Genomic DNA, 61,686 nt, shown 5'->3' with positions numbered 1-61,686 from the left:
AACAAAATGTACAAAATACAGTGTCCACTGTTAGTAATGGAAGGGTTCAAATCCCACCAAGGAAAACATCTGCAAGGAGTTTGTACATTCTCTCCGATACAGGAAAGATGTATATCTTTTGTACCGTGTTAGCCAGTAGATAGAAAAATATTCAGGATTGAGAGTCCTCAGTGGCTGATACCTTTTAATGGCTAACTGAAAAGATGGTAACGTAGTCTCGAAAGCTTGCAATGTGTTACCATCTTTTCAGTTAGCCATTAAAAGGTATCAACCACTGAGGACTCTCAATTCTAAATATTTTTCTACATTCTCCCCGTGGTTGCGTGGGTTTCCTCTGGGTTCTCCGGTTTTCTCCCACATTCCAAAGACATACTGATAGGGAATGTAGATTGTGAGCCCCATCGGGGACAGCGATGATAATGTGTGCAAACCGTAAAATGTGAAGATTATTATTTATTAAAAATCGTATGCTATACGGATGATTCATATGGGATCCATTTTTAATTTATTTTTGCACACCCATAGACTTCAACAAGCGAGTCTCATCCGAAATACAGAAGAGACCGGTGGATGCTGTGATCTTTCTCACACAGACATTTTCTGACTGTAATCTGAATAGCCCAATTGCATAACATTGCTCCTAGCGCTCTGTCTGAGGTCAGGTTTGTTTTTTTTTTCACAGACAGCACTTTGGACAAATATTACATTCATGTGAACATAGTCTGACAATACCTGTTGCAATAAAGCAATTCTGAGAACGATCAGTACTTCTTCTCCAGCTGTCTGGCTGTGTCAGCGGGCCGTACAGCAACAGTGAGAGGATCGGATGTGGCCTGCGGGCCGCAGTTTGCCCAGGCCTGCTCTAGAATAAAGTAATGCTGGGTGCAAGAGCCCTAGAAAACAGTGCCCACATTTTTCCCAATAGAAACCTAGAAAGTAATAATGCCCTGTGTGCCCCTTTGGCAGTCACAGTAACCCGAGTACCCCTATAACAATAAGTGCCCACTTTACATTTAATACTGTTCAGAGTCTCCCCCCTGTAAAGCTCCCCTATACACAGTTTAATGACCCCTCGCTGTATAGTACCTCCCACACAGGATACTGACCCCTTAGTAGCCACCAAACTTTTTATTGGCTCCAACACTGTATGATGGCCCCCTCACTGTAATCTCCACACTGTATGATGACCCCCTAGATAGCCTCCATATAGTATAATGCACCAGAAAGCTCTCAATATGGTATAATGCACTCCCCATTGGCTTTCATATAGTATAATGTACTCCCCATAGGCCTCTATATTATAATGCTTTCCCCATGGTTAGATTCTATATTGTATAATGCACCCCTACAGGCAGACTCTATTTAGTATAATGCACCTCCCATAGGCAGACTCTATATTGTATAATGTATCTCCCTTAGGCAGACTCTATTGTATAATGTACCTCCCATAGGCAGACTCTATTGTATAATGTACCTCCCATAGGCAGACTCTATTGTATAATGCATCCCCCCATAGGCAGACTCTATATTGTATAGTGCACCCCCATAGGCAGACTCTATATTGTATAATGTATCTCCCTTAGGCAGACTCTATATTGTATAATGTATCTCCCTTAGGCAGACTCTATTGTATAATGTACCTCCCATAGGCAGACTCTATTGTATAATGTACCTCCCATAGGCAGACTCTATTGTATAATGCATCCCCCCATAGGCAGACTCTATATTGTATAGTGCACCCCCATAGGCAGACTCTATATTGTATAATGTATCTCCCTTAGGCAGACTCTATTGTATAATGTACCTCCCATAGGCAGACTCCATTGTATAATGCATCCCCCCATAGGCAGACTCTATTTAGGAAATGCATTCCCCATAACAAGACTCTATAGTATACTGCACTCCCCCCCCCCCATAGGCAGACTCTATTGTATAATGAACCTCCCGCCATAGGCAGACTATATAGTATAATGCAGCCCTCAATGGGCAGACTCTTTATAGTATAATGCAGCTCCCCATAGGCAGACTCTATAGAGTAATGCAGCCCCCATAAGCAGAATCTATAGCGTATAATGCACCCCCACAGGCAGACTCTATAGTATAATACAGCGCCCCCCTCCCATAGGCAGACTCTATATTAGATAGATTCCATACTGCACCCCCACACAGGCAGACGCTATAGTATAATACAGCCCCCCCCGTAGGCAGACTCTATAGTAGGCAGATTCCAGGTAGACGCTATAGTATAATACAGCCCCCCCCCCCGTAGCAGACTCTATAGTAGATTTATGCATATCAAACAATCCACAAAATTAGAATACTACCTCCCAAAACAGTATACTTTCACAGAATCCCACATAAAAGTAATGTACGAAAAGAAAGGCACGAGCCAAAATATAAAAAATATCAATTTATTCATAAATAATTAAAAAAATAAGACAAGGAAATTTCCAAAAATTGCCAAGGTCAAATGGTTACACCAGAAAAAGATGAGAAAACACTGTAATGTGATGTCATGACAGCTAATTGTAAATTCATCAATAATTGCAAAAATATATATGTATACAAAATGCACTAAAAATTACTCTGTGCCGGTTAATTAAGAACAATATATAATAACTAGCTGAAGAGCCCGGCGCTGCCCGGGCATAGTAACTAACTGTGGATAGTTATAGCAAATTATAATTATCCTCCATCCCATAGTCCCGTGCCCATATACCCATCATACATATCCACAATCCCATAGGCCCGTTCCCATATACCCATCATACATATCCACGATCCCATAGCCCCATGCCCATATACCCATCATACATATCCTCCATCCCATAGTCCAGTGCCCATATACCCATCACACATCCTCCATCCCATAGTCCCGTGCCCATATACCCGTCATACATATCCTCCATCCCATAGTCCCGTGCCCATATACCCATCATACATATCCTCCATCCCATAGTCCCATGCCCATATACCCATCACACATCCTCCATCCCATAGTCCCGTGCCCATATACCCGTCATACATATCCTCCATCCCATAGTCCCGTGCCCATATACCCGTCATACATATCCTCCATCCCATAGTCCCGTGCCCATATACCCATCATACATATCCACCATCCCCTAGTCCAGTGCCCATATACCCGTCATACATATCCTCCATCCCATAGTCCAGTGCCCATATACCCATCACACATCCTCCATCCCATAGTCAACCATTATGACATCATAATGAGCGGCGGGGCTTGCAACCTATGATGACATCAGCGTCGCCATGGCAACCATTATGACATCATAATGAGGGGCGGGGCTTGATACACACACTTTTTCCCCATTATGTAGATAGGGGAAAAATTGTTTGGTGAATTGGAACGCGCAGGGTTAAAATTTCGCCTCACAACATAGCCTAGGACACTCTCGGGGTCCAGACGTGTGACTGTGCCAAATTTTGTGGCTGTAGCTGCGACGGTGCGGATGCCAATCCCACACATACATACATACACACACTTGAGCTTTATATATTAGATTTGCAGAATGCAAGGTAAAACTATTCAAACAAATTAACCGGTAAATTATTACAAAAAGAAAAATTCATACATGATATCAGCTTCCAAAACACACATGTTAGTATAGCTAATGACTATATATGGAATGCAAAAAATTGTATACAGAAATGCAAAAATGCCAACAAATAAATAGTTCATTCGTTGAAAAACTTCTCAGTGCTAATTAGATGTAAAATAGCAATTTGCTTAATGCAAAAAGAAAAACTTCATTCATGCAAATTTAAGCTGTCAAAATACACATGTAAATATAGCCATTAGCGATATATATATTGCATGCCATTAGTACAAAAAATGTGCATACAAAGTTGCAGAGTGTCAGTAGGCAAATAGTTAATAAGAGATAATAAATAAATAATATGCTCAATGCACAATAAAAATATCCCCAATATAACTACAAAATTTCATCAAACAAACTTGCTTGATATAAATACAACAGTTGAAACACCTAAATGGCAATATACTCTGTGCACAGTACAAAATCTGTCCTCAAAATGACTATAGCAATACATGGAGCAAATTTGCAAAGTTACACATTACAAGTATCAAATAACTTACATGGATGTCAGTATTACTGGTGCCCTCTATTCCTTGGCTACCAGGGTATCTAATGCCAATCCTCACAGAGATATAGATTTCAGTCTAAGGAGAGGATTTACATAGGTTACCATTCAGATGAAGACTTTGGTCTGAGTTTTGGCATTAGGTTAGGGTCCTGGAATACGAGAAACGCATTACCGTGGCTTCCAGGTACACATAAATTGGCCATTTTATGCACTAAGTTATCTCAATTTTTCATATTTCTAATGCAGTAATGTAATTCATTTTTCATTTTTGCATGTATGGCGCTACAGTGTGCTTCCTTTTTTGTTTGAATGTATATGAGTTGGTGACTCTAGGTTAAGCACCTGTTCATCACACTATGTTTATGCTTGGATGTGACGGTCAGTTTTTTTAAATTTGTATTCATTAGCCTTCTGACTGAGCACTCCACCTGTTAGCCGCAGGCGTTTAATCACAGCAGGGCCACCACCCCTCCACAGAGATATAGATTTCAGTCTAAAGGAGAGGATTTACATAGGTTCCCATTCAGATGAAGACTTTGGTCTAAGTGAGGATTGGCATTAGGTTAGGGTCCTGGAATACGAGAAACACCTTACCGTGGCTTCCAGGTACACATAAATTGGCCATTGTATGCGCTAAGCTTTCTTAATTTTTCATATTTCCAATGCAATTCATTTTTCTTATTTCATGTTTGCATGTTATGGCGCTACAGTGTAGTTTGTAGAACTTGCATCTACTGCTGATCAGACTCGTTGATTAATCCATTGTTTGGTGTAAGAATTGTGAACTGTTTAGAAACCATTCACATTCCACTGCAATCATCTCTGCAAACTCCTTTGGTGTCTGTAAATTGCATTTATGGCTCCACAGACCTGCAGATTAACCCATTTTCTGCTGTATTCTGTTAACCCTTCATCTGCTGTCTTGTGTTTCTCTACACTTCGGGCTCTGTTGCTTACATTGTCCTGGTCCTTGCCGCTGCACCATCACCCTCGATGATCCTTCTCCATGTAGGAATTAGACCTCAGATGCACACAGTAAAGAGACCTCTATGTTCCCGAGTGAGATAGGTCTAGATGTCGCAGATGACACAAGAAAGAGGCCGAGACTTGTATTTAATGCAGTTTATTGGTCACTGCTTCATAAAGACATAAACTATAATGAAGTCAAAAAATAGATATAATATATAATATAATCTTCTAAAAATTACAGCACTATCACAGAAACTATACACAGAACAGCCCCTCCGCTGTCACCGCCTCTGTGACAGGCAGTGTCTCTTTATGGGCAGGTGCAGGCAGGAGGGGCCCCGACAATAAAAATGCTCCTCAGTGAGGGTCCGCAGGCATCCAGCGGCTTCTCCTGGCCCAGTAGCTTAGTCTGGCCCTCATATGCTGCCCACATGGACAATGGCGACAATGGACAGTCCTCCATGCTGCAGCCACCATGGTCACTGTGGATAGGATAGGAGGACTCGGAGCAGAACGGGCACCAAGGTAAATGTGAGAACCATTCCCTCATTTCTGTCGTCTCTGCTGAAATCTGATCACTGGACGATCCAGGCCCAAAAAAGTAAGAGGCGCTCCTCCCCCTCCACATCAAGGTCAGCACCACATCTCAGGCAGGATGGAGATCTTGATGTGGATGGTGATGTGGACAACACATGGTGTCAATGACAACAGTGCAACAGACAGGACGGGCTGTCATCGGAGTCTCGCAGTTGTGCAGCTTCAGGCTTCGAGCCTAGGACTTCGAAATGCTCAAATTTCAGCAGAGGATGAAGAGATTCCAGAGCAGTTTCATATATTTTAGGGACTTCAGTATTTCTTCTGGTCTGTTGACGCCCTGCTCTCTGCAGAAAGATGGCTGCACCTGGTGCGTGGACTCCTCATATTGTCAGGACTGGATCCAGCGCTGTAATATATAGATGTGTGTATATAAATACTTCTATATATATAAAAATATATAAAGCATCAAAAATATATTCTGAAATATCTATATACACAGGCGTGCACGGTGCAGCTTTGTACATGGACGACCCTGTGGTGTATACACCGATATACAGTTTCATCATATATGGGATTGTCACCTAAAGACCGCACTGACGTTTGCTGATAGACAGAGGGCGCTGACCATGAGCATCCGAATGGCCATTACAAATGAACCTTCCATCTGAACAGGGACGGTCTCCACTCTTTCACCAGTAGGGGGCAGAAATACCTAACACTCACAAAGGAGAGGGGGCAAATACATTACAAACTTCTGCTTGAAAGGGAAGGAAGGCTCAGCAATGGCAGCAGCATCCCTGGCAGCAGGAAAGTTAAATACTGCCCTCCGGCTGGGGCTCGTCCCGCGCCCTCCCCAAAACACCCCATCTCACAGCAATGGTCACGGCTTCTCATCTGGAGATTCTGGTCCCGGGTCTGATTGGCAGCAGTTTTGTTTCGGAATGTAGACGGCAAGATCTTCTTGACAGCACTCAGCCCCCCCACATGTACGGGGAAGAAGGAAGATGAGGGGCAATGAAGAATGGGAGAAGAGAAGGAAGCAGCAGCTAGAGTCCTCATTACAAGGGAGTAAGAGCCTCTACCTATGGCCTGTTTCACACTTCCGTTTTTGACCATCAGTGAAAATCTGCCGGTTTTGCAAAAAAAAAACGGATCCGCGATTTTTTTGGGCGGATCCGTTTTTTTCCCCATTGATTTGCATTACCGGCGGATCTTGATGGATGGCCATCCGTTGGATCCGGTTTTTTGCGGATCCATAAATTTTTTTTCGTCCGCCGAGATGCCTGGACGGACCATGCAACGTTTTTTGTGCTGCAGGATCCGCATGTTTTTAGTGCGCATGCCCGGAGGAATGAAGTCAGGAGGAAATTTAACTCTGAAATCATTTCTGGCGGCCAGAAACAAAAATTCTCATTCTCTCTCTCCTCTCTCCCCTTCCCGGGCAGCGGTTCCTTTAAAATTCTTCATTCGGCGGATCCGTCAAAAAAAACGGTCCGGTGGCATCAGTTAACAACGGATCCACTTTCCGCCTTTTTGGCGGATTTTAACTGACACAAAAAAACTGATGTGTGAAACAGGCCTAAGAGACTACAGGAGACATCAGGAGCGTTACATTACGGGAATGCAAGGAGCAAGACAAGCACAACTATAAGGAAGCAAATGAAGATGGGAGGGGCGCAGGCAGGCTGTGTCTCAGGGGGGCAGGAGCGCAGGCAGGGGCAGTCTGTGTCCCAGGGGGTCAGGAGCGCAGGCAGGGGCAGTCTGTGTCCCAGGGGGTCAGGAGCGCAGGCAGGGGCAGTCTGTGTCCCAGGGGGTCAGGAGCGCAGGCAGGGGCAGTCTGTGTCCCAGGGGGTCAGGAGCGCAGGCAGGGGCAGTCTGTGTCCCAGGGGGTCAGGAGCGCAGGCAGGGGCAGTCTGTGTCCCAGGGGGTCAGGAGCGCAGGCAGGGGCAGTCTGTGTCCCAGGGGGTCAGGAGCGCAGGCAGGGGCAGTCTGTGTCCCAGGGGGTCAGGAGCGCAGGCAGGGGCAGTCTGTGTCCCAGGGGGTCAGGAGCGCAGGCAGGGGCAGTCTGTGTCTCAGGGGGGCAGGAGCGCAGGCAGGGGCAGTCTGTGTCCCAGGGGGGCAGGAGCGCAGGCAGGGGCAGTCTGTGTCCCAGGGGGGCAGGAGCGCAGGCAGGGGCAGTCTGTGTCTCAGAGGGGCAGGAGCGCAGGCAGGGGCAGTCTGTGTCCCAGAGGGTCAGGAGCGCAGGCAGGGGCAGTCTGTGTCCCAGAGGGTCAGGAGCGCAGGCAGGGGCAGTCTGTGTCCCAGAGGGCCAGGAGCGCAGGCAGGGGCAGTCTGTGTCTCAGAGGGCCAGGAGCGCAGGCAGGGGCAGTCTGTGTCTCAGAGGGCCAGGAACGCAGGCAGGGGCAGTCTGTGTCTCAGAGGGCCAGGAGCGCAGGCAGGGGCAGTCTGTGTCTCAGAGGGCCAGGAGCGCAGGCAGGGGCAGTCTGTGTCCCAGGGGGTCAGGAGCGCAGGCAGAGGCAGATTGTGTCTCAGAGGGCCAGGAGCGCAGGCAGGGGTAAGCTGTGTCCCAGGGGGTCAGGAACGCAGGCAGGGGCAGTCTGTGTCTCAGAGGGCCAGGAGCGCAGGCAGGGGCAGTCTGTGTCTCAGAGGGCCAGGAGCGCAGGCAGGGGCAGTCTGTGTCTCAGAGGGCCAGGAGCGCAGGCAGGGGCAGTCTGTGTCTCAGAGGGCCAGGAGCGCAGGCAGGGGCAGTCTGTGTCCCGGGGGGGTCAGGAGCACAAGCAGAGGCAGTCTGTGTCCCGGGGGGTCAGGAGCACAAGCAGAGGCAGATTGTGTCTCAGAGGGCCAGGAGCGCAGGCAGGGGTAAGCTGTGTCTCAGGGGGTCAGGAGCGGTCTGTGTCTCAGAGAACCAGCGGCGCAGGCAGGGGTAGGCTGTGTCCCAGATTGACAGAAGCGCAGCCAGGAGCGGTCTGTGTCTCAGGGGGTCAGGAGCGCAAGCAGAGGCAGTCCGTGTCTCAGAGGGACAGAAGCGCAGCGTCACAGAGGGTCAGGAGTGCATGCAGGGGCAGGCCGTGTCTCAGAGGGCCAGGAACGCAGGCAGGGGGGTCTGTGTCTCAGAGCGCCAGGAACGCAGGCAGGGGCGGTCTGTGTCTCAGAGGGCCAAGGGCATAGGCAGGGGCAGGCTGTGTCTCAGAGGGCCAGGAGCGCTTGCAGGGGAAGGCTATGTCCCAGAGGGTCAGGAGTGCAGGCAGGGGCAGGCTGTATCTCAGAGGGCCAGGAGCGCAGGCAGGGGGGTCTGTATCAAAGAGAGCCAGGAACGCAGGCAGGGGGGGTCTGTGTCTCAGAGGGCCAGGAACGCATGCAGGGGGGTCTGTGTCTCAGATGGCCAGGAGCGCAGGCAGGGGCGGTCTGTGTCTCAGATGGCCAGGAGCGCAGGCAGGGGCGGTCTATGTTTCCGAGGGCCAAGAGCACAGGCAGGGGCGGTCTGTGTTCCAGAGGGCCAGGAGCGCAGGCAGGGGCAGGCCTTCTCAGAGGGGCAGGCTTTCTCAGAGGGGCAGGGGCACAGGCAGAGAAAGGCTATGTCTAAGAGGGCAAGTAGGGAGAGGGAAGTTGCGTCACAGAGGGGAAGGCTTTGTCTCGGAGGGCCAGGAGCAGACAGGGAGACTATGTTTCAGAGGGCCAGAAGTGATGGGGAGCTGAGTGAGTCGGAGGAGGAGCGCTCGCTTCCGCTGCTGCGCTGGTACCGGCTTCCACAGGCTCCTCCCTCTGGAGTGGTGAATACAAATGAAGATGTGTAAGATCCAGCGCTGGTGATACAGTCCGAGTCCGGTAGTGGAGGAAAACAGACAGGGAATGATACCTCCGACTGGGGGGGGAATGAAGGTAGCAGTCCACCATGGGGGAAGGATGCGGCTGGCTCAGTGTGGGGCAGGTCGGGATCCTCATAGGGCACTTTGCATCCGGATCGGTGGGAGAGAAGAGCAAATTCCAGCTGTTCCTTCTGTCTGCGCAGTTCATCAATTTCTGCCTCAAGGTTGGACTTTTCCTCCTCCAAGACATCCGTCTCCTACAAGATGGAAGTTCACATGAGAACTGAACAGCTCGCTCTCCTCTAGGCTGCACAGAGATCCTGCCCCAGAGCAGACGGGAATTACAGAGGTCACATCAGCTCTGAGGATGCAGCCATCCCGTATATCTACACTGCGCACCCCCCACCACGCCAGACTCCATACCTGCCCCCCACTGAGCTCATCAAGTCACAGTCTACAGTCGTGCGAAAAAGTAAGTGCCCCGCTCCCATGTTACTGATAAAGAGAAAACAAGAAGAAACTGATCAGGAGTAATACAGCAGGTGAAATAAGTATTGAACATGTCACCAATTTTCTAAGTAAATCTATTTCTAAAGGTGCTATTGACATGAAATTCTCACTACATGTCGGTAAAAACCCATCCAATCCACACAGGCAAAGAAACAATAGATGTCCTTAAATTCAGTTATTTGTAATGAGAAATGACACCAAGAAAACTGCCTGAACACATGAAGCAAGAGAGGTGCAAAAAACCCTGGAAAGGCCTGACACCAGCTGAAATCTATTAGTAATTAGAAAGGAATCCTGCCACTTAGTGACAAATAATATTAGCTGGTTCAACTGATGGCCTATGAAAAGGTGTCTCATTACCAAGGTGCCACACAAGAAACATTGCATGATGGGTAAAACCAGTGAGTTGTCTCAAGACCTTTGCAACCTTATTATTGCAAAACATACTGAGATTGGTTACAGAGGAATTTCTAAACTACTGAAGGTTCCATTGAGCGCTGTTGGGGCCATAACCTGGAAGTGGAAAGAACATGTCAATAGCACCTTTAGAAATATATTTACTCAGAAAATTGGTGACATGTCCAATAGCCTGGTCAATGGATAATAGTTTACATACAGGAGAATAAAACCTGCCATAGTCCTGCTCACACACTGAGCACTTGTTACTATGTATTAGTGTAGATAATCATTTGCCAGGTAAGAACAACAGCACAAATCTCTGGAGAAAATCCACAGACATCTAATTCCAAGAGTCGAGACTGAATATGGGGAAGATATGGACGACCCCTTCAAGGATCACTGCTTACGTTTTGTAATCTGTCGGTCAGCTCTCGTCTCCTGTTCCTGCATTTGGCAGCAGCTAATTTGTTCCTTTCTCGCCGGACTCGCCTCTTCTCCTCTTCCTCTGGGGTTAACTGTACAGAGAGAGGGATGTCTGGTGAGACAGGCAATATGTGAGCAAAGTCTATCTCCATCTATATACTGCAACTTACCGCTTCTTCTCGAGGTCTTTTTCTGGGTCTTGTCGGGCGAGTTTCCTCCTGTCCAGAGGAAGAAGCAGCAGGCTGTGTTGTGCCATATGAGGAACCGGAGGGTGACGCATAGCTGGGGCCCGGCAGGTCATAGGGGTCAATGGGTGGTCCTGATGTTGGCTGGGATTGAGCCATGGAGGAGATAAGCGCAGGTGTGACCAACCACTGGAGGTCCTGACTACTGGTGATGGCCGTAACAGTGGGCACAAAGGAAGAGGGGACATCACATAGGGCCACACACTCCTGGTAGAAAGAGACAGAGATATTCACAATCATGGAAGAGACAACTAAAAATGGGGGGGCAGGGACAAAACCTAAAGAAGATGAAGGTAAGAGAAAGTGGAGAGGATGGAGGAGGGGGATAAAAAGAAAACAATTTAAAAAACAAGGAGAGTGAAGGGTACAGGTAGAAGAATGGAGGAGAGGAAAAAAGAGGATTCGGGGAAGAGAGGAAAAAGGAGAATGAAGAGTATAGGTAAACAAATGAAGGAGAGAGGGAAAAAGGAGGGAAAAAAGAAGAAAGAAGGAAAGAGGGACAAGAAAGAATGAAGGGAAGTAGGAATGGAGAGAAAAGGAATAAAGAAGAGCCTGGAGGCAAAGAGAGGAAAAAGAAAGCTGAAGAGAAGATGTAGGAGAAGGGAAGAAAGAATGAAAGGAAGTGAGAATGAAGAGGAGGAAGAAAGAAAAGAGCATGAAGTAGAGAGGAAAAAGAAGGGAATAAGAGGAACAAGAGAGAATGAAAGGAAGTGATAATAGAGGGAAGAGGAAGAAAGAAGAGCATGGAGGAGAGAAAAAAGGGAGGAAAGCTAAAAAAAGAGAAGAAAGCATGGTAGAAAAGGAAGACAAAGTAAAGAGGAAAGATGAAGAATAGAGGAGATAGGAGAAGGGAAGAGATGCAAAAGAAGTAGAGATGTTCATATCTGAAATTTCAGAGCCGTGAAAAGTATGTGCACCCCTGCTAAATTTCTCCTACCCCCATATTACTTGTGAAATGTCCTCCTGGTTGTCCCCGATCGTCGTGATAGAGAAGGGTGTAGATTATGTAACTCCCTCTGCTTTCTATAACCCGACCTCCATCTTCTTTGCGGCTGATGAGGGTTTTCCTCCTCTAATTCTCATACATGAACTTCACATTTCAGGTTCAGAGGAGCTGAAAGGTTTTTCTGCTTTTGAAATAACTGCGTCTACAGTTCCTTGGTGCGACTACTGCGCGGTCTACAGATCAGCACGGGGGCAGACACTTTTGCACAGTCGCAGGTAATATTACAGGTATTGCTCAGTGACAGATTCGGGGGTAAATACTTGTTCACAGTTCTGAGGGTCTCACACAAAAATGGAACATCCCCTCTCTGAGATATCTTCTGACTGATCCACCCCCTTGTTTACCTAGAAGACCCTCTCTTTGCTCAACAATCCACAGCCTCCCCCAGTACAGGTAACAACTCTTTTTGTTTCACTGATCCACCTCCTTCGCATGTAACAGATCCTTTATGGGGCATCTTCTCACTGATCTCCATCCTTCTACAGGCAGCAATAGCTCATCTCTGAAACATCTCACTGAACCACCCTCCTTTCTGGGAAAACCCCTCTTTCAATTTATCCACTCCCTATACAGAAAATCGTCCCACGTCTCATTGATCAACACTGTACAGGTCTCTTTTCTTACTAATCCAACCTCTGCACAGGGAATCGCCCCCTCTGGGGAATCTTATCACTGAATCACAGTCTTCCCCAATACAGGTAATTCCACCTCTCCTTTGGTGTACTATCTCACTGACCCATCTATTTGCTACATTTACACATTGTCTACCCTCAGAGAAAGACTGGCTTATTTCTTTCACAGGTGTCCTACTTGTTGCATCTATTGACTCAACCATGGATCGGTTAAAAACAGATTAAACCTGGATGGAAACCTGAAATACAAGGTGTGTTCTCCGAGTGTCTGCAGTGTTACCCAGATCCCCATCATTAATGGCCAAGTCTGATCCAGATGTGAAAAGGACAAGATCAGAGTCTCAGGGTCCAGAGTCACGGACTGATGGACTAAGTGCATGGATCAGTGAAAGCATGGAGAGGTGACTAGTCTCACGCCGTCCCTGGCCGGTTCTACCCAGCGATGCTACAAGTGATTGTCAGTCACCTGTAGGGATGCTCGGAGAAGCCGGCGGGGAGCTGCCGGAATAGTCACGTCTCCTGCTATGGGCTCTTGTAACAGGTTCATTTAAAATAACATTTTTTTTCTAATCCACCTACCTAACACAGGTAACAGCACCCTTGGGTGCATCTTCTCACTGATCCATCCCATGCACAGGTTACAGCCTCCTCTAGGGCATCTTCTCACTAATCCACTCCCCTGCACAGGTAAGTCCCCTTGGATGCATCTTCTTACTGATCCACCCCCAGCACAAGTAACAGCCCCCTCAGGTACATCTCACTGATCCACCCCATGCACAGGTAACAGCTCCCTCACGTGCATTTTCTTACTGATCCACCCCTTGCACAGGTAACAGGTCTCTGATGCATCTTCTCACTGATCCACCCCCCGCACATGTAACCACCACCTCTGGTATACCTCACTGATCCATCCCTAGCAAACGTAACAGCTCCTGCTTGTGAATCTTCTTACAGATCCACCCTGGCTTGCACAGGTAACAGCCCCTTCGAGTGCATCTTCTCACTGATCAACCCCCTGCATAGGTAACATCCCCCCCCCCCCCCCCCCCCCGTCCATCTTTTCACAGATTCACTCCCTGAACAGGTAAAAGCCTCCTTGGGCACAACTTCTCACTGGTCCACCCCATGCACATGTAACAGCCCCCTCTGGTGCATCTTCTCAGTGATCCACTCCTTGCACATGTAACAGCCCATCTGGTGGACATTCTCACTGATCCACACCCTAAACAAGTAACAGCCCCCTCTGATGCATCTTCTCACTGATCCCCCACTAAACAGCCTCCTCTCATGCATTTTTTCACTGATCCACCCCTGCACAGGTAACAGCCCCCCGGGTGCATCTTTTCACTGATCAACCCTCTGCACAGGTAAAAGCCCTTGTGGTGCATCTTCTCACTGATCCATCTCTTGCAAACGTAACAAACCCTTCTAGTGCATCTTCTCACTGATCCACCCTGCACAGGCAACAGCCACCTGTGGTGCATCTTCTCACTGATCCACCTCTCGCACAGTTAACAACCTGTCAGGTGCACTTCTCACTGACCTACCCCCTACATAGATAACAAGCCCCCCTCGGGTGCATCTTGTCACTGGTCCACCCCTGCCCAGGTAATAGCCCCCCCCCCCCGGGTACATCTTCTCTCTGATCAACCCCCTGCAAACGTAACAACCCCTTCTAGTGCATCTTCTCACTGATCCACCCTGCAAAGGCAACAGCCACCTGTGGTGCATCTTCTCACTGATCCACCTCTCGCAGTTAACAACCCGTCAGGTGCACTTCTCACTGACCTACCCCCTACATAGGTAACAGCCCCCTTGGGTGCATCTTCTCACTGATCCACCCCTGCCTAGGTAACAGCCCCCCGGGTGCATCTTTTCCCTGATCAACCCTCTGCACAGGTAAAAGCCCTCGTGGTGCATCTTCTCACTGATCCACCTCTTGCAAAGGTAACAACCCCTTCTAGTGCATCTTCTCACTGATGCACCCCTGCCCAGGTAGCAGCCCCCCCGGGTACAGCTCCCCTGCCCCCCACTCGGGGCCGCGCTCCTATGCTGCCTCTTTTCCTACGTCCGGTTCATTTGCCATTATTTCGGGATTCCCTGTGGAGTGTGGAGAAGAGATCTCGCTGCTGTGGGCGCGTTTCAACAAATCTCCGCCCCTTGGGTCCTTGACGTCAGCAGCGCCAGTTACGTCCCTGCGCTCTATCGACGCTGCGTTCCAAAATAGCACGCCAGCGTCACTGCTCGTCAGCTCCGCCCACCCAAGCTATGATTGACAAGTGGCAGAAGCGTCGGCTGGAGGAGTCTGTGGCAGGGGGCGACCGTACAAAGTACTTCAACTCCTAGCGTCCGAGAGATCTGGGACGAAAGTGAGAGGCAGCCAGAGGACGATCACCTCATTATCCTGCCACCAGAAAGTCACAAGAATTGTGCCCACTAATAATGCAGACTCCTCTGCCCTCCCTGACTGCGCCCTCCGGTGACACTCCTGCCCTGCCTGCCTGTGGGTTCCTCCTTACACTCCTGCCCTACCTGCCTGTGGTTTCCTCCTTACACTCCTACCCTACCTGCCTGTGGTCTCGTCCTTGCCCTACCTGCCTGTGGTCTCGTCCTTACCCTCCTGCCCTACCTGCCTGTGGTCTCGTCCTTACCCTCCTGCCCTACCTGCCTGTGGTTTCCTCCTTACACTCCTACCCTACCTGCCTGTGGTTTCCTCCTTACACTCCTGCCCTACCTGCCTGTGGTCTCGTCCTTACCCTCCTGCCCTACCTGCCTGTGGTCTCGTCCTTACACTCCTGCCCTGCCTGCCTGTGGGTTCCTCCTTACACTCCTGCCCTACCTGCCTGTGGTTTCCTCCTTACACTCCTACCCTACCTGCCTGTGGTCTCGTCCTTACCCTCCTGCCCTACCTGCCTGTGGTCTCGTCCTTACCCTCCTGCCCTACCTGCCTGTGGTTTCCTCCTTACCCTCCTGCCCTACCTGCCTGTGGTCTCGTCCTTACCCTCCTGCCCTACCTGCCTGTGGTTTCCTCCTTACACTCCTACCCTACCTGCCTGTGGGTTCCTCCTTACACTCCTACCCTACCTGCCTGTGGGTTCCTCCTTACACTCCTGCCCTACCTGCCTGTGGGTTCCTCCTTACACTCCTGCCCTACCTGCCTGTGGTCTCGTCGTTACACTCCTGCCCTACCTGCCTGTGGTTTCCTCCTTACACTCCTGCCCTACCTGCCTGTGGTTTCCTCCTTACACTCCTACCCTACCTGCCTGTGGTTTCCTCCTTACCCTCCTACCCTACCTGCCTGTGGTTTCCTCCTTACACTCCTGCCCTACCTACCTGTGGTCTCGTCCTTACACTCCTGCCCTACCTGCCTGTGGTCTCGTCCTTACACTCCTGACCTACCTGCCTGTGGTTTCCTCCTTACACTCCTGCCCTACCTGCCTGTGGTTTCCTCCTTACACTCCTGCCCTACCTGCCTGTGGTCTCGTCCTTACACTCCTGCCCTACCTGCCTGTGGTCTCGTCCTTACAATCCTGACCTACCTGCCTGTGGTTTCCTCCTTACACTCCTGCCCTACCTGCCTGTGGTCTCGTCCTTACACTCCTACCCTACCTGCCTGTGGTCTCGTCCTTACACTCCTACCCTGCCTGCCTGTGGTCTCCTCCTTACACTCCTGCCCTACCTGCCTGTGGTCTCCTCCTTACACTCCTGCCCTACCTGCCTGTGGTCTCGTCCTTACACTCCTACCCTACCTGCCTGTGGTCTCGTCCTTACACTCCTGCCCTACCTGCCTATGGTCTTGTCCTTACACTCCTACCCTGCATGTGGTCTCCTCCTTACACTCCTGCCCTACCTGCCTGTGGTCTCCTACTTACACTCCTGCCTACCTGTGGTTACCTTCTTACACTCCTCCCCTACCTGCCTGTGGTCTCCTTACACTCCTGCCCTACCTGCCTGTGGTTTCCTCCTTACACTTTTGCCCTGCCTGCGATCTCCTCCTTACACTTTTGCCTTGCCTGCGGTCTCCTCCTTACACTCCTCCCCTACCTGACTGTGGTCTCCTTACACTCCTGCCCTACCTGCCTGTGGTCTCCTCCTTACACTTCTGCCCTGCCTGCCTGTGGTCTCCTCCTTACACTCCTGCCCTGCCTGTAGTCTTCGTACACTACTGCCCTGCCTTACTGATGCCTCCTGTGACACTCCTGCCCTGCCTGCCTATGGTCTCCTCCCACTCTTCTGCCCTGCCTGTGGTCTCCTGTTATAGTCCTGCCCTGTCTCCTGACACTCCAGCCTCCCGTTGGCCTGAGGAGATCACAGCATGAGCTGGATTCACCCTTGTGTTTTCTCACTCGTCAGTGTTGACTCTCGGGACGTAACCTGCCCTGTGACTGCCTGACTTCTGGATGACGTCGCCCCTGTCCTGTGACGTCACACTCACCTGTGGGGCAGCAGCCGTGGATGGGCTCCCAAACGAATCCACGGATGACAGGTACTGAGACTCGGCCGAGGGGGAGGAACTGGAGGAGTCGTATCCCTGGTACATGTCCCCCGGAATCCTGAGCTGCGGCCTCGATGCCGAACAGTAAGTATATCCCGAGTGTCCAGACGTCAGGGATCTCCTCAGCACTCACAGGGATCAGCAGTGGTGGGATCTCAGGGATCGGCAGTAGTGTCTTCCCTTCTGTAGGGATCAGCAGTGGGATCTTCTAAGCCTTCTGTAGGGATCAGCTGTGAGAGCTCTTCATACTTAGGAAGGGATCAGTGATGGGGGGGGGGATTTCCTGTTTCGGAGAGATAAATATTGGGATCCACTCCTGTGTGCAGATCCACGTTAGGTCCCCCCTAAAGAAACAAATGAGGGGATTTCCTTAGATATTTGTAAAGATAAATAATAGGGTTTTCTCCTGTGTAGGTCTCCGTGATGGGATCAAGAAGGAAATCTCAGAATGTAATTGGATTCAATAATGGATCTTTATCAGACTTTTGTAGTAAAATAAGTGATGGGATCTCCTCCTGTGTAAGAAGCAATGATGAGATCTCCTGTGTAAGATGCAAAGATGGGATCTCCTCCTGTATAGGGATCAATGATGGGAATCTCCTCCTGTATAGGGATCAATGATGGGAATTTCCTCCTGTATAGGGATCAATGATGGGAATCTCCTCCTGTATAGGGATCAATGATGGGAATCTCCTCCTGTATAGGAATCAATGATGGGATCTCCTCCTGTATAGGAATCAATGATGGGATCTCCTCCTGAGTACAGATAATAAATGATGAGATCTTATCCTGTGTTGGGATCAATGATGGGATCTCCTCCTGGCTCCGGTCAGGGCGCCCCCAGTGGCCGTGGTACACGCACAGTATACGGGCAGCAGCGTCCGTCCTCACGCTCAGCTATTCCTCAGATTTATGAATGAAACTCTCCGCTCGCAGCTATTTATACCGGTGCAGCCCGCCCCCTCTGCACACGTCACGCAATCTTTTGCCGATATCTTCTCATTGACTGCACCGAGCGCCCCCAAACTCTCCAGTCCGCACCCCCAGAGCCCCTCGCCTGCTCTCCCCGACTTTCAGCCCTAAAGATGCCCTGAGATCTCTGATCCGACGACCTGGAGGACACTGCGGGTGGCTCCGCCCACCCGGAGTTCCTGTGACGTACATAGCCATATAAGGTGTTGTCTTTGCTGTGTTTATCTGGTTACCAAGCAGTGACGTCAGAGGGAATCCCTGTTCTCAGCTCGGCAGAGAGGAGTATTAATAGCTTTATGCTGCTACTATGCCGGAGATAGCGCGGCCGGGCTGGGGCATGTGTGTGAGCGCTAGAAATCCCCGGGACACCGGAATATCACTGCCCTGACAGCAGGCGACACTGTGCGGTATATGCAGGGCAGGGTGGAAAAAGGCTGCACTAAAGTCGGCACAACTTCACACAGCAATCTCATTGTGCTCCTGTAAATAGAGCGCTCCAATGTATAGAAGGGAAGATTGGGACATCTGAGGCATCGATGGTTAATCCGACCGACCACTAATGTGTATGTGTACAATGTGACGTCCTCCATCATCAGTATCTGGTGTCCGTGTATAATGTGACCGCATCCATCATCAGTATCTGGTGCCCGTGTATAATGTGACATCCTCCATGATCAGTATCCGGTGTCCGTGTATAATGTGACCTCCTCCATCATCAGTATCCGGTGTCCGTGTATAATGTGACCTCCTCCATCATCAGTATCCGGTGCCCGTGTATAATGTGACCTCCTCCATCATCAGTATCCGGTGCCCGTGTATAATGTGACCTCCTCCATCATCAGTATCTGGTGCCCGTGTATAATGTGACCTCCTCCATCATCAGTATCCGGTGTCCGTGTATAATGTGACCGCCTCCATCATCAGTATCTAGTGTCCGTGTATAATGTGACCTCCTCAATCATCAGTATCTGGTGCCCGTGTATAATGTGACCGCCTCCATCATCAGTATCTAGTGTCCGTGTATAATGTGACCTCCTCCATCATCAGTATCCGGTGTCCGTGTATAATGTGACCTCCTCCATGATCAGTATCCGGTGTCCGTGTATAATGTGACCTCCTCCATCATCAGTATCTGGTGCCCGTGTATAATGTGACCTCCTCCATGATCAGTATCCGGTGTCCGTGTATAATGTGACCGCCTCCATCATCAGTATCTGGTGTCCGTGTATAATGTGACCTCCTCCATCATCAGTATCTGGTGTCCGTGTATAATGTGACCGCCTCCATCATCAGTATCCGGTGTCCGTGTATAATGTGACCGCCTCCATCATCAGTATCTAGTGTCCGTGTATAATGTGACCTCCTCAATCATCAGTATCTGGTGCCCGTGTATAATGTGACCTCCTCCATGATCAGTATCCGGTGTCCGTGTATAATGTGACCTCCTCCATCATCAGTATCTGGTGCCCGTGTATAATGTGACCTCCTCCATGATCAGTATCCGGTGTCCGTGTATAATGTGACCGCCTCCATCATCAGTATCTGGTGTCCGTGTATAATGTGACCTCCTCAATCATCAGTATCTGGTGCCCGTGTATAATGTGACCTCCTCCATGATCAGTATCCGGTGTCCGTGTATAATGTGACCTCCTCCATCATCAGTATCTGGTGCCCGTGTATAATGTGACCTCCTCCATCATCAGTATCCGGTGTCCGTGTATAATGTGACCGCCTCCATCATCAGTATCTGGTGTCCGTGTATAATGTGACCTCCTCCATCATCAGTATCTGGTGTCCGTGTATAATGTGACCGCCTCCATCATCAGTATCTAGTGTCCGTGTATAATGTGACCTCCTCAATCATCAGTATCTGGTGCCCGTGTATAATGTGACCTCCTCCATGATCAGTATCCGGTGTCCGTGTATAATGTGACCTCCTCCATCATCAGTATCTGGTGCCCGTGTATAATGTGACCTCCTCCATCATCAGTATCCGGTGTCCGTGTATAATGTGACCGCCTCCATCATCAGTATCTGGTGTCCGTGTATAATGTGACCTCCTCCATCATCAGTATCTGGTGTCCGTGTATAATGTGACCGCCTCCATCATCAGTATCTAGTGTCCGTGTATAATGTGACCTCCTCCATCATCAGTATCCGGTGCCCGTGTATAATGTGACCTCCTCCATCATCAGTATCTGGTGCCCGTGTATAATGTGACCTCCTCCATCATCAGTATCCGGTGTCCGTGTATAATGTGACCGCCTCCATCATCAGTATCTAGTGTCCGTGTATAATGTGACCTCCTCAATCATCAGTATCTGGTGCCCGTGTATAATGTGACCGCCTCCATCATCAGTATCCGGTGCCCGTGTATAATGTGACCGCCTCCATCATCAGTATCTAGTGTCCGTGTATAATGTGACCTCCTCAATCATCAGTATCCGGTGCCCGTGTATAATGTGACCTCCTCCATCATCAGTATCTGGTGCCCGTGTATAATGTGACCTCCTCCATCATCAGTATCCGGTGCCCGTGTATAATGTGACCTCCTCCATCATCAGTATCTGGTGCCCGTGTATAATGTGACCTCCTCCATCATCAGTATCCGGTGTCCGTGTATAATGTGACCGCCTCCATCATCAGTATCTAGTGTCCGTGTATAATGTGACCTCCTCAATCATCAGTATCTGGTGCCCGTGTATAATGTGACCGCCTCCATCATCAGTATCCGGTGCCCGTGTATAATGTGACCGCCTCCATCATCAGTATCTAGTGTCCGTGTATAATGTGACCTCCTCAATCATCAGTATCTGGTGCCCGTGTATAATGTGACCTCCTCCATGATCAGTATCCGGTGTCCGTGTATAATGTGACCTCCTCCATCATCAGTATCTGGTGCCCGTGTATAATGTGACCTCCTCCATGATCAGTATCCGGTGTCCGTGTATAATGTGACCGCCTCCATCATCAGTATCTAGTGTCCGTGTATAATGTGACCTCCTCAATCATCAGTATCTGGTGCCCGTGTATAATGTGACCTCCTCCATGATCAGTATCCGGTGTCCGTGTATAATGTGACCTCCTCAATCATCAGTATCTGGAGCCCGTGTATAATGTGACCGCCTCCATCATCAGTATCCGGTGCCCGTGTATAATGTGACCGCCTCCATCATCAGTATCTAGTGTCCGTGTATAATGTGACCTCCTCAATCATCAGTATCCGGTGTCCGTGTATAATGTGACCTCCTCCATCATCAGTATCTGGTGCCCGTGTATAATGTGACCTCCTCCATCATCAGTATCCGGTGTCCGTGTATAATGTGACCGCCTCCATCATCAGTATCTAGTGTCCGTGTATAATGTGACCTCCTCAATCATCAGTATCTGGTGCCCGTGTATAATGTGACCGCCTCCATCATCAGTATCCGGTGTCCGTGTATAATGTGACTGCCTCCATCATCAGTATCTAGTGTCCGTGTATAATGTGACCGCATCCATCATCAGTATCTGGTGCCTGTGTATAATGTGACCTCCTCCATCATCAGTATCCGGTGCCCGTGTATAATGTGACTGCCTCCATCATCAGTATCTAGTGTCCGTGTATAATGTGACCGCATCCATCATCAGTATCTGGTGCCCGTGTATAATGTGACCTCCTCCATCATCAGTATCTGGTGTCCGTGTATAATGTGACGTCCTCCATCATCAGTATCTGGTGTCCGTGTATAATGTGACCGCCTCCATCATCAGTATCTGGTGTCCGTGTATAATGTGACCTCCTCCATGATCAGTATCCGGTGTCCGTGTATAATGTGACCTCCTCCATCATCAGTATCTGGTGCCCGTGTATAATGTGACCTCCTCCATCATCAGTATCCGGTGTCCGTGTATAATGTGACCGCCTCCATCATCAGTATCTAGTGTCCGTGTATAATGTGACCTCCTCAATCATCAGTATCTGGTGCCCGTGTATAATGTGACCGCCTCCATCATCAGTATCCGGTGCCCGTGTATAATGTGACCGCCTCCATCATCAGTATCCGGTGTCCGTGTATAATGTGACCGCCTCCATCATCAGTATCCGGTGTCCGTGTATAATGTGACCTCCTCCATCATCAGTATCCGGTGCCCGTGTATAATGTGACCTCCTCCATCATCAGTATCTGGTGTCCGTGTATAATGTGACCGCCTCCATCATCAGTATCTGGTGTCCGTGTATAATGTGACCGCCTCCATCATCAGTATCTGGTGCCCGTGTATAATGTGACCGCCTCCATCATCAGTATCCGGTGTCCGTGTATAATGTGACCTCCTCCATCATCAGTATCCGGTGTCCGTGCATAATGTGACCGTCTCCATCATCAGTATCTGGTGTCCGTGTATAATGTGACCGCCTCCATCATCAGTATCTGGTGCCCGTGTATAATGTGACTGTCTCCATCATCAGTATCTGGTGTCCGTGTATAATGTGACCTCCTCCATCATCAGTATCCGGTGTCCGTGTATAATGTGACCGTCTCCATCATCAGTATCTGGTGTCCGTGTATAATGTGACCTCCTCCATGATCAGTATCCGGTGTCCGTGTATAATGTGACCTCCTCCATCATCAGTATCTGGTGGCCGTGTATAATGTGACCTCCTCCATCATCAGTATCCGGTGTCCGTGTATAATGTGACCGCCTCCATCATCAGTATCTGGTGCCCGTGTATAATGTGACCGCCTCCATCATCAGTATCTGGTGCCCGTGTATAATGTGACCGCCTCCATCATCAGTATCCGATGTCCGTGTATAATGTGACCTCCTCCATCATCAGTATCTGGTGCCCGTGTATAATGTGACCGCCTCCATCATCAGTATCTGGTGCCCGTGTATAATGTGACCTCCTCCATGATCAGTATCCGGTGTCCGTGTATAATGTGACCGCCTCCATCATCAGTATCTAGTGTCCGTGTATAATGTGACCTCCTCAATCATCAGTATCTGGTGCCCGTGTATAATGTGACCTCCTCCATGATCAGTATCCGGTGTCCGTGTATAATGTGACCTCCTCAATCATCAGTATCTGGTGCCCGTGTATAATGTGACCGCCTCCATCATCAGTATCCGGTGCCCGTGTATAATGTGACCGCCTCCATCATCAGTATCTAGTGTCCGTGTATAATGTGACCTCCTCAATCATCAGTATCCGGTGTCCGTGTATAATGTGACCTCCTCCATCATCAGTATCTGGTGCCCGTGTATAATGTGACCTCCTCCATCATCAGTATCCGGTGTCCGTGTATAATGTGACCGCCTCCATCATCAGTATCTAGTGTCCGTGTATAATGTGACCTCCTCAATCATCAGTATCTGGTGCCCGTGTATAATGTGACCTCCTCCATGATCAGTATCCGGTGTCTGTGTATAATGTGACCTCCTCAATCATCAGTATCTGGTGCCCGTGTATAATGTGACCGCCTCCATCATCAGTATCTAGTGTCCGTGTATAATGTGACCTCCTCCATCATCAGTATCCGGTGTCCGTGTATAATGTGACCGCCTCCATCATCAGTATCTAGTGTCCGTGTATAATGTGACCTCCTCAATCATCAGTATCCGGTGTCCGTGTATAATGTGACCTCCTCCATCATCAGTATCCGGTGTCCGTGTATAATGTGACCGCCTCCATCATCAGTATCTAGTGTCCGTGTATAATGTGACCTCCTCCATCATCAGTATCTAGTGTCCGTGTATAATGTGACCGCATCCATCATCAGTATCTGGTGCCCGTGTATAATGTGACCTCCTCCATCATCAGTATCCGGTGCCCGTGTATAATGTGACTGCCTCCATCATCAGTATCTAGTGTCCGTGTATAATGTGACCGCATCCATCATCAGTATCTGGTGCCCGTGTATAATGTGACCTCCTCCATCATCAGTATCTGGTGTCCGTGTATAATGTGACGTCCTCCATCATCAGTATCTGGTGTCCGTGTATAATGTGACCGCCTCCATCATCAGTATCTGGTGTCCGTGTATAATGTGACCTCCTCCATGATCAGTATCCGGTGTCCGTGTATAATGTGACCTCCTCCATCATCAGTATCTGGTGCCCGTGTATAATGTGACCTCCTCCATCATCAGTATCCGGTGTCCGTGTATAATGTGACCGCCTCCATCATCAGTATCCGGTGCCCGTGTATAATGTGACCGCCTCCATCATCAGTGTCCGGTGCCCGTGTATAATGTGACCTCCTCCATCATCAGTATCTGGTGCCCGTGTATAATGTGACCGCCTCCATCATCAGTATCTAGTGTCCGTGTATAATGTGACCTCCTCAATCATCAGTATCTGGTGCCCGTGTATAATGTGACCGCCTCCATCATCAGTATCCGGTGCCTGTGTATAATGTGACCGCCTCCATCATCAGTATCCGGTGTCCGTGTATAATGTGACCGCCTCCATCATCAGTATCCTGTGTCCGTGTATAATGTGACCTCCTCCATCATCAGTATCCGGTGCCTGTGTATAATGTGACCGCCTCCATCATCAGTATCCGGTGTCCGTGTATAATGTGACCGCCTCCATCATCAGTATCTGGTGCCCGTGTATAATGTGACCTCCTCCATCATCAGTATCTGGTGTCCGTGTATAATGTGACGTCCTCCATCATCAGTATCTGGTGTCCGTGTATAATGTGACCGCCTCCATCATCAGTATCTGGTGTCCGTGTATAATGTGACCGCCTCCATCATCAGTATCTGGTGCCCGTGTATAATGTGACTGTCTCCATCATCAGTATCTGGTGTCCGTGTATAATGTGACCTCCTCCATCATCAGTATCCGGTGTCCGTGTATAATGTGACCGTCTCCATCATCAGTATCTGGTGTCCGTGTATAATGTGACCTCCTCCATGATCAGTATCCGGTGTCCGTGTATAATGTGACCTCCTCCATCATCAGTATCTGGTGGCCGTGTATAATGTGACCTCCTCCATCATCAGTATCCGGTGTCCGTGTATAATGTGACCGCCTCCATCATCAGTATCTGGTGCCCGTGTATAATGTGACCGCCTCCATCATCAGTATCTGGTGCCCGTGTATAATGTGACCGCCTCCATCATCAGTATCCGATGTCCGTGTATAATGTGACCGCCTCCATCATCAGTATCTGGTGCCCGTGTATAATGTGACCGCCTCCATCATCAGTATCTGGTGCCCGTGTATAATGTGACCTCCTCCATCATCAGTATCTGGTGCCCGTGTATAATGTGACCTCCTCCATCATCAGTATCTGGTGCCCGTGTACAATGTGAACTCCTCCATCATCAGTATCTGGTGCCCATGTATAATGTGACCTCCTCCATCATCAGTATCTGGTGCCCGTGTATAATGTGACCGCCTCCATCATCAGTATCCGGTGTCCGTGTATAATGTGACCGCCTCCATCATCAGTATCCGGTGTCCGTGTATAATGTGAGCGCCTCCATCATCAGTATCTGGTGCCCGTGTATAATGTGACCTCCTCCATCATCAGTATCCGGTGTCCGTGTATAATGTGACCTCCTCCATCATCAGTATCTGGTGTCCGTGTATAATGTGACCTCCTCCATCATCAGTATCCGGTGTCCGTGTATAATGTGACCTCCTCCATCATCAGTATCTGGTGTCCGTGTATAATGTGACCTCCTCCATCATCAGTATCTGGTGCCCGTGTATAATGTGACCGCCTCCATCATCAGTATCTGGTGTCCGTGTATAATGTGACCTCCTCCATCATCAGTATCTAGTGTCCGTGTATAATGTGACCTCCTCCATCATCAGTATCTGGTGCCCGTGTATAATGTGACCGCCTCCATCATCAGTATCTGGTGTCCGTGTATAATGTCACCTCTTCCATCATCAGTATCTGGTGTCCGTGTATAATGTGACCTCCTCCATCATCAGTATCTGGTGCCCGTGTATAATGTGACCGCCTCCATCATCAGTATCTGGTGCCCGTGTATAATGTGACCTCCTCCATCATCAGTATCTGGTGCCCGTGTATAATGTGACCTCCTCCATCATCAGTATCTGGTGCCCGTGTACAATGTGACCTCCTCCATCATCAGTATCCGGTGTCCGTGTATAATGTGACCTACTCCATCATCAGTATCTGGTGCCCGTGTATAATGTGATCGCCTCCATCATCAGTATCTGGTGTCCGTGTATAATGTGACCTCCTCCATCATCAGTATCCGGTGTCCGTGTATAATGTGACCGCCTCCATCATCAGTATCCGGTGTCCGTGTATAATGTGACCTCCTCCATCATCAGTATCCGGTGTCCGTGTATAATGTGACCTCCTCCATCATCAGTATCCGGTGTCTGTGTATAATGTGACCGCCTCCATCATCAGTATCCGGTGTCCGTGTATAATGTGACCGCCTCCATCATCAGTATCCGGTGTCCGTGTATAATGTGACCTCCTCCATCATCAGTATCTGGTGTCCGTGTATAATGTGACGTCCTCCATCATCAGTATCTGGTGTCCGTGTATAATGTGACCTCCTCCATCATCAGTATCGGGTGCCCGTGTATAATGTGACCGCCTCCATCATCAGTATCCGGTGTCCGTGTATAATGTGACCTCCTCCATCATCAGTATCCGGTGTCCGTGTATAATGTGACCTCCTCCATCATCAGTATCCGGTGTCCGTGTATAATGTGACCTCCTCCATCATCAGTATCCGGTGTCCGTGTATAATGTGACCTCCTCCATCATCAGTATCCGGTGTCCGTGTATAATGTGACCGCCTCCATCATCAGTATCCGGTGTCCGTGTATAATGTGACGTCCTCCATCATCAGTATCTGGTGTCCGTGTATAATGTGACCTCCTCCATCATCAGTATCGGGTGCCCGTGTATAATGTGACCGCCTCCATCATCAGTATCCGGTGTCCGTGCATAATGTGACCTCCTCCATCATCAGTATCCGGTGTCCGTGCATAATGTGACCTCCTCCATCATCAGTATCTGGTGCCCGTGTATAATGTGACCTCCTCCATCATCAGTATCCGGTGTCCGTGTATAATGTGACCTCCTCCATCATCAGTATCTGGTGCCCGTGTATAATGTGACCTCCTCCATCATCAGTATCTGGTGCCCGTGTATAATGTGACCGCCTCCATCATCAGTATCCGGTGCCCGTGTATAATGTGACCTCCTCCATCATCAGTATCCGGTGTCCGTGTATAATGTGACCGCCTCCATCATCAGTATCCGGTGTCCGTGTGTAATGTGACCGCCTCCATCATCAGTATCCGGTGCCCGTGTATAATGTGACCTCCTCCATCATCAGTATCCGGTGTCCGTGTATAATGTGACCGCCTCCATCATCAGTATCTGGTGTCCGTGTATAATGTGACCTCCTCCATCATCAGTATCCGGTGTCCGTGTATAATGTGACCTCCTCCATCATCAGTATCCGGTGTCCGTGTATAATGTGACCTCCTCCATCATCAGTATTCAGTGTCCGTGTATAATGTGACCTCCTCCATCATCAGTATCCGGTGTCCGTGTATAATGTGACCTCCTCCATCATCAGTATCCGGTGCCCGTGTATAATGTGACCTCCTCCATCATCAGTATCCGGTGTCCGTGTATAATGTGACCTCCTCCATCATCAGTATCCGGTGTCCGTGTATAATGTGACCTCCTCCATCATCAGTATCTGGTGCCCGTGTATAATGTGACCTCCTCCATCATCAGTATCTGGTGCCCGTGTATAATGTGACCTCCTCCATCATCAGTATCTGGTGCCCGTGTATAATGTGACCTCCTCCATCATCAGTATCCGGTGTCCGTGTATAATGTGACCTCCTCCATCATCAGTATCTGGTGTCCGTGTATAATGTGACCGCCTCCATCATCAGTATCCGGTGTCCGTGTATAATGTGACCTCCTCCATCATCATTATCCGGTGCCCTTGTATAATGTGACCGCCTCCATCATCAGTATCCGGTGTCCGTGTATAATGTGACCTCCTCCATCATCAGTATCTGGTGTCCGTGTATAATGTGACCTCCTCCATCATCATTATCCGGTGCCCTTGTATAATGTGACCGCCTCCATCATCAGTATCTGGTGCCCGTGTATAATGTGACCGCCTCCATCATCAGTATCTGGTGTCCGTGTATAATGTGACCTCCTCCATCATCAGTATCCGGTGTCCGTGTATAATGTGACCTCCTCCATCATCAGTATCCGGTGTCCGTGTATAATGTGACCTCCTCCATCATCAGTATCTAGTGTCCGTGTATAATGTGACCTCCTCCATCATCAGTATCCGGTGCCCGTGTATAATGTGACCTCTTCCATCATCAGTATCTGGTGTCCGTGTATAATGTGACCTCTTCCATCATCAGTATCCGGTGCCCGTGTATAATGTGACCTCTTCCATCATCAGTGTCCGGTGTCCGTGTATAATGTGACCTCCTCCATCATCAGTATCCGGTGTCCGTGTATAATGTGACCGCCTCCATCATCAGTATCCGGTGCCCGTGTATAATGTGACCGCCTCCATCATCAGTATCTGGTGTCCGTGTATAATGTGACCTCCTCCATCATCAGTATCCGGTGCCCGTGTATAATGTGACCTCCTCCATCATCAGTATCTAGTGTCCGTGTATAATGTGACCTCCTCCATCATCAGTATCCGGTGCCCGTGTATAATGTGACCTCTTCCATCATCAGTATCTGGTGTCCTTGTATAATGTGACCTCCTCCATCATCAGTATCTAGTGTCCGTGTATAATGTGACCTGTTCCATCATCAGTATCCGGTGTCCGTGTATAATGTGACCTCTTCCATCATCAGTGTCCGGTGTCCGTGTATAATGTGACCGCCTCCATCATCAGTATCCGGTGCCCGTGTATAATGTGACCGCCTCCATCATCAGTATCTGGTGTCCGTGTATAATGTGACCTCCTCCATCATCAGTATCCGGTGCCCGTGTATAATGTGACCTCCTCCATCATCAGTATCTAGTGTCCGTGTATAATGTGACCTCCTCCATCATCAGTATCCGGTGCCCGTGTATAATGTGACCTCTTCCATCATCAGTATCTGGTGTCCGTGTATAATGTGACCTCCTCCATCATCAGTATCTAGTGTCCGTGTATAATGTGACCTGTTCCATCATCAGTATCCGGTGCCCGTGTATAATGTGACCTCTTCCATCATCAGTGTCCGGTGTCCGTGTATAATGTGACCGCCTCCATCATCAGTATCCGGTGCCCGTGTATAATGTGACCGCCTCCATCATCAGTATCTGGTGTCCGTGTATAATGTGACCTCCTCCATCATCAGTATCCGGTGCCCGTGTATAATGTGACCTCTTCCATCATCAGTATCCGGTGCCCGTGTATAATGTGACCGCCTCCATCATCAGTATCTGGTGCCCGTGTATAATGTGACCTCCTCCATCATCAGTATCCGGTGTCCGTGTATAATGTGACCTCTTCCATCATCAGTATCTGGTGTCCGTGTATAATGTGACCTCTTCCATCATCAGTATCCGGTGTCCGTGTATAATGTGACCTCTTCCATCATCAGTATCTAGTGTCCGTGTATAATGTGACCTCTTCCATCATCAGTATCCGGTGCCCGTGTATAATGTGACCTCTTCCATCATCAGTGTCCGGTGTCCGTGTATAATGTGACCTCCTCCATCATCAGTATCTAGTGTCCGTGTATAATGTGACCTCTTCCATCATCAGTATCCGGTGCCCGTGTATAATGTGACCTCTTCCATCATCAGTGTCCGGTGTCCGTGTATAATGTGACCTCTTCCATCATCAGTATCTGGTGTCCGTGTATAATGTGACCTCTTCCATCATCAGTATCTGGTGTCCGTGTATAATGTGACCTCTTCCATCATCAGTATCCGGTGCCCGTGTATAATGTGACCTCTTCCATCATCAGTGTCCGGTGTCCGTGTATAATGTGACCTCCTCCATCATCAGTATCCGGTGTCCGTGTATAATGTGACCGCCTCCATCATCAGTATCCGGTGCCCGTGTATAATGTGACCGCCTCCATCATCAGTATCTGGTGTCCGTGTATAATGTGACCTCCTCCATCATCAGTATCCGGTGCCCGTGTATAATGTGACCTCCTCCATCATCAGTATCTAGTGTCCGTGTATAATGTGACCTCCTCCATCATCAGTATCCGGTGCCCGTGTATAATGTGACCTCTTCCATCATCAGTATCTGGTGTCCGTGTATAATGTGACCGCCTCCATCATCAGTATCTGGTGTCCGTGTATAATGTGACCTCCTCCATCATCAGTATCCGGTGCCCGTGTATAATGTGACCGCCTCCATCATCAGTATCCGGTGTCCGTGTATAATGTGACCGCCTCCATCATCAGTATCCGGTGTCCGTGTATAATGTGACCTCCTCCATCATCAGTATCTGGTGTCCGTGTATAATGTGACGTCCTCCATCATCAGTATCTGGTGTCCGTGTATAATGTGACCGCCTCCATCATCAGTATCCGGTGTCCGTGTGTAATGTGACCGCCTCCATCATCAGTATCCGGTGCCCGTGTATAATGTGACCTCCTCCATCATCAGTATCCGGTGTCCGTGTATAATGTGACCGCCTCCATCATCAGTATCTGGTGTCCGTGTATAATGTGACCTCCTCCATCATCAGTATCCGGTGTCCGTGTATAATGTGACCTCCTCCATCATCAGTATCCGGTGTCCGTGTATAATGTGACCTCCTCCATCATCAGTATTCAGTGTCCGTGTATAATGTGACCTCCTCCATCATCAGTATCCGGTGTCCGTGTATAATGTGACCTCCTCCATCATCAGTATCCGGTGCCCGTGTATAATGTGACCTCCTCCATCATCAGTATCCGGTGTCCGTGTATAATGTGACCTCCTCCATCATCAGTATCCGGTGCCCGTGTATAATGTGACCTCCTCCATCATCAGTATCCGGTGTCCGTGTATAATGTGACCTCCTCCATCATCAGTATCCGGTGTCCGTGTATAATGTGACCTCCTCCATCATCAGTATCTGGTGCCCGTGTATAATGTGACCTCCTCCATCATCAGTATCTGGTGCCCGTGTATAATGTGACCTCCTCCATCATCAGTATCTGGTGCCCGTGTATAATGTGACCTCCTCCATCATCAGTATCCGGTGTCCGTGTATAATGTGACCTCCTCCATCATCAGTATCTGGTGTCCGTGTATAATGTGACCGCCTCCATCATCAGTATCCGGTGTCCGTGTATAATGTGACCTCCTCCATCATCATTATCCGGTGCCCTTGTATAATGTGACCGCCTCCATCATCAGTATCCGGTGTCCGTGTATAATGTGACCTCCTCCATCATCAGTATCTGGTGTCCGTGTATAATGTGACCTCCTCCATCATCAGTATCCGGTGTCCGTGTATAATGTGACCTCCTCCATCATCAGTATCCGGTGTCCGTGTATAATGTGACCTCCTCCATCATCAGTATCCGGTGTCCGTGTATAATGTGACCTCCTCCATCATCAGTATCTGGTGTCCGTGTATAATGTGACCTCCTCCATCATCAGTATCCGGTGTCCGTGTATAATGTGACCTCCTCCATCATCATTATCCGGTGCCCTTGTATAATGTGACCGCCTCCATCATCAGTATCTGGTGCCCGTGTATAATGTGACCGCCTCCATCATCAGTATCTGGTGTCCGTGTATAATGTGACCTCCTCCATCATCAGTATCCGGTGTCCGTGTATAATGTGACCTCCTCCATCATCAGTATCCGGTGTCCGTGTATAATGTGACCTCCTCCATCATCAGTATCTAGTGTCCGTGTATAATGTGACCTCCTCCATCATCAGTATCCGGTGCCCGTGTATAATGTGACCTCTTCCATCATCAGTATCTGGTGTCCGTGTATAATGTGACCTCTTCCATCATCAGTATCCGGTGCCCGTGTATAATGTGACCTCTTCCATCATCAGTGTCCGGTGTCCGTGTATAATGTGACCTCCTCCATCATCAGTATCCGGTGTCCGTGTATAATGTGACCGCCTCCATCATCAGTATCCGGTGCCCGTGTATAATGTGACCGCCTCCATCATCAGTATCTGGTGTCCGTGTATAATGTGACCTCCTCCATCATCAGTATCCGGTGCCCGTGTATAATGTGACCTCCTCCATCATCAGTATCTAGTGTCCGTGTATAATGTGACCTCCTCCATCATCAGTATCCGGTGCCCGTGTATAATGTGACCTCTTCCATCATCAGTATCTGGTGTCCTTGTATAATGTGACCTCCTCCATCATCAGTATCTAGTGTCCGTGTATAATGTGACCTGTTCCATCATCAGTATCCGGTGTCCGTGTATAATGTGACCTCTTCCATCATCAGTGTCCGGTGTCCGTGTATAATGTGACCGCCTCCATCATCAGTATCCGGTGCCCGTGTATAATGTGACCGCCTCCATCATCAGTATCTGGTGTCCGTGTATAATGTGACCTCCTCCATCATCAGTATCCGGTGCCCGTGTATAATGTGACCTCCTCCATCATCAGTATCTAGTGTCCGTGTATAATGTGACCTCCTCCATCATCAGTATCCGGTGCCCGTGTATAATGTGACCTCTTCCATCATCAGTATCTGGTGTCCGTGTATAATGTGACCTCCTCCATCATCAGTATCTAGTGTCCGTGTATAATGTGACCTGTTCCATCATCAGTATCCGGTGCCCGTGTATAATGTGACCTCTTCCATCATCAGTGTCCGGTGTCCGTGTATAATGTGACCGCCTCCATCATCAGTATCCGGTGCCCGTGTATAATGTGACCGCCTCCATCATCAGTATCTGGTGTCCGTGTATAATGTGACCTCCTCCATCATCAGTATCCGGTGCCCGTGTATAATGTGACCTCTTCCATCATCAGTATCCGGTGCCCGTGTATAATGTGACCGCCTCCATCATCAGTATCTGGTGCCCGTGTATAATGTGACCTCCTCCATCATCAGTATCCGGTGTCCGTGTATAATGTGACCTCTTCCATCATCAGTATCTGGTGTCCGTGTATAATGTGACCTCCTCCATCATCAGTATCTAGTGTCCGTGTATAATGTGACCTCTTCCATCATCAGTATCCGGTGCCCGTGTATAATGTGACCTCTTCCATCATCAGTGTCCGGTGTCCGTGTATAATGTGACCTCCTCCATCATCAGTATCCGGTGTCCGTGTATAATGTGACCGCCTCCATCATCAGTATCCGGTGCCCGTGTATAATGTGACCGCCTCCATCATCAGTATCTGGTGTCCGTGTATAATGTGACCTCCTCCATCATCAGTATCCGGTGCCCGTGTATAATGTGACCTCCTCCATCATCAGTATCTAGTGTCCGTGTATAATGTGACCTCCTCCATCATCAGTATCCGGTGCCCGTGTATAATGTGACCTCTTCCATCATCAGTATCTGGTGTCCGTGTATAATGTGACCGCCTCCATCATCAGTATCTGGTGTCCGTGTATAATGTGACCTCCTCCATCATCAGTATCCGGTGCCCGTGTATAATGTGACCGCCTCCATCATCAGTATCCGGTGTCCGTGTATAATGTGACCGCCTCCATCATCAGTATCCGGTGTCCGTGTATAATGTGACCTCCTCCATCATCAGTATCTGGTGTCCGTGTATAATGTGACGTCCTCCATCATCAGTATCTGGTGTCCGTGTATAATGTGACCTCCTCCATCATCAGTATCGGGTGCCCGTGTATAATGTGACCGCCTCCATCATCAGTATCCGGTGTCCGTGTATAATGTGACCTCCTCCATCATCAGTATCCGGTGTCCGTGTATAATGTGACCTCCTCCATCATCAGTATCCGGTGTCCGTGTATAATGTGACCTCCTCCATCATCAGTATCCGGTGTCCGTGTATAATGTGACCTCCTCCATCATCAGTATCTAGTGTCCGTGTATAATGTGACCGCCTCCATCATCAGTATCCGGTGTCCGTGTATAATGTGACCGCCTCCATCATCAGTATCCGGTGTCCGTGTATAATGTGACCTCCTCCATCATCAGTATCTGGTGTCCGTGTATAATGTGACGTCCTCCATCATCAGTATCTGGTGTCCGTGTATAATGTGACCTCCTCCATCATCAGTATCGGGTGCCCGTGTATAATGTGACCGCCTCCATCATCAGTATCCGGTGTCCGTGCATAATGTGACCTCCTCCATCATCAGTATCCGGTGTCCGTGCATAATGTGACCTCCTCCATCATCAGTATCTGGTGCCCGTGTATAATGTGACCTCCTCCATCATCAGTATCCGGTGTCCGTGTATAATGTGACCTCCTCCATCATCAGTATCTGGTGCCCGTGTATAATGTGACCTCCTCCATCATCAGTATCCGGTGCCCGTGTATAATGTGACCGCCTCCATCATCAGTATCCGGTGTCCGTGTATAATGTGACCGCCTCCATCATCAGTATCCGGTGTCCGTGTGTAATGTGACCGCCTCCATCATCAGTATCCGGTGCCCGTGTATAATGTGACCTCCTCCATCATCAGTATCCGGTGTCCGTGTATAATGTGACCGCCTCCATCATCAGTATCTGGTGTCCGTGTATAATGTGACCTCCTCCATCATCAGTATCTGGTGTCCGTGTATAATGTGACCTCCTCCATCATCAGTATCCGGTGTCCGTGTATAATGTGACCGCCTCCATCATCAGTATCCGGTGTCCGTGTATAATGTGACCGCCTCCATCATCAGTATCCGGTGTCCGTGTATAATGTGACCTCCTCCATCATCAGTATCCGGTGTCCGTGTATAATGTGACCTCCTCCATCATCAGTATCCGGTGTCCGTGTATAATGTGACCTCCTCCATCATCAGTATCCGGTGTCCGTGTATAATGTGACCGCCTCCATCATCAGTATCCGGTGCCCGTGTATAATGTGACCGCCTCCATCATCAGTATCCGGTGCCCGTGTATAATGTGACCGCCTCCATCATCAGTATCTGGTGTCCGTGTATAATGTGACCTCCTCCATCATCAGTATCCGGTGCCCGTGTATAATGTGACCTCCTCCATCATCATTATCTAGTGTCCGTGTATAATGTGACCTCCTCCATCATCAGTATCCGGTGCCCGTGTATAATGTGACCTCTTCCATCATCAGTATCTGGTGTCCGTGTATAATGTGACCTCCTCCATCATCAGTATCTAGTGTCCGTGTATAATGTGACCTGTTCCATCATCAGTATCCGGTGTCCGTGTATAATGTGACCTCTTCCATCATCAGTGTCCGGTGTCCGTGTATAATGTGACCTCCTCCATCATCAGTATCTAGTGTCCGTGTATAATGTGACCTGTTCCATCATCAGTATCCGGTGTCCGTGTATAATGTGACCTCTTCCATCATCAGTGTCCGGTGTCCGTGTATAATGTGACCGCCTCCATCATCAGTATCCGGTGCCCGTGTATAATGTGACCGCCTCCATCATCAGTATCTGGTGTCCGTGTATAATGTGACCTCCTCCATCATCAGTATCCGGTGCCCGTGTATAATGTGACCTCCTCCATCATCAGTATCTAGTGTCCGTGTATAATGTGACCTCTTCCATCATCAGTATCTGGTGTCCGTGTATAATGTGACCTCCTCCATCATCAGTATCTAGTGTCCGTGTATAATGTGACCTGTTCCATCATCAGTATCCGGTGCCCGTGTATAATGTGACCTCTTCCATCATCAGTGTCCGGTGTCCGTGTATAATGTGACCGCCTCCATCATCAGTATCCGGTGCCCGTGTATAATGTGACCGCCTCCATCATCAGTATCTGGTGTCCGTGTATAATGTGACCTCCTCCATCATCAGTATCCGGTGCCCGTGTATAATGTGACCTCTTCCATCATCAGTATCCGGTGCCCGTGTATAATGTGACCGCCTCCATCATCAGTATCCGGTGTCCGTGTATAATGTGACCTCTTCCATCATCAGTATCTGGTGTCCGTGTATAATGTGACCTCCTCCATCATCAGTATCTAGTGTCCGTGTATAATGTGACCTCTTCCATCATCAGTATCCGGTGCCCGTGTATAATGTGACCTCCTCCATCATCAGTGTCCGGTGTCCGTGTATAATGTGACCTCCTCCATCATCAGTATCCGGTGTCCGTGTATAATGTGACCGCCTCCATCATCAGTATCCGGTGCCCGTGTATAATGTGACCGCCTCCATCATCAGTATCTGGTGTCCGTGTATAATGTGACCTCCTCCATCATCAGTATCCGGTGCCCGTGTATAATGTGACCTCCTCCATCATCAGTATCTAGTGTCCGTGTATAATGTGACCTCCTCCATCATCAGTATCCGGTGCCCGTGTATAATGTGACCTCTTCCATCATCAGTATCTGGTGTCCGTGTATAATGTGACCTCCTCCATCATCAGTATCTAGTGTCCGTGTATAATGTGACCTCTTCCATCATCAGTATCCGGTGCCCGTGTATAATGTGACCTCTTCCATCATCAGTGTCCGGTGTCCGTGTATAATGTGACCGCCTCCATCATCAGTATCCGGTGCCCGTGTATAATGTGACCGCCTCCATCATCAGTATCTGGTGTCCGTGTATAATGTGACCTCCTCCATCATCAGTATCCGGTGCCCGTGTATAATGTGACCTCTTCCATCATCAGTATCCGGTGCCCGTGTATAATGTGACCTCGTCCATCATCAGTATCCGGTGCCCGTGTATAATGTGACCTCTTCCATCATCAGTATCTGGTGTCCGTGTATAATGTGACCTCCTCCATCATCAGTATCTAGTGTCCGTGTATAATGTGACCTCTTCCATCATCAGTATCCGGTGCCCGTGTATAATGTGACCTCCTCCATCATCAGTATCCGGTGTCCGTGTATAATGTGACCGCCTCCATCATCAGTATCCGGTGCCCGTGTATAATGTGACCGCCTCCATCATCAGTATCTGGTGTCCGTGTATAATGTGACCTCCTCCATCATCAGTATCCGGTGCCCGTGTATAATGTGACCTCTTCCATCATCAGTATCCGGTGCCCGTGTATAATGTGACCGCCTCCATCATCAGTATCCGGTGTCCGTGTATAATGTGACCGCCTCCATCATCAGTATCTGGTGTCCGTGTATAATGTGACCTCCTCCATCATCAGTATCCGGTGTCCGTGTATAATGTGACCTCCTCCATCATCAGTATCCGGTGTCCGTGTATAATGTGACCGCCTCCATCATCAGTATCCGGTGCCCGTGTATAATGTGACCGCCTCCATCATCAGTATCCGGTGTCCGTGTATAATGTGACCGCCTCCATCATCAGTATCCGGTGTCCGTGTATAATGTGACCGCCTCCATCATCAGTATCTGGTGCCCGTGTATAATGTGACCGCCTCCATCATCAGTATCCGGTGTCCGTGTATAATGTGACCTCCTCCATCATCAGTATCTGGTGCCCGTGTATAATGTGACCGCCTCCATCATCAGTATCCGGTGTCCGTGTATAATGTGACCGCCTCCATCATCAGTATCTGGTGTCCGTGTATAATGTGACCGCCTCCATCATCAGTATCCGGTGTCCGTGTATAATGTGAGCTCCTCCATCATCAGTATCTGGTGCCCGTGTATAATGTGACCTCTTCCATCATCAGTGTCCGGTGTCCGTGTATAATGTGACCTCCTCCATCATCAGTATCCGGTGTCCGTGTATAATGTGACCGCCTCCATCATCAGTATCCGGTGCCCGTGTATAATGTGACCGCCTCCATCATCAGTATCTGGTGTCCGTGTATAATGTGACCTCCTCCATCATCAGTATCCGGTGCCCGTGTATAATGTGACCTCCTCCATCATCAGTATCTAGTGTCCGTGTATAATGTGACCTCCTCCATCATCAGTATCCGGTGCCCGTGTATAATGTGACCTCTTCCATCATCAGTATCTGGTGTCCGTGTATAATGTGACCTCCTCCATCATCAGTATCTGGTGTCCGTGTATAATGTGACCTCTTCCATCATCAGTATCCGGTGCCCGTGTATAATGTGACCTCCTCCATCATCAGTATCCGGTGTCCGTGTATAATGTGACCTCCTCCATCATCAGTATCCGGTGTCCGTGTATAATGTGACCGCCTCCATCATCAGTATCCGGTGCCCGTGTATAATGTGACCGCCTCCATCATCAGTATCTGGTGTCCGTGTATAATGTGACCTCCTCCATCATCAGTATCCGGTGCCCGTGTATAATGTGACCTCCTCCATCATCAGTATCTAGTGTCCGTGTATAATGTGACCTCCTCCATCATCAGTATCCGGTGCCCGTGTATAATGTGACCTCTTCCATCATCAGTATCTGGTGTCCGTGTATAATGTGACCTCCTCCATCATCAGTATCTGGTGTCCGTGTATAATGTGACCTCTTCCATCATCAGTATCCGGTGCCCGTGTATAATGTGACCTCCTCCATCATCAGTATCTGGTGTCCGTGTATAATGTGACCTCTTCCATCATCAGTATCCGGTGCCCGTGTATAATGTGACCTCTTCCATCATCAGTGTCCGGTGTCCGTGTATAATGTGACCGCCTCCATCATCAGTATCCGGTGCCCGTGTATAATGTGACCGCCTCCATCATCAGTATCTGGTGCCCGTGTATAATGTGACCGCCTCCATCATCAGTATCCGGTGTCCGTGTATAATGTGACCGCCTCCATCATCAGTATCCGGTGTCCGTGTGTAATGTGACCGCCTCCATCATCAGTATCCGGTGCCCGTGTATAATGTGACCTCCTCCATCATCAGTATCCGGTGTCCGTGTATAATGTGACCGCCTCCATCATCAGTATCTGGTGTCCGTGTATAATGTGACCTCCTCCCTCATCAGTATCCGGTGTCCGTGTATAATGTGACCTCCTCCATCATCAGTATCCGGTGTCCGTGTATAATGTGACCTCCTCCATCATCAGTATTCAGTGTCCGTGTATAATGTGACCTCCTCCATCATCAGTATCCGGTGTCCGTGTATAATGTGACCTCCTCCATCATCAGTATCCGGTGCCCGTGTATAATGTGACCTCCTCCATCATCAGTATCCGGTGTCCGTGTATAATGTGACCTCCTCCATCATCAGTATCCGGTGTCCGTGTATAATGTGACCTCCTCCATCATCAGTATCCGGTGTCCGTGTATAATGTGACCGCCTCCATCATCAGTATCCGGTGTCCGTGTATAATGTGACCTCCTCCATCATCAGTATCCGGTGTCCGTGTATAATGTGACCTCCTCCATCATCAGTATCTGGTGCCCGTGTATAATGTGACCGCCTCCATCATCAGTATCCGGTGCCCGTGTATAATGTGACCGCCTCCATCATCAGTATCCGGTGTCCGTGTATAATGTGACCTCCTCCATCATCATTATCCGGTGCCCTTGTATAATGTGACCGCCTCCATCATCAGTATCCGGTGTCCGTGTATAATGTGACCTCCTCCATCATCAGTATCTGGTGTCCGTGTATAATGTGACCTCCTCCATCATCATTATCCGGTGCCCTTGTATAATGTGACCGCCTCCATCATCAGTATCTGGTGCCCGTGTATAATGTGACCGCCTCCATCATCAGTATCTGGTGTCCGTGTATAATGTGACCTCCTCCATCATCAGTATCCGGTGTCCGTGTATAATGTGACCTCCTCCATCATCAGTATCCGGTGTCCGTGTATAATGTGACCTCCTCCATCATCAGTATCCGGTGTCCGTGTATAATGTGACCTCCTCCATCATCAGTATCTAGTGTCCGTGTATAATGTGACCTCCTCCATCATCAGTATCTGGTGTCCGTGTATAATGTGACCTCTTCCATCATCAGTATCCGGTGCCCGTGTATAATGTGACCTCTTCCATCATCAGTGTCCGGTGTCCGTGTATAATGTGACCTCCTCCATCATCAGTATCCGGTGTCCGTGTATAATGTGACCGCCTCCATCATCAGTATCCGGTGCCCGTGTATAATGTGACCGCCTCCATCATCAGTATCTGGTGTCCGTGTATAATGTGACCTCCTCCATCATCAGTATCCGGTGCCCGTGTATAATGTGACCTCCTCCATCATCAGTATCTAGTGTCCGTGTATAATGTGACCTCCTCCATCATCAGTATCCGGTGCCCGTGTATAATGTGACCTCTTCCATCATCAGTATCTGGTGTCCTTGTATAATGTGACCTCCTCCATCATCAGTATCTAGTGTCCGTGTATAATGTGACCTGTTCCATCATCAGTATCCGGTGTCCGTGTATAATGTGACCTCTTCCATCATCAGTGTCCGGTGTCCGTGTATAATGTGACCGCCTCCATCATCAGTATCCGGTGCCCGTGTATAATGTGACCGCCTCCATCATCAGTATCTGGTGTCCGTGTATAATGTGACCTCCTCCATCATCAGTATCCGGTGCCCGTGTATAATGTGACCTCCTCCATCATCAGTATCTGGTGTCCGTGTATAATGTGACCTCCTCCATCATCAGTATCCGGTGCCCGTGTATAATGTGACCTCCTCCATCATCAGTATCTGGTGTCCGTGTATAATGTGACCTCCTCCATCATCAGTATCCGGTGCCCGTGTATAATGTGACCTCCTCCATCATCAGTATCTAGTGTCCGTGTATAATGTGACCTCCTCCATCATCAGTATCCGGTGCCCGTGTATAATGTGACCTCTTCCATCATCAGTATCTGGTGTCCGTGTATAATGTGACCTCCTCCATCATCAGTATCTGGTGTCCGTGTATAATGTGACCTCTTCCATCATCAGTATCCGGTGCCCGTGTATAATGTGACCTCTTCCATCATCAGTGTCCGGTGTCCGTGTATAATGTGACCGCCTCCATCATCAGTATCCGGTGCCCGTGTATAATGTGACCGCCTCCATCATCAGTATCCGGTGCCCGTGTATAATGTGACCGCCTCCATCATCAGTATCCGGTGTCCGTGTATAATGTGACCGCCTCCATCATCAGTATCCGGTGTCCGTGTGTAATGTGACCGCCTCCATCATCAGTATCCGGTGCCCGTGTATAATGTGACCTCCTCCATCATCAGTATCCGGTGTCCGTGTATAATGTGACCGCCTCCATCATCAGTATCTGGTGTCCGTGTATAATGTGACCTCCTCCATCATCAGTATCCGGTGTCCGTGTATAATGTGACCTCCTCCATCATCAGTATCCGGTGTCCGTGTATAATGTGACCTCCTCCATCATCAGTATTCAGTGTCCGTGTGTAATGTGACCTCCTCCATCATCAGTATCCGGTGTCCGTGTATAATGTGACCTCCTCCATCATCAGTATCCGGTGCCCGTGTATAATGTGACCTCCTCCATCATCAGTATCCGGTGTCCGTGTATAATGTGACCTCCTCCATCATCAGTATCCGGTGTCCGTGTATAATGTGACCTCCTCCATCATCAGTATCTGGTGCCCGTGTATAATGTGACCTCCTCCATCATCAGTATCTGGTGCCCGTGTATAATGTGACCGCCTCCATCATCAGTATCCGGTGTCCGTGTATAATGTGACCTCCTCCATCATCATTATCCGGTGCCCTTGTATAATGTGACCGCCTCCATCATCAGTATCCGGTGTCCGTGTATAATGTGACCTCCTCCATCATCAGTATCTGGTGTCCGTGTATAATGTGACCTCCTCCATCATCATTATCCGGTGCCCTTGTATAATGTGACCGCCTCCATCATCAGTATCTGGTGCCCGTGTATAATGTGACCGCCTCCATCATCAGTATCTGGTGTCCGTGTATAATGTGACCTCCTCCATCATCAGTATCCGGTGTCCGTGTATAATGTGACCTCCTCCATCATCAGTATCCGGTGTCCGTGTATAATGTGACCTCCTCCATCATCAGTATCCGGTGTCCGTGTATAATGTGACCTCCTCCATCATCAGTATCCGGTGCCCGTGTATAATGTGACCTCTTCCATCATCAGTATCTGGTGTCCGTGTATAATGTGACCTCTTCCATCATCAGTATCCGGTGCCCGTGTATAATGTGACCTCTTCCATCATCAGTGTCCGGTGTCCGTGTATAATGTGACCTCCTCCATCATCAGTATCCGGTGTCCGTGTATAATGTGACCGCCTCCATCATCAGTATCCGGTGCCCGTGTATAATGTGACCGCCTCCATCATCAGTATCCGGTGCCCGTGTATAATGTGACCTCCTCCATCATCAGTATCCGGTGCCCGTGTATAATGTGACCTCCTCCATCATCAGTATCCGGTGCCCGTGTATAATGTGACCTCCTCCATCATCAGTATCTAGTGTCCGTGTATAATGTGACCTCCTCCATCATCAGTATCCGGTGCCCGTGTATAATGTGACCTCTTCCATCATCAGTATCTGGTGTCCTTGTATAATGTGACCTCCTCCATCATCAGTATCTAGTGTCCGTGTATAATGTGACCTGTTCCATCATCAGTATCCGGTGTCCGTGTATAATGTGACCTCTTCCATCATCAGTGTCCGGTGTCCGTGTATAATGTGACCGCCTCCATCATCAGTATCCGGTGCCCGTGTATAATGTGACCGCCTCCATCATCAGTATCTGGTGTCCGTGTATAATGTGACCTCCTCCATCATCAGTATCCGGTGCCCGTGTATAATGTGACCTCCTCCATCATCAGTATCCGGTGCCCGTGTATAATGTGACCTCTTCCATCATCAGTATCTGGTGTCCGTGTATAATGTGACCTCCTCCATCATCAGTATCTAGTGTCCGTGTATAATGTGACCTGTTCCATCATCAGTATCCGGTGCCCGTGTATAATGTGACCTCTTCCATCATCAGTGTCCGGTGTCCGTGTATAATGTGACCGCCTCCATCATCAGTATCCGGTGCCCGTGTATAATGTGACCGCCTCCATCATCAGTATCTGGTGTCCGTGTATAATGTGACCTCCTCCATCATCAGTATCCGGTGCCCGTGTATAATGTGACCTCTTCCATCATCAGTATCCGGTGCCCGTGTATAATGTGACCGCCTCCATCATCAGTATCTGGTGCCCGTGTATAATGTGACCTCCTCCATCATCAGTATCCGGTGTCCGTGTATAATGTGACCTCTTCCATCATCAGTATCTGGTGTCCGTGTATAATGTGACCTCCTCCATCATCAGTATCTAGTGTCCGTGTATAATGTGACCTCTTCCATCATCAGTATCCGGTGCCCGTGTATAATGTGACCTCTTCCATCATCAGTGTCCGGTGTCCGTGTATAATGTGACCTCCTCCATCATCAGTATCCGGTGTCCGTGTATAATGTGACCGCCTCCATCATCAGTATCCGGTGCCCGTGTATAATGTGACCGCCTCCATCATCAGTATCTGGTGTCCGTGTATAATGTGACCTCCTCCATCATCAGTATCCGGTGCCCGTGTATAATGTGACCTCCTCCATCATCAGTATCTAGTGTCCGTGTATAATGTGACCTCCTCCATCATCAGTATCCGGTGCCCGTGTATAATGTGACCTCTTCCATCATCAGTATCTGGTGTCCGTGTATAATGTGACCGCCTCCATCATCAGTATCTGGTGTCTGTGTATAATGTGACCTCCTCCATCATCAGTATCCGGTGCCCGTGTATAATGTGACCGCCTCCATCATCAGTATCCGGTGTCCGTGTATAATGTGACCGCCTCCATCATCAGTATCCGGTGTCCGTGTATAATGTGACCTCCTCCATCATCAGTATCGGGTGTCCGTGTATAATGTGACCTCCTCCATCATCAGTATCGGGTGCCCGTGTATAATGTGACCGCCTCCATCATCAGTATCCGGTGTCCGTGCATAATGTGACCTCCTCCATCATCAGTATCCGGTGTCCGTGCATAATGTGACCTCCTCCATCATCAGTATCTGGTGCCCGTGTATAATGTGACCTCCTCCATCATCAGTATCCGGTGTCCGTGTATAATGTGACCTCCTCCATCATCAGTATCTGGTGCCCGTGTATAATGTGACCTCCTCCATCATCAGTATCTGGTGCCCGTGTATAATGTGACCGCCTCCATCATCAGTATCCGGTGTCCGTGTATAATGTGACCGCCTCCATCATCAGTATCCGGTGTCCGTGTGTAATGTGACCGCCTCCATCATCAGTATCCGGTGCCCGTGTATAATGTGACCTCTTCCATCATCAGTATCCGGTGTCCGTGTATAATGTGACCGCCTCCATCATCAGTATCTGGTGTCCGTGTATAATGTGACCTCCTCCATCATCAGTATCCGGTGTCCGTGTATAATGTGACCTCCTCCATCATCAGTATCCGGTGTCCGTGTATAATGTGACCTCCTCCATCATCAGTATTCGGTGTCCGTGTATAATGTGACCTCCTCCATCATCAGTATCCGGTGTCCGTGTATAATGTGACCTCCTCCATCATCAGTATCCGGTGCCCGTGTATAATGTGACCTCCTCCATCATCAGTATCCGGTGTCCGTGTATAATGTGACCTCCTCCATCATCAGTATCCGGTGTCCGTGTATAATGTGACCTCCTCCATCATCAGTATCTGGTGCCCGTGTATAATGTGACCTCCTCCATCATCAGTATCTGGTGCCCGTGTATAATGTGACCGCCTCCATCATCAGTATCCGGTGTCCGTGTATAATGTGACCTCCTCCATCATCATTATCCGGTGCCCGTGTATAATGTGACCGCCTCCATCATCAGTATCCGGTGTCCGTGTATAATGTGACCTCCTCCATCATCAGTATCTGGTGTCCGTGTATAATGTGACCTCCTCCATCATCATTATCCGGTGCCCTTGTATAATGTGACCGCCTCCATCATCAGTATCTGGTGCCCGTGTATAATGTGACCGCCTCCATCATCAGTATCTGGTGTCCGTGTATAATGTGACCTCCTCCATCATCAGTATCCGGTGTCCGTGTATAATGTGACCTCCTCCATCATCAGTATCCGGTGTCCGTGTATAATGTGACCTCCTCCATCATCAGTATCCGGTGTCCGTGTATAATGTGACCTCTTCCATCATCAGTATCCGGTGTCCGTGTATAATGTGACCGCCTCCATCATCAGTATCTGGTGTCCGTGTATAATGTGACCTCCTCCATCATCAGTATCCGGTGTCCGTGTATAATGTGACCTCCTCCATCATCAGTATCCGGTGTCCGTGTATAATGTGACCTCCTCCATCATCAGTATCCGGTGTCCGTGTATAATGTGACCTCTTCCATCATCAGTATCCGGTGTCCGTGTATAATGTGACCTCCTCCATCATCAGTATCTGGTGTCCGTGTATAATGTGACCTCCTCCATCATCAGTATCCGGTGTCCGTGTATAATGTGACCTCCTCCATCATCAGTATCTAGTGTCCGTGTATAATGTGACCTCCTCCATCATCAGTATCCGGTGCCCGTGTATAATGTGACCTCTTCCATCATCAGTATCTGGTGTCCGTGTATAATGTGACCTCCTCCATCATCAGTATCTGATGTCCGTGTATAATGTGACCTCCTCCATCATCAGTATCTAGTGTCCGTGTATAATGTGACCTCTTCCATCATCAGTATCCGGTGCCCGTGTATAATGTGACCTCTTCCATCATCAGTGTCCGGTGTCCGTGTATAATGTGACCTCCTCCATCATCAGTATCCGGTGTCCGTGTATAATGTGACCGCCTCCATCATCAGTATCCGGTGCCCGTGTATAATGTGACCGCCTCCATCATCAGTATCTGGTGTCCGTGTATAATGTGACCTCCTCCATCATCAGTATCCGGTGCCCGTGTATAATGTGACCTCCTCCATCATCAGTATCTAGTGTCCGTGTATAATGTGACCTCCTCCATCATCAGTATCCGGTGCCCGTGTATAATGTGACCTCTTCCATCATCAGTATCTGGTGTCCGTGTATAATGTGACCTCCTCCATCATCAGTATCTAGTGTCCGTGTATAATGTGACCTGTTCCATCATCAGTATCCGGTGTCCGTGTATAATGTGACCTCTTCCATCATCAGTGTCCGGTGTCCGTGTATAATGTGACCGCCTCCATCATCAGTATCCGGTGCCCGTGTATAATGTGACCGCCTCCATCATCAGTATCTGGTGTCCGTGTATAATGTGACCTCCTCCATCATCAGTATCCGGTGCCCGTGTATAATGTGACCTCCTCCATCATCAGTATCCGGTGCCCGTGTATAATGTGACCTCCTCCATCATCAGTATCTAGTGTCCGTGTATAATGTGACCTGTTCCATCATCAGTATCCGGTGCCCGTGTATAATGTGACCGCCTCCATCATCAGTATCCGGTGCCCGTGTATAATGTGACCGCCTCCATCATCAGTATCTGGTGTCCGTGTATAATGTGACCTGTTCCATCATCAGTATCCGGTGCCCGTGTATAATGTGACCTCCTCCATCATCAGTATCTAGTGTCCGTGTATAATGTGACCTGTTCCATCATCAGTATCCGGTGCCCGTGTATAATGTGACCTCCTCCATCATCAGTATCTAGTGTCCGTGTATAATGTGACCTGTTCCATCATCAGTATCCGGTGTCCGTGTATAATGTGACCTCCTCCATCATCAGTATCCAGTGTCCGTGTATAATGTGACCTCCTCCATCATCAGTATCCGGTGCCCGTGTATAATGTGACCGCCTCCATCATCAGTATCCGGTGTCCGTGTATAATGTGACCTCTTCCATCATCAGTATCTGGTGTCCGTGTATAATGTGACCTCCTCCATCATCAGTATCTAGTGTCCGTGTATAATGTGACCTCCTCCATGATCAGTATCCGGTGTCCGTGTATAATGTGACCGCCTCCATCATCAGTATCCGGTGCCCGTGTATAATGTGACCTCCTCCATCATCAGTGTCCGGTGTCCGTGTATAATGTGACCTCCTCCATCATCAGTATCCGGTGTCCGTGTATAATGTGACCGCCTCCATCATCAGTATCCGGTGCCCGTGTATAATGTGACCGCCTCCATCATCAGTATCTGGTGTCCGTGTATAATGTGACCTCCTCCATCATCAATATCCGGTGCCCGTGTATAATGTGACCTCCTCCATCATCAGTATCTAGTGTCCGTGTATAATGTGACCTCCTCCATCATCAGTATCCGGTGCCCGTGTATAATGTGACCTCTTCCATCATCAGTATCTGGTGTCCGTGTATAATGTGACCTCCTCCATCATCAGTATCTAGTGTCCGTGTATAATGTGACCTCTTCCATCATCAGTGTCCGGTGTCCGTGTATAATGTGACCGCCTCCATCATCAGTATCTGGTGTCCGTGTATAATGTGACCTCCTCCATCATCAGTATCCGGTGCCCGTGTATAATGTGACCTCTTCCATCATCAGTATCCGGTGCCCGTGTATAATGTGACCTCCTCCATCATCAGTATCCGGTGCCCGTGTATAATGTGACCTCTTCCATCATCAGTATCTGGTGTCCGTGTATAATGTGACCTCCTCCATCATCAGTATCTAGTGTCCGTGTATAATGTGACCTCTTCCATCATCAGTATCCGGTGCCCGTGTATAATGTGACCTCCTCCATCATCAGTATCCGGTGTCCGTGTATAATGTGACCGCCTCCATCATCAGTATCCGGTGCCCGTGTATAATGTGACCGCCTCCATCATCAGTATCTGGTGTCCGTGTATAATGTGACCTCTTCCATCATCAGTATCCGGTGCCCGTGTATAATGTGACCGCCTCCATCATCAGTATCCGATGTCCGTGTATAATGTGACCTCCTCCATCATCAGTATCTGGTGCCCGTGTATAATGTGACCGCCTCCATCATCAGTATCCGGTGTCCGTGTATAATGTGACCGCCTCCATCATCAGTATCTGGTGTCCGTGTATAATGTGACCTCCTCCATCATCAGTATCCGGTGTCCGTGTATAATGTGACCGCCTCCATCATCAGTATCCGATGTCCGTGTATAATGTGACCTCCTCCATCATCAGTATCTGGTGCCCGTGTATAATGTGACCGCCTCCATCATCAGTATCCGGTGTCCGTGTATAATGTGACCGCCTCCATCATCAGTATCTGGTGTCCGTGTATAATGTGACCTCCTCCATCATCAGTATCTGGTGTCCGTGTATAATGTGACCGCCTCCATCATCAGTATCCGGTGTCCGTGTATAATGTGACCGCCTCCATCATCAGTATCCGGTGTCCGTGTATAATGTGACCTCCTCCATCATCAGTATCTGGTGCCCGTGTATAATGTGACCGCCTCCATCATCAGTATCCGGTGTCCGTGTATAATGTGACCGCCTCCATCATCAGTATCTGGTGTCCGTGTATAATGTGACCTCCTCCATCATCAGTATCCGGTGTCCGTGTATAATGTGACCGCCTCCATCATCAGTATCCGATGTCCGTGTATAATGTGACCTCCTCCATCATCAGTATCTGGTGCCCGTGTATAATGTGACCGCCTCCATCATCAGTATCCGGTGTCCGTGTATAATGTGACCGCCTCCATCATCAGTATCTGGTGTCCGTGTATAATGTGACCGCCTCCATCATCAGTATCCGGTGTCCGTGTATAATGTGACCGCCTCCATCATCAGTATCTGGTGCCCGTGTATAATGTGAGCTCCTCCATCATCAGTATCCGGTGCCCGTGTATAATGTGACCGCCTCCATCATCAGTATCCGGTGCCCGTGTATAATGTGACCTCTTCCATCATCAGTGTCCGGTGTCCGTGTATAATGTGACCTCCTCCATCATCAGTATCCGGTGTCCGTGTATAATGTGACCGCCTCCATCATCAGTATCCGGTGCCCGTGTATAATGTGACCGCCTCCATCATCAGTATCTGGTGTCCGTGTATAATGTGACCTCCTCCATCATCAGTATCCGGTGCCCGTGTATAATGTGACCTCCTCCATCATCAGTATCTAGTGTCCGTGTATAATGTGACCTCCTCCATCATCAGTATCCGGTGCCCGTGTATAATGTGACCTCTTCCATCATCAGTATCTGGTGTCCGTGTATAATGTGACCTCCTCCATCATCAGTATCTGGTGTCCGTGTATAATGTGACCTCCTCCATCATCAGTATCTAGTGTCCGTGTATAATGTGACCTCCTCCATCATCAGTGTCCGGTGCCCGTGTATAATGTGACCTCTTCCATCATCAGTATCTGGTGTCCGTGTATAATGTGACCTCCTCCATCATCAGTATCCGGTGTCCGTGTATAATGTGACCTCCTCCATCATCAGTATCTGGTGTCCGTGTATAATGTGACCTCCTCCATCATCAGTATCTGGTGTCCGTGTATAATGTGACCTCCTCCATCATCAGTATCTGGTGTCCGTGTATAATGTGACCTCCTCCATCATCAGTATCCGGTGCCCGTGTATAATGTGACCTCTTCCATCATCAGTGTCCGGTGTCCGTGTATAATGTGACCGCCTCCATCATCAGTATCCGGTGCCCGTGTATAATGTGACCGCCTCCATCATCAGTATCTGGTGCCCGTGTATAATGTGACCTCCTCCATCATCAGTATCCGGTGCCCGTGTATAATGTGACCGCCTCCATCATCAGTATCCGGTGTCCGTGTATAATGTGACCTCCTCCATCATCAGTATCCGGTGCCCGTGTATAATGTGACCTCTTCCATCATCAGTATCTGGTGTCCGTGTATAATGTGACCTCCTCCATCATCAGTATCTGGTGTCCGTGTATAATGTGACCTCCTCCATCATCAGTATCTAGTGTCCGTGTATAATGTGACCTCCTCCATCATCAGTATCCGGTGCCCGTGTATAATGTGACCTCTTCCATCATCAGTATCTGGTGTCCGTGTATAATGTGACCTCCTCCATCATCAGTATCTGGTGTCCGTGTATAATGTGACCTCCTCCATCATCAGTATCTAGTGTCCGTGTATAATGTGACCTCCTCCATCATCAGTATCCGGTGCCCGTGTATAATGTGACCTCTTCCATCATCAGTGTCCGGTGTCCGTGTATAATGTGACCGCCTCCATCATCAGTATCCGGTGCCCGTGTATAATGTGACCGCCTCCATCATCAGTATCTGGTGTCCGTGTATAATGTGACCTCCTCCATCATCAGTATCCGGTGCCCGTGTATAATGTGACCTCCTCCATCATCAGTATCCGGTGCCCGTGTATAATGTGACCTCTTCCATCATCAGTATCTGGTGTCCGTGTATAATGTGACCTCCTCCATCATCAGTATCTAGTGTCCGTGTATAATGTGACCTCTTCCATCATCAGTATCCGGTGCCCGTGTATAATGTGACCTCCTCCATCATCAGTATCCGGTGTCCGTGTATAATGTGACCGCCTCCATCATCAGTATCCGGTGCCCGTGTATAATGTGACCGCCTCCATCATCAGTATCTGGTGTCCGTGTATAATGTGACCTCCTCCATCATCAGTATCCGGTGCCCGTGTATAATGTGACCTCTTCCATCATCAGTATCCGGTGCCCGTGTATAATGTGACCTCCTCCATCATCAGTATCTGGTGCCCGTGTATAATGTGACCTCCTCCATCATCAGTATCCGGTGTCCGTGTATAATGTGACCGCCTCCATCATCAGTATCTGGTGCCCGTGTATAATGTGACCTCCTCCATCATCAGTATCCGGTGTCCGTGTATAATGTGACCGCCTCCATCATCAGTATCTGGTGTCCGTGTATAATGTGACCTCCTCCATCATCAGTATCCGGTGTCCGTGTATAATGTGACCTCCTCCATCATCAGTATCCGGTGTCCGTGTATAATGTGACTGCCTCCATCATCAGTATCTGGTGCCCGTGTATAATGTGACCTCTTCCATCATCAGTATCTGGTGTCCGTGTATAATGTGACCTCCTCCATCATCAGTATCCGGTGTCCGTGTATAATGTGACCTCCTCCATCATCAGTATCCGGTGTCCGTGTATAATGTGACCTCCTCCATCATCAGTATCTGGTGTCCGTGTATAATGTGACCTCCTCCATCATCAGTATCCGGTGTCCGTGTATAATGTGACCTCCTCCATCATCAGTATCCGGTGTCCGTGTATAATGTGACCTCCTCCATCATCAGTATCCGGTGTCCGTGTATAATGTGACCGCCTCCATCATCAGTATCCGGTGCCCGTGTATAATGTGACCGCCTCCATCATCAGTATCTGGTGTCCGTGTATAATGTGACCTCCTCCATCATCAGTATCCGGTGTCCGTGTATAATGTGACCTCCTCCATCATCAGTATCCGGTGTCCGTGTATAATGTGACCGCCTCCATCATCAGTATCGGGTGCCCGTGTATAATGTGACCGCCTCCATCATCAGTATCCGGTGTCCGTGTATAATGTGACCGCCTCCATCATCAGTATCCGGTGCCCGTGTATAATGTGACCGCCTCCATCATCAGTATCTGGTGTCCGTGTATAATGTGACCGCCTCCATCATCAGTATCGGGTGCCCGTGTATAATGTGACCGCCTCCATCATCAGTATCTGGTGCCCGTGTATGATGTGACCTCCTCCATCATCAGTATCTGGTGTCCGTGTATAATGTGACCTCCTCCATCATCAGTATCTGGTGCCCGTGTATAATGTGACCTCCTCCATCATCAGTATCCGGTGTCCGTGTATAATGTGACCTCCTCCATCATCAGTATCTGGTGCCCGTGTATAATGTGACCGCCTCCATCATCAGTATCTGGTGTCCGTGTATAATGTGACCTCCTCCATCATCAGTATCCGGTGTCCGTGTATAATGTGACCTCCTCCATCATCAGTATCTGGTGTCCGTGTATAATGTGACCTCCTCCATCATCAGTATCGGGTGCCCGTGTATAATGTGACCGCCTCCATCATCAGTATCCGATGTCCGTGTATAATGTGACCTCCTCCATCATCAGTATCTGGTGTCCGTGTATAATGTGACCTCCTCCATCATCAGTATCCGGTGTCCGTGTATAATGTGACCTCCTCCATCATCAGTATCTGGTGCCCGTGTATAATGTGACCGCCTCCATCATCAGTATCTGGTGTCCGTGTATAATGTGACCTCCTCCATCATCAGTATCCGGTGTCCGTGTATAATGTGACCTCCTCCATCATCAGTATCTGGTGTCCGTGTATAATGTGACCTCCTCCATCATCAGTATCGGGTGCCCGTGTATAATGTGACCGCCTCCATCATCAGTATCTGGTGTCCGTGTATAATGTGACCTCCTCCATCATCAGTATCCGGTGTCCGTGTATAATGTGACCTCCTCCATCATCAGTATCTGGTGTCCGTGTATAATGTGACCTCCTCCATCATCAGTATCTGGTGCCCGTGTATAATGTGACCTCCTCCATCATCAGTATCCGGTGTCCGTGTATAATGTGACCTCCTCCATCATCAGTATCTGGTGCCCGTGTATAATGTGACCGCCTCCATCATCAGTATCTGGTGTCCGTGTATAATGTGACCTCCTCCATCATCAGTATCTGGTGCCCGTGTATAATGTGACCTCCTCCATCATCAGTATCCGGTGCCCGTGTATAATGTGACCGCCTCCATCATCAGTGTCCGGTGTCCGTGTATAATGTGACCTCCTCCATCATCAGTATCTGGTGTCCGTGTATAATGTGACCTCCTCCATCATCAGTATCCGGTGTCCGTGTATAATGTGACCTCCTCCATCATCAGTATCTGGTGTCCGTGTATAATGTGACCTCCTCCATCATCAGTATCGGGTGCCCGTGTATAATGTGACCTCCTCCATCATCAGTATCCGATGTCCGTGTATAATGTGACCTCCTCCATCATCAGTAATAATAATAATAATAATAATAATCTTTATTTATATAGCGCCAACATATTCCGCAGCGCTTTACAGTTTAACAGTTTCAAAACACAAGTCATAAGTAACAACGCTAACAATACAATAATTAAAGCAAAAGAAGACGAAATAAGACGACCCTGCTCGTGAGAGCGTACAATCTACAATGAGGTGAGGGAGATACAGAGTACAGGTGTGTATTTACAGTGGTGTATTTACAATGAAGGTCCAGCCATCTTGCGGGAGTGAAGGATGGATGGAGATAGTGAATGGGCTACACACGCACACTTACACAGAGAATGACTTTGATTAGTGAATGTGATAGGCCGCTCTGAACAGGTGTGTTTTGAGGGAGCGCCTGAAACTATGCAAATTGTGGATAGTCCTGATTTCTTGGGGTAGAGCATTCTAGAGGATAGGAGCAGCACGGGAGAAGTCTTGGAGTCGGGAGTGGGAGGTACGGATTAGTGCAGAGGTTAGTCGAAAGTCGTTTGCAGAGCGCAGCGATCGGCTAGGTCGATAGACAGAAATGAGAGAAGAGATGTAAGGGGGTGCCGCACTGTGGAGAGCTTTGTGGGTGAGAGCAAGTACTTTGAATTGGATCCTATAATGAATGGGCAGCCAATGTAAGGACTGGCGAAGAGCGGACGTGTCCGAGTACCGATTACCCAGATGGACGATCCTGGCCGCTGCATTAAGTATGGACTGGAGAGGGGAGAGTCGAGTGACGGGGAGGCCAATTAATAGAGCGTTGCAGTAATCCAGGCGAGAGTGGATCAATGCAACAGTGAGGGGTTTTGTTGTTTCCATAGTGAGAAAAGGGCGGATTCTAGAGATGTTCTTTAGGTGTAAGCGGCAAGAGCAGGCAAGGGATTGTATATGGGATGTGAAGGAGAGATTGGTGTCAAACATAACACCCAGACAGCGCACCTGCTGCCGGGGTGTTATTGTGGTACCACCCACGGAGAGGGAAATGTCAGATTTAGGGAGGTTAGTAGACAGCAGAAGAAGTTCCGTTTTGGAGAGGTTGAGTTTCAGATAGAGAGCGGACATGATATTGGAGACTGCGGACAGACAGTCACTGGCGTTCTGTAGTACAGCGGGGGTAAGGTCGGGGGAAGATGTGTATAGTTGTGTGTCATCAGCATAAAGATGATACTGAAAGCCAAATCTGCTGATGGTCTGTCCAATTGGGGCCGTGTAGAGAGAGAAAAGAAGGGGGCCAAGGACTGAGCCCTGAGGTACCCCGACAGCAAGAGGAAGAGGAGATGACGTGGAGCCAGAGAACAAAACACTGAAGGAGCGGTCAGAGAGATAGGAAGAGAACCAGGAGAGTGCAGTGTCCTTAATGCCTAGTGACTGGAGCCTAGAGAGTAGGAGATGGTGGTCAACAGTATCGAAAGCTGCAGATAGGTCAAGAAGAATGAGCAGAGAGTGGTCACCGTTACGTTTTGCTGTCAGAAGGTCATTGGTCACTTTGATGAGTGCAGTTTCAGTCGAATGTAGGGGGCGGAAGCCGGACTGTGAAGGGTCTAGAAGGGAGTGAATGGAGAGGTAACGGGTAAGGCGGGAGTAAACTAGGCGTTCCAAAAGTTTAGAGATGAAGGGGAGATTGGAGACTGGTCTGTAGTTGTTTGTGCAGGATGGGTCGAGAGCAGGTTTCTTTAGTAATGGAGTAACGATGGCGTGTTTGAAGGAGGATGGGAAAATGCCCGAGGAGAGGGAGAGATTAAAGATTGTAGTTAGGTGGGTTGTGACGACTGGAGAGAGAGACTGGAGGAGATGTGAGGGAATGGGGTCGGTAGTGCATGTAGTCGGACAAGAAGAAGAGAGGAGTCTGGAGACTTCTTCTTCTGTGATGGGATCAAATGTGGAGAGTGAGCCAGGGGAGATGTAGGAAGGGATGGGAGTCACAGCACTTGGTGGTTGGGAGCAGATTTCTTGACGGATATTATCTATTTTTTCTGTAAAGTGGGAGGCCAGGTCATCAGCACAAATGTCTGTGATAGGGGCTTGTGCTTTTGGCCTTAGGAGGGAGTGAAAAGTGTCAAAAAGTTTCTTGGGGTTGTTGGCTAGTGAGGAGATCAGGGTGGTGAAGTAGGTCTGTTTGGCAAGGTGAAGGGCAGCGTTATAGGTTCTTAACATAAATTTGAAGTGGATGAAGTCTTCTGGTGTGCGGGTTTTTCTCCATAGGCGTTCAGTACTCCTGGAGCATCGCTGGAGAAGTTGAGTTTGCGATGTGAGCCAGGGCTGTTTTACTCTGTGTTTGGAGGTTCTGAGGGTGAGGGGAGCTACTTGGTCAAGGGTGCTTCTAAGGCTACTTTCACACATCAGGTTTTCGGCGTCAGGCGCGATCCGGCGTCGTGCCGGAATGCCGGATCCGGCAAATGTTTTGTAAAACCTGAAGTGCCGGATCCGGTTTTCTGCCGGATCCGTCTTGTTCTTGACAGACAAAACCGGATCCGTCTCATCCGGTTCATCCGTTTTTCTATCCGTTTTTCTATCCGTTTTTCGACGGATTACGCCGGATCCGGTTTTTAAAATTGACCCTTGTGGCCTTCCGAACGGGATTGGCTACTGGAAAACTAGATATAGCATGTTCCTACAGCCCTTCTTTGACAGGTTGTAGAGAAGAAAGTGCAGGTTGGAGAGAAGAGCAAGTTACTGGCGAAGATGGATGTTGTCATTGGAAATATTACCACTAGAAGTTCTGTGACGGTTTCAGGGACAATTTTGCACTATACTTTATGTCACCTCAAGGCAGAGTACACTGGGATGACAGAGTGTGAAAGATTTGTGCCCTAAACTTGTGTACCTTCTGTACCAACAGTATATACCTTTGCTAACCAAAGTTGGCTATCTTGTCATGGTCTCTATTTTTACCTTCAGGCCACAGGTGTGTACCTGGTTGTGTTTTATGCAAAGTATTTCACCTTTTAACAAAAGTTGTGTACATTGGTAGGAAATCACCAACAATAAACACAACTTTTTAGGTGAAATACTTTGCTTCAAACACAACCAGGAACACAACTGTGGCAAAAAGCTAAAATTTACCCACAGTTATATACCTGGTTTTGAATACCTTTTTACCTTTGAAATACCCTGTATTTAACCTTTTTTTAAAACATAGTTCGCCGCAGAAAGAAATGACAGACAACCATTGTGAAACGATAATTTAACTTTTATTTAAATTGTTTTTAAAGTGCAAAAAACTTTTTTAATAAAGGTTTTAAACCCAATGGGCATTTTTATTACAAAAAACACACATTACAATTCTGTGTACTGTGGGGTGGAAATACTGCTGGAGGGGCTGCGGGACACTTCGACACTGGGTGTGTGGAGAGAGGACTGGGATCGTGGTGGGGAAGGAACAGTTAGAGGTGAAGGTGTGGAAAAAGCTACAGAATGGGTGGACATGTGGGAGGCAGAAGAGGTGGTGGGCGGTGGAGTGGAGGGTTGGGCAGGGACTGTAGGAGCAGATGATGTTGATGGAAAGTTGTATGGGGAAGGAGTTTGGTACGGGGAAGGAGTTTGGTACGGGGAAGGAGTTTGGTACGGGGCAGGTTGCTGGAAGTGGGGAGATGTCTGGTACTGGGAAGGTTGCTGGTACTGGTGAGGTTGCTGGTATGTAATAGGAGGGGGAGGATGGAAAGTGGCTGGAGGGGGTGTAGATGTAATAGGAGGGGGAGGATGGAAAGTGGCTGGAGGGGGTGTAGATGTAATAGGAGGGGGAGGATGGAAAGTGGCTGGAGGGGGTGCAGGTGGAGGAACTACTGTGGTGGGAGGAGGAGGTTGGGAGGTAACTTGCTGGAGAGCAGCGTGGCATGAATGCATTACATGCATCTGCTGGGCAGGAGAGAGCGTTTCCATGCGCTCCACAACAGACCTGAAAAAGGTGTGGTTTGGCGAAGATCTTGCTTCTGAATGCATGGTTTGCAGAAGTGTCTTCACGTCCAGAATGCTGGAGTTGATCTGCTGATAGCCTGCGGAGATTTGCTCTGACAAGACTTTTAGACAGTTCTGGAAAGATGCATTCAGATGCAAGAACTCTTGCGCATAAGTCTTTTCCTGACCCCTCTGCCGCTGCCGCCCAGTACCTGCAGGTGTACTAGAGGTGGCAGGGGCAGAAGGGTGGGGTAAAGGGAAAGCGATCTCCTCACCAGCAGCTTCATGTAATGTAGGCGGCCACGATGCTCCTGTGCTGGTGGATGGGACAGATGGGTCGAATGTGTGGGAAGGCTGGGAAGGTGCAGATGTACCGGGGCGGTCGAAGTGTCCCTCGGTGCCGGTCTCCTCAGGGATCGCCTCAGAAGGGTCCAATCGTTCAGGCTCCCGAGAGCTGCTCACCGTGCTGTGTAATAAAGAGAAAAAAAAACAATTAAAATAGTGACATGGTATGGCCCTGGCTGAAAAAAAAAAGTTACATCTAACATTTTTTTCACATGTGGTGTGTAATATTTACCTTCTGGTGAGCATTGTTTCCCGGAGGAACGACAGGGCTTGTGCGTACTTGTACTTGCTCCTGCGTCCTCCAGATCCACTCGGGGCCCGCATCTCTTTATTGAACTCCTTCTTGAAACGATCCCTCACAGACCGCCACCGATTCACAATTCTGTTCCCTGAAACGAGAAAGGAGTGGTTAGTATACAACATCAGTGTTTCACAAACTCCAGTCCTCATGGTCCCCAGGGGTCATGTTTTCAGGATTTCCATAGTAAATAGAAATCCTGAACACATGATCCGTGGGGACCACGAGGACTGGAGTTCGGGAAACACTGGTTTACATCGAGCAACCGGTACTGTATATACTTACGCTCTTTAATCTGGGCCCGAGCTTCGAGGTCCTCCCAGCGGCCCACAAGGAGAGAACAGATTTCCTCCCAGAGTCGTCGGGTAACGATCAGGTCAGCGTGGCGGCGGTCAGCCATATTCCAGAGCGGCTCCCTTTCTCTGACGAGATCGATGAGGCGGTCCACATCAATCCCTCCATCCTCACCGTCAGAGTCGGGAGCACGCTGTGAAGGCTGTTAAAGAAAAAGACAAAAATAACATAATTAGCCTCCACAAAAGAAATGAAATAAAAAGTGCAAAAAAACAAAGCAAAAATATTTATACTTACACGCTGGTGACCGCCGCGTTGCTGTCGCCGACGACCCTGGGAGGCACTGCGAGGACCTCTTGGCCGAGCACCAGATTGGGAAGACTAGAGAAGAAAACAAAAAATGTTATGTCTTTGGATGTAGGCATTTGTTTGCTGTGTGTGGTCTGCAGAACATTGTTTTCTATGTGTTGTGTGTAGTGTGATGTTGTGTTTCTGCGTTTGATGCAAAAAACTTACCAATTGTGAGCCCACTCCAGGTGTCTGTCCACCCCTTCCTTCTTCTTCTGGGAGCTCCTCTTCATCTTGTGATTCCTGTTTTGAAATAAAAGTCAATGAATAGACATATATTACAGAGATGATGGATTTTGGAAATAAAAACTTACCGTCAAACGCTGACGATGCGAGGGAGGGCTCCCAGAAGAAGATGTGCTGTCCTGTTGATGGCCAGACTCCATGGCTGTGGGTATTGCTGCTGCTGTTGCTGCTGCCAGTGATGCCATTTCTGCTGCTGCTGCTGCTTCTGCTGCATCTCTTTGGCGGCTGTTGAATAAAGAGAAACAAAGGGCCAATGAATATCTTGATATTCCATGGCCCTAGTTTGGAGGAATGGGGGATTTGATAATTACCGTCTCTCATCTGCTGCTGGACTCCCCTCCTCAGCATGTTCCATTTGCTGCTCCATTTGGGGTGGTGCTGATGGTGCTGCTGCTGCAGATGTCTGCTGCCTTCTCCTGCTCCTGGTTCTTGGCTTGGGTGGCATGTTGGGTGTGGCTGAGGGTCCCATTGTCTTGCTTTTATATATCTCCTGTGGGCAGAGCTACTGAGCATGCTCAGACCAAAAAACCGGATCCGGCCGCCGGATCCGGCTTTTGCCGGATCCGGCGCATTGCGGCGCTCATAGGCTTTCATTGTGTGAAAAAGCCGGACGCGCCGGATCCGGCGTGTCCGGCTTTTTCGCCGGAGACAAAAAACGTTACAGTAGACGTTTTTTCCAGACGCCGGATCGCGACACATTGCTGGATCCGGCGAAAACCGGATGAAACGCATGGCCATCCGGCGCGATCCGGCGCGATCCGGCGCAAATGCAAGTCAATGGGGGGGAAACCGGATCCGGCATTGCATTTCGCCGGATCCGGTTTCTGTCAAAAGCGCCGGATCGCGCCTGACGGCGAAAACCTGATGTGTGAAAGAGGCCTAAGAGTGTCATTGTAGTGATGAACAGCCAGATTAGGACAGGAAAGAGAGGAGATTGGGGACAGAGATGAGTGTAGGGAATCTGAAAGTGTCTGAGGGTTAATAGCTTGTAGATTTCTGACTGTGTGGTAGGTAGGAATGAGCTGGGGTGGGCGAGGATTTGTGAGCGTGAAGGAGAGAATGTTGTGGTCAGAGAGTGGAAGCGGTGAGTTGTTTAGGTGGGAGATTGAACAGAGCCGGCAGAAGACCAGATCAAGGGTGTTACCGTCCTTATGTGTCTCAGAGGTTGAAAGCTGTGAGAGGCCTAGAGAGGTGGTTAGTGATAGAAGCTGGGATGCAGATGTGGAAATAGGGCTGTTAATGGGGATGTTGAAGTCTCCCAGGATGAGGGTTGGTAGTTCTGAGGACATGAAGTGTGGCAGCCAGGCTGAAAAGTGGTCAAGGAAGTGGGTGGGTGAGCCTGGGGGCCGGTATATGACCGCTACCCTGAGGGAGAGGGGACGGAAAAGCCTGATGGTGTGGACCTCAAAAGAAGGGAATAAGAGTGATGGGACTGGGGGGATGACCTGGAAAGTGCATTGTGGGGACAGGAGTATGCCAACTCCACCACCAGGTCTGTTTGTGGGTCTCGGGGAGTGAGAGAATTGTAAGCCACCGTAGGAAATGGCAGCAGGAGAGACAGTGTCAGAATCCTGAATCCAGGTTTCAGTGAGGGCCAACAGATTAAGAGAGTTGTTCAGAAAGTAGTTGTGTAGGAAAGGAAGCTTGTTACAAGCAGACCGTGGATTCCAGAGGGCACAATTAAAAGATTGAGATGAGGGAGTGCAAGTAATGTTAATCAGATTATTGTGGTTTTGATATGAGGTAGGGTAGGGGTTGAGGTTGGGGGATGGTGGACCAGGGTTGGGGGAGATGTCCCCTGAAATCAGTGGGAGAAGGAAGATAAAGAGCCAATAGTTGTTGGAATTGTACGTAGTTTTTTTCTGCGATGTGTTTGGGCAAGATGGGCTGAGGTTTCTCAGGAAGGTGAGGAGTGTGTGGGAGCTGTACATGGGAGAAGGAAGTATAGAGGGGCTGATGTGTATGAGTCGTGATGGAGGGGGGATAGGGTGATCAGTATCCGGTGTCCGTGTATAATGTGACCGCCTCCATCATCAGTATCCGGTGTCCGTGTATAATGTGACCTCCTCCATCATCAGTATCCGGTGTCCGTGTATAATGTGACCGCCTCCATCATCAGTATCTGGTGTCCATGTATAATGTGACCGCCTCCATCATCAGTATCTGGTGTCCGTGTATAATGTGACCTCCTCGATCATCAGTATCCGGTGTCCGTGTATAATGTGACCTCCTCCATCATCAGTATCTGGTGCCCGTGTATAATGTGAGCGCCTCCATCATCAGTATCTGGTGCCCGTGTATAATGTGACCTCCTCGATCATCAGTATCCGGTGTCCGTGTATAATGTGACCTCCTCCATCACCAGTATCTGGTGTCCGTGTATAATGTGACCGCCTCCATCATCAGTATCTGGTGTCCGCGTATAATGTGACCTCTTCCATCATCAGTGTCCGGTGTCCGTGTATAATGTGACCTCCTCCATCATCAGTATCCGGTGTCCGTGTATAATGTGACCGCCTCCATCATCAGTATCCGGTGCCCGTGTATAATGTGACCGCCTCCATCATCAGTATCTGGTGGCCGTGTATAATGTAACCGCCTCCATCATCAGTATCCGGTGTCCGTGTATAATGTGACCTCCTCCATCATCAGTATCCGGTGTCCGTGTATAATGTGACCTCCTCCATCATCAGTATTCGGTGTCCGTGTATAATGTGACCACCTCCATCATCAGTATCTGGTGCCCGTGTATAATGTGACCGCCTCCATCATCAGTATCTAGTGTCCGTGTATAATGTGACCTCCTCCATCATCAGTATCTGGTGTCCGTGTATAATGTGACCTCCTCCATCATCAGTATCCGGTGTCCGTGTATAATGTGACCTCCTCCATCATCAGTGTCCGGTGCCCGTGTATAATGTGACCTCCTCCATCATCAGTATTCAGTGTCCGTGTATAATGTGACCTCCTCCATCATCAGTATCCGGTGTCCGTGTATAATGTGACCTCCTCCATCATCAGTATCCGGTGTCCGTGTATAATGTGACCTCCTCCATCATCAGTGTCCGGTGCCCGTGTATAATGTGACCTCCTCCATCATCAGTATTAAGTGTCCGTGTATAATGTGACCTCCTCCATCATCAGTATCTGGTGTCCGTGTATAATGTGACCGCCTCCATCATCAGTATCTGGTGCCCGTGTATAATGTGACCTCCTCCATCA

General features: G+C 49.0%; 1 protein-coding gene across 7 annotated transcripts; it reads right to left on the bottom strand.

Annotated features, from left to right (window-relative positions):
- Positions 1 to 5,238: 5,238 nt before the first annotated feature.
- Positions 5,239 to 18,063, bottom strand: FOSB (FosB proto-oncogene, AP-1 transcription factor subunit). 7 transcript variants are annotated; one of them, XR_012227067.1, is made up of 5 exons: positions 17,094 to 18,063; positions 10,946 to 11,227; positions 10,760 to 10,867; positions 6,510 to 9,700; positions 5,239 to 6,043 (listed from the first exon to the last, which is right to left on the bottom strand). XR_012227067.1 is itself a non-coding variant. In XM_073561220.1 (5 exons), exons 1-5 carry the CDS (start codon positions 17,196 to 17,198, stop codon positions 9,298 to 9,300), a joined length of 804 nt encoding a protein of 267 aa, XP_073417321.1. In that variant the 5' UTR covers positions 17,199 to 18,063; the 3' UTR covers positions 5,239 to 9,297. The 7 variants fall into 7 exon arrangements, 6 of the variants coding, with proteins under 6 accessions (XP_073417321.1, XP_073417323.1, XP_073417320.1 ...); XM_073561220.1 differs by having other exon boundaries at positions 5,239 to 9,399; positions 9,494 to 9,700; XM_073561222.1 differs by lacking the exon at positions 17,094 to 18,063 and adding exons at positions 11,958 to 12,134; positions 13,238 to 13,703 and having other exon boundaries at positions 5,239 to 9,700.
- Between the last annotated feature and the right edge of the window lie 43,623 nt (positions 18,064 to 61,686).

The sequence above is a fragment of the Dendrobates tinctorius genome, unplaced genomic scaffold (genome assembly GCF_039654945.1).
Source record: "Dendrobates tinctorius isolate UK_male_01 unplaced genomic scaffold, ASM3965494v1 ptg000315l, whole genome shotgun sequence".
In the NCBI taxonomy this organism is placed as follows: domain Eukaryota; kingdom Metazoa; phylum Chordata; class Amphibia; order Anura; family Dendrobatidae; genus Dendrobates; species Dendrobates tinctorius.
Note: the sequence above shows the minus strand (reverse complement) of the source record. Positions and strands in the feature narration are given on the sequence as shown.

Bases quoted from the DNA above. Each gene is read 5' to 3' on its own strand.
- FOSB (XM_073561219.1), bottom strand. From the start codon at position 17,198: ATGTACCAGGGATACGACTCCTCCAGTTCCTCCCCCTCGGCCGAGTCT. The intron at 11,228-17,093 runs GTGAGTGTGACG...TCTTTCTACCAG, and splicing joins CCACGGCTGCTGCCCCACAG to GAGTGTGTGGCCCTATGTGA. The intron at 10,868-10,945 runs GTAAGTTGCAGT...CTCTCTGTACAG, and splicing joins AAAGACCTCGAGAAGAAGCG to TTAACCCCAGAGGAAGAGGA.